This window comes from Patiria miniata, unplaced genomic scaffold (assembly GCF_015706575.1).
Source record: "Patiria miniata isolate m_02_andy unplaced genomic scaffold, ASM1570657v1 HiC_scaffold_19, whole genome shotgun sequence".
NCBI classification, from domain to species: Eukaryota; Metazoa; Echinodermata; class Asteroidea; order Valvatida; family Asterinidae; genus Patiria; species Patiria miniata.
In genome coordinates this window covers 4,485,493-4,557,581 of record NW_024037057.1, presented here as the reverse complement: position 1 = coordinate 4,557,581, position 72,089 = coordinate 4,485,493, and the positions used below count along the sequence as shown (strand labels likewise).

Genomic DNA, 72,089 nt, shown 5'->3' with positions numbered 1-72,089 from the left:
TTACGCTGTATATTTTAGGACACAGAAAAGAATTGATGAGGTTCCACACGCTCTTTTTTGTACAGCAATGAAGCTATTACAAAAAAAAACCTTGTTAATTTTTTTACAAATTTACAATGTTATTAAAAATCATCGAAAAGCCATCTGTAAACAATTTTATGCACTCCGTTTTCCTTTTCGCATTAGTAACGAGCGAATCGAGAGACGAAGCAGCTGGACCCGAGCCAGAAAGACGTCAAGATGCAGGAGTCGACGAGGAGAGCAAACAAAACGGAGCGGCATCAAGTGAGGAAGAGAAACTGAAAAAGGAACGAGTTGGTGATCAAGACAAATCTGGACTTATCAGGTAACTTACGATTAAACGCTGCTTTTCGTACTGCATCTCGTGTTTGAAGAATTTTACTTAAGCATCAAATTTCGGGGGTTTTTGGTTTTTTGTTTTGAGATAAATATAACTTCTTTGGAGAACAAAATGTCCCAACTTAAATAATGCCGTAGAGAATGATTATACTGTTATGGTCTTTACATTTATTCTTTACCTAAATATACCAATTCCAACAATTAAAAGGTCTTACCATCAGAACTTTTTACTGACATTCGCAGATATCTGCAGGTCTTCATCAGAAGTCACTGCTCACATAGACCGAAGATAATGTGCTTGCAAGTGGATCCAGAGACATCTGTCTTGCTCTTAAAAGTGATAATAAGCGAGAAAATCGGTGTGCTGCCTCAACAACAGCGACTGTGCATCCGAAGAAACTTTCGTAACTTTGAGGTAAAATTGGCTCCACATTTTACAAAGTAATCATGTTAAATATACCAATTAGCATTCCATTGAAAAAAAACGGCCTTTTGAGTTCAGTGACAATCTCTTCTGATTGTAATTACATTAGTCGTGTACAGATAGTGCTGCTTTTGATGTCGTCAGAGTGGAGTTTACGCACTTAAGTTCAAGAAATTTAATAGTTGTTGGTTTTACCCCCACTGATTTAGTTTCAAGGTGAAAATGCACCATCAAAAAAATTACATATATATTTAGTTAATGTACCAGCGTAGAACCTGAAACCCCAAACTGTCGTTTAACCCTTTAAACCTTTAAATCTCGAAAAAGTGTCTTCTTTCTTTTGCCAGCTCCATAACTTGCTGTCACTTCACGACTGTGGAATTCATCAGGACGAGAACATCTCACTCCGTCTGTGCACTGATGGCCTACTGGGTGGTGGACAAAAAGGTTAATACTTAAGGGAAACTTTACCTTTCAAGATGGAGAAAAACTGTGGGCGTTTAACCCTCATAATATAGCTGGGAATGCCACATCCGATCCTAGATCCTCCAACTAGATTAATGTCACGGGAAGAGAGCAGTAAAAACGGTAGATGCTCTATATATTAGCGGTAGTACAAGTATTTGGAAATAAATTAATGTCACCACCTCATTTTCCGATGTTATTCAATAAAGTCTAACACAAAAATAAGCAAATACTTAAGAAAATCAGATTTATTATTTGTTTGCTTTTTTCTTTGTTTTTATTTTTTCATTTGTTTTTTGGAAAATTTCAAGGATCAAGGATCAAGCAGAATGAGACTACATCATCTGAGGACCAGAGACAGGGACAACAGGGAGTTACTCATCGAGACAAACCTAAACCAGTGACTGGGACAGAAAGCAGATCAGGTAAATAATTACACAAAATCCAATGTAATGTGTTATCTTTCTCTCGTTTGCTATTTTCATTTGATTGTTTGTCCTCTCTATTATCCAGAACCGAATCGAGTTCAAGATGCACTTTTTTCGTGCCCTTTACCAAGTTTTCTCTTTCGCTCCCAGCAAGTGTTAAAGGTTATAAATTTAAGATACAACTACTTTATTTCTGGTTTTTGGCGGCTGCAAACCTCCGATTCTGGGTTTCTTTTCAGCGCATAGATATCCGGTTAGCGAGTAGACTTGTTTCCAGTACTTAAATGTGGAGGGAAGTAATTCTTTTTTCTTCTTCAGGCTAGTCCTATAAAAAAAATATGTTAATATGCGTGCACAAAACGTTTCGTGTTGCTGAATTAACATGGCAAGTGATTTGAAATAAGTTTATTGTTCAATTTTCAAAGCCAAAAAAAATCGGCATTACTGTGGCATGTTATTAATAAGGGTCAGAGGTCTCAATACAAATTGTCCCGAAATTGTTCAGATTTCTCTCTATTTCCATAAAAAAATTGTGTTGGAGCTAGTCCTACTAATACATGACATAAATTAAACGTTGTTCTGATTCATGGCTCCGGAGGATTTGTTAAGGGAAGATAACATTCGACAATGATTTCCTGACTGACTGACGCATGCGATAATTGACTATACTTTAAATAATTATGTGAACTAATCATTATGAGTGTTTCTTTGTTCGATATATTCAAAAGTAGAAAGTTAAAGTAAACATAATTTTGTTATTGGTGGAATAATAGAAATTGAAAATATAATAAAACTAGAAAATCTATAATACATGATTATAAGCACCGACAGGCCATCTTTAATCATTTGGCAATATTAGAAACTGTGTGCAGTCCGGCCACGCGCGGTCTAAAACATGCAGTCCGACCATTAGGTCATGTTGTGAATGCCACACTTATGATTCAGTTACTGAGAGACGATGATCTTCACGCGGCGCAGGTATGAGTTGAGGGACAAAATACGGACTCAGTTGCCCAAGCCAGATCGGTTGGGTCGGTTTTCCTTGACTTTGGTCGGGTCAGGTCGGGTCGATCAGTTTTTACGGGGCTCAAATCAATTTCGGTTAAACGATTGATGTTCTATATATTAGCGGTAGTACAAGTATTTGGATGTAAATTAATGTCACCACCTCCTTTTCCGATGTTATTCAATAAAGCCCAACACAAGAATAAGCAAATACTTAAGAAAATCAGATTTATTATTTGTTTGCTTTTTCTTTGTGTTTATTTTTTCATTTCTTTTTTGAAAATTTCAAACTAAAAGGCATCTATTGCATTGTAGTAACGAAGAGGTTTTTGTTTTATTTGTCAGACAAACACACTGATGATGATCAGTTCTTTCGGGACTTGGCTTCGAAAACTGAATCATCCTGGGAACAGTTGGCCAAATCCCTGGGATACGGAGAAGACAAAATCAAGCATTTCAAAACAATCTGCAAAGAAAACAAAGAAAGGAGCCTGCATATTCTGCTTTCTTGGTGGAGAAAGCAAACAAATCGCGAGGAAGGATTTCAGAGTTTGAGCGATGCGTTAAATTCAATCGGGCGTGCTGAGCTGACTTTAATGATTCCTTCTGAAGAGCAACGGAGGATAAAACAGGAAGAAGTTGCAGAAAGGGAGAAAAGGAAAACATCATCTCAGGGACGCGGACCAAGACAGGAGGAAGGTACTGATGTAGACAATCCTCAACCAGAGGTTCAAGATGGAGGGGCTGAAAAACAGATCAAGCAGAATGAGATTACATCATCTGAGGACCAGAGACAGGGACTACAGGGAGTTGTTCATCGAGACAAACCTCAACCACCGGTACAAGTGGGAGTGACTGGGACAGAAAGCAGATCAGGTAATTAAATACACAGAATCAAATATATGTTTTGTGTTTCTTTCGTTTTCTATTTTCATTCGATTGTTTGTCCTTTCTATTATCAAAAATCAAATTTTGTCAAAAATATATTGTAGTGCTCTTTTGTTCACAGCAAGTGTTCAACTTAAACGTTATAATTTTTAAAATAAAACTACTTTATTTCTAGTTTTGTGAGGCTGCAAACCTCAGCTTCTGGATTCCTTTTCATCGCATAGATATCCGGTTAGCGAGCAGACTTGTTATCGGTTACTTGGATGTGGGGGGGGGGAACAATGTTTCTTCTTCAGGCTAGTCGAATAATTAATGTTAATATTCATACTCGAAACCTATCGTGTTACTGAATTAACACGGCATGTGATTGTTAAATTTCCACAGCCAAAAATATAGGCATTACTGTGGAATGCTATTTTGGGTCAGTTGACAATTACAAATTGTCCAAAAATCGTTAAGATTTCTCTCTTTTTCTAAAAAAAATTGTGTTTAAGCAAGTCCTACTTATCAATGAAATAAATTTGACGTTCACCGGAGGATATTTTAAGGGGAAACAAATCGACAACTCTTCCCTTACTTAACTGGCGCATGCAATTATTGACTATACTTCAAATAATTATGTGAATTAATCATTTCAAAAATATATATTTAGTGTTTCTTATATATCATTCAAAGGTAGAAAGTAAAATAAAAGTAAAAATCTTCTAAATTAAAAAATGAATACACGATTATATAACCACCGACAGGACATCTTTAATCATTTGGTAATAAATAAATTGTGTGCAGTCTAGCACCGCGGTCTAAAACGTGCAGGCTGACCATTAGGTCATGTTGTGAATGCCGCACGGTATGATTCAGTAACAGAAAGACGATAATCTTCACGCGGCGCTAGGTATGAGTTGAGGGACAAAATACGGACACAGTTGCCCAAGCAAGATATAGTCGCGTATTGTTGTTTTTTTCGGATCGGTTTGGGTCGATTTTGCTTAACTTTGGTCGGGTCAGGTCGGGTCCGGTCGGGTCGGGTCAGTTTTTACGGGGCTCAAATTAAGATTTGGTTGATATCTTAAATGTTTTGGGTCGGTTTGGACAACCCGAACAAAGTCAACGAACCCGACCCGATACACAACACTAGTAGGCACGTCTCTTATGTTGGGACGTAACATCAACAGCTGGATTTTCTTTCGGTATATCCAAAACAAAAATACACATGCGTTCGTTCCGAATACTTTTTTACTTCAAATTAAACTGAAGGCACTTTGTTCATGTTGCAATGTCATTGTATTCATTCATAGAAACACTACCTGACGACAGATCCACTTGGAATCACTCTAAGAAGATTGGAACACACTGGGAAGAATTGGCCTTAAACTTGGAATTTTCTAAAGAAGATGTTAACATAATAAAGGCTAATCATTCCAACGATGTTGTAAGGCAGTGCTTTGAGATGTTAAGCACATGGTGGAGAAAGCAGGACAATTACACAGAAGCAAGACAGACGTTGGAGAAGGCTCTGATTGATTCCGGCAGGAACGATTTGGTTCGTGGTGCATCAGGTATGTTCAGTAATTTAAGAACATTTGGCAAATTGTACACTCACATTTTACAATGCTTAAAATTCAGGTTTTACAATAAAATGAGACAAATCAAGCCATTAATATACCTGTACGAAACTTCCACATGAAGAAAGAAACATTAACCCATTTAACCGCTGCAACTACACACCTGATGTTCGCTCTTTTCTTTTAACAGCCGAGATGAAAGGAGCGCAATCCAGTCCGAGTGATGCTGCAGCTAATCAGTGTAGGAGTGAATTAAAAACCCTGTATACTACAACAGGTAGTTACGTTCAGCTAATACCCTGGGTCGATGACGACATGAAACATATCAGGGATATATATATACAGAGCTGCAATTAGAAAAGGGTGACCAGGATGACATAAAGGGGCATGTTGGGAAATATCGGGACATTTTTCTCGTCAAGTCAAAAGATGGGAATGTGATTAGGCGCGCCATTCTGTGTGGGTCAGCTGGGATGGGCAAGTCAACCATTATTGACAAAATGGCATACGACTGGGCTAAAGGTGTTGCACTCGGAGAGTTTCCACTTTTGTTTGTATTGAAAATGTCCGCTCTCAAACAAACGTCGGATCTTGTTGACTCAGTGTTTGACCAACTTTTATCAGATGACACAAAGGTTAACAAGCGTGGTTTGGAAGCATTTATTAGAGACAATGGTAGTAGTGTGCTCATTCTGATAGATGGTTTTGATGAATTCGGGACAACCAACCTCGAACCAGAGAAATTTGGGTCCGTTCTAAGAATGCTCAATCGAAAATTTGGTAAAGAATGTTTTGTAGTTGTAACAACACGCACCTCACACTTTGCTAAATTGGCAAGCAAATCACTCATTCAAAAACCGTTCACCCATGTAAAAGTATTGGGATTCAGAGATGAAGATATTGGGACTTATGTGAGAAGGTTTTTCTCCAAAAAACCTGATGTGGCTGAGGGACTCCTTGATAGGATTGAGTCATCGAATGTCTTGTTTGACTTGGCAAGGAGTCCCATGCTACTTCTGCTAATGTGCTTATTATGGAGGGAAAAAGCAACACTACCCGATACTCAATCAAGATTGTTCAGGGAGGCAATTAAATACATATTTCGAAGAAAAATGCCTGAAATATCACAAGAAGCAATATCGAAAGTACTAATTGCAATCGGCAAAACTGCATTAAAAGGGCTTGTTTCCGCAGAACAAAGACTATCATTTCAAGAGGGAGAGTTTGAGAAGAGTGCCCTTGATAAAGCAATACAAGCGGGTATTCTCACTAGCCAGAGGGTCATGAAGTGGCTTGATACGCACAATAACGTGCAGTTCATTCATAAGACAATTCAAGAGTACTGTGCTGCCATGTACTGTCAGAGTCTTTTAAGCAAAGGCGATGGGGAATTTCAGCAGATTCTTGATAAACTTGGAGATCCTATGAATTTTGAGTACTTGGTGCGCTTGTGCTGCGGGGACAATCAACACTGCACACGGCATGTATTGCGGATGCTGCACGAGAAGAATCTGCAAGCTAGGGATATCAAACGCAAGCTAGTGAAGGAATTGGCCTTAAATTGCTACTTTGAAAGTCAATCAAGAGATCTGTTATCAGTAGATTTCATTGAGTCTTTTTTTACTGAAGACATAGAGTTAAGTGGAAACGACAGCGTAAACTCGCTCGTGTGGTTGCTGCAGCATGTTGCCGAGCAGGCAGAGCTCTCGGGGGTAGATTACTCCGATAAAGTAAGCAAAATTCACTTAGAGGCGTGTAACCTGTCAAGGTTGAGTAAAGTCGTAGCTTTGCATTTGCCCGCCATGAAAAACTTGCGCGTGTTGCATTTCGATAGATGCACACAAACTGGTAGCGATGATGCTAACACACTTTTATCATCATTCCGTAATGGAGGTAACTTGACTGAAATTAGCCTTAGAAGAAATAATTTGGGCGGCTCAGCCAAAGAGTGGGCGGTCAACTTGCGAAGGATGAAATACCTCGCGGAACTTCGTTTGAAAGGATGTTGCTTAGACCCGGGCGATGTAGTAGACATTGCATCATCGGTGGGGGAGATGCCAAACTTGGCCTATCTTAACCTTTCAGACAATAAGGGATTGGGTGGTAACGCTGAAACGTGGGCGCCTAGTTTGCAGTCGATGATTCACTTAAAGAAGCTTGACATGACAGACTGTAGCATTAAAAGTCGCGATTTGAAACATATCGCTAAATCAGTAAGTCGCATGCAGAATCTGGTGGATCGTGAATTACTGGTTTCCGGTTATAGACATGGAAACCGTGAAAGCCGGGACTGTGCTGGTTTTCATGGTTCCGATGCCTTTTTGCGTGTACAGTCATTGGGTAATGGCATAAAGTTGAGCATCGAGAGGTTCTCACTTACTGCCAAGGATTTGGCGGATGTACTGCAGTCATTCACTAATCGCAGCAAGTTAGTCAGATTGTCCCTTGATAGCATTTACGGTCTGGCAGGTTCAGCAAGTATCTGGACCCCACTCTTGCAAAACCTGACGGAACTTCAGGTGTTAGAATTAAGGGATTGCTCACTGCAAATCGCTGACATTGAACATATTACATCATCAATTGAGAAGATGCCAAACGTGGCTAAACTAAACCTTTCACACAATGAGGGATTGGGTGATAACGCCGGAACGTGGGCGGCTAGTTTGCAGAAGATGTGGCACCTTAAATCACTCGATTTATCGGAATGTGGCATAAATGAACAAGATATGCAACATATTACATCATCAATTGAGAAGATGCCAAACGTGGCTAAACTAAACCTTTCACACAATGAGGGATTGGGTGATAACGCCGGAACGTGGGCGGCTAATTTGCAGAGGATGATGCACTTAAAGAAGCTTGACGTGAGACATTGTAGCATTAAAAGTAGCGATTTTAAATATATCGCTGAATCAGTAAGTCGCATGCGGAACCTGGTGGATTTTGATTTGGGTAGTTATATTGACCATCACTATTTGCGTGTACATTCATTGAGTAATGGCATAGCGTTGAGCATTAATTGGTTCGAACTCACTGTCAAGGATTTCATGGATATACTGCAGCCATTCAGCGATCACAGAAAGTTAGTCAGATTGACCCTTGATGGCATTTTCTGTCTGCGTGGTTCTGCAAGAATCTGGTCTCCACTCTTGCAAAACCTGACGGAACTTCAGAAGTTGATATTAAGTGATTGCTCACTGCAAAGCGCTGACATTGGACACATTGCTGCAGCATTAGGTCAAGTTCCAAACTTGACCGATTTCAACCTTTCAAAAAATTCGGGAATGGGTAACGTAGGAACGTGGAAGGCTAGTTTGCAGAGGATGATGCACCTTAAATCACTAAATTTATCAAAATGTGACATAAAGGAACAAGATATACCACATATTGCTTCATCGGTTCGGGAGATACCAAACTTGGCCGATCTTAATCTTTTTTGCAATAGGGGATTGGGTGGTAAAGCTGGTACATGGGCAGCTAGTTTGAAGATGATGGTGCACCTTAAATCACTAAATTTATCGGAATGTGGTATAAATGAACAAGACATACCACATATTGCATCATCGGTTGGGGAGATGCCAAACTTGACCGATCTTGACCATTCAGGCAATGAGGGATTGGGTGGTAACTCCGGAACGTGGCCGGGTAGTTTTCAGAGGATAAAGGTAAAAAAGTAAAGGTAAAGGGGACAAACCTGTATTCACAGGAACGGAGTGCCCATCTCTCTTTCATAGCGATTGGGCCAGACTCATATGCTGCTGTGGGATCGCCACACCTCCTCCACGGCGAGTCTGTTACCTTCCCAGCATTGAACAATGCCGGTACCCATATAACACCTGGGTTTAGAGGAGTAGTTGAGGTGAAGTGCCTTACTCAAGGACACAACACGCATGGCCACGGCGGGGTTCGAACCCACAACCTCTCGATCACGAATCATGTGCTGCACCGCTAGACCACACGTTTCAGAGGATGATGCACCTTAAATCACTCGATTTATCGGAATGTGGCATCAATGGAAAAAATATATCACATATTGCATCATCAGTTGGGGAGATGCCCATCTTGGTCGAGCTTAGCCTTTCATTCAATAAGGGATTGGGTGGTCACGCAAGAACGTGGGCGGCTAGTTTGCAGAAAATGATTTACCTGAAATCACTCGATTTATGGGCATGCGACATTAATGGACAAGATCTATCACACATAGCATCGTCAGTTGGGGAGATGCCCAACTTGGCCGATCTTGGCCTTTCATACAATAAGGAATTGGGTGGTCACACAGGAACGTGTGCGGCTTGTTTGCAGAAGATGATTCACCTGAAATCACTCGATTTATTGGAATGCAACATAAATGGACAAGATCTATCACCCATTGCGTCATCAGTTGGGGAGATGCCCAACTTTGCCAATCTTAGCCTTTCATTCATTGATGGACTGGGTTGTCACACAGGAACGTGGGCGGCTTGTTTGCAGAAGACAATTTACCTGAAATCACTCAATTTATGGGAATGCGACATAAATGGACCAGATCTATCACACATTGCATCATCTGTTGAGGAGATGCTAAACTTGGTCGATCTTAGCCTTTCAATAACATGTCACTTTTGTCGTAGCTCAGAAACGTGGCCAGCTAGTTTGCAGAGGATATTCAACCGTTTGATGAAAGTTAATGACTTTGGCGTTCACGATTATTTCGCTCACGACTGTCGTGTTCAGCTGTGCGATAATGGCAAACAGCTGAGCATACAGAGGTTCTCAGCATTAACGGGCGAGGCTATGGCGGATAACTTGTACATATCTTCGTGTCACCCAACTTTTTATGAGAAATTGAACTGCAAGTTTGAAGTGTACATATTTTTACCTTTTATATTGTGCCACACGAGTTTATCACAAACATTAATTTTTGTATGCAACTGATTCTAACAAAACTAAGAAAAGTCTCTTGGATTGAAAAGTTTACATACAATTCAATGTGTGTATTTGTTTATTGGACAGAGGCCACCTGATTAATACGGTCGGTATTAAATGTATTAAACTCCTTTGGACAGTACACCAAACTTGAAGCCAGTCCTTTTGGTGCGATAACTGCACATGTCATGTTTACCTGTGGCTTCACTTCATAAGTTATATAATATAATACTTATATCAGATATTTAATATTGATGATTCCAAATTTGTTTTCTGAAACATTTACTGTTAAAGTTCCACACTTACTGTGAATGTAACACTTACTGTGAATTGTGCTGTGTAAGTGCATCTTATGTCATTGCGATGTTGCATTTTCACTTCAGAACATGTCAGATTTTGGTGGGTTAACACCAGGTTTTGTTAGAAATCGATAATAAAGAGAAGTTCACATTGATTATCTAAATTATTATAAGATAAAAAGTTTCTACAAAGATTTCAAGGGAGCTATGTCAGGGTTCAAAGTTGTTCTTTCTTGGAAGCTGATTAAAACACATATAATATCTGAATACATCACAGTCTTGCTGTAATATTTTTTATCAATCGCTAAACTTCATTCATATTCAAAGTTATTAAGGGAACGAATGATGATGATGATAACTAAATATGAGGCACAAACCACGTCAACGCTGAGTAATGACTGAAAAAAACTGCAGATCACGCAAACTCGCTTAGCAAAGTTAGATGGTGTGATGGGCAGTGTTTTTGACTGTTTTAAGCACAAAATACTGGGTATATCGAGTTTAAGTAACACATGTATTGACAAGACAAAAACATTGGAAGTGTACTTTTGACAGTTCTGATTAATTGTTGTACCTTTTCCAGTGGGAAATAATTGTTCTTTTTCCCCTTATATCAGACACGAATGACAAAGTGTATAAAGGATCAATACAGTTTAATACTGAAAATCGTCAACTACAGTGTTAACTTACAGAATTTAATTTGATTACATTTGTTTATCTCCCGAGAGTCAGTGGGAGTTATTGTAACAAAAGGTTTAAGTATTTTAATCAGTTGACGGACATATGTTTGAGGTACGAAATAAAGTTGTAATAAATATTTTGTATCCACTTTTGTCATCTTGCTAATTTATACAGTATTTGGTTGATGAAGTGGGGCTGTTTGAACCTTTTGTAAGAAACTATTTGATGTGTTGATTTCTGGTTAAAAATTAAAATGCATGACTTGCGCGATTGCAGAAAGTAGACCACTTGTCTGATCTGGACATCCCCCTAGTTTCTTCTCCATAACTGTATAGTCAGACGGTTAAGGCGGTTGGTCGTTGCAGCATGTTGTTGCAACATGACAGCTTGCTGCTGTATCAATTTGTCCAACATGGAATTGAGGGCCTTTTGGCTTTCAACCAAGTTATTAAGTACCTTAATGCTAACCGAATCCTTGGCTACCACCTTTTCAAGGTGATATTCACCAGGCTCTACAGACCAAACCTGCTCATTCCCAACTATATTTACAGAGGGCTTATTCACATCTTGGAACAGCTTGAGGGCAAGGTTTCTCATCTCATAGAAGGATGATTTGGGGTTATCGACCACTAACCTACGCAATTCTCTGCGCACTGCCGCATCAGTAGCCTTCCCCCCCCCCCCGCATAGACTTGGCCAAGTCTGGGTTGCGCTCGGTCTGTGCTTCAATCCACTCACAGCGCATATCGCATACGTCCTTATAGTTCATAACGTGCGCCCTCATGCGTGGAATCCGGACCATCATGTTAAAAACGTACATGTACATGTTATTTTCAAGTGATTCAGCAACCCAAGATACCGACTTAAGGCAATTCCAACTTGAGTCAAGACTAGTCAAGCAATGTTGCTGCATATGCATAGAGATGGTGTTGCATATGCATTGATGAATACAGGCGCGTGCACGCGAGGGGGGTGCTGATGGCAGATTGATCAAGTCGGAATTGCTAACTTTTGCACCACATGTGATCGACCACTAACCCACGTAATTCTCTGCGCACTGCCGCATCCGTAGCCCCCCCCCCCTCCCGCACAAACTGTTCTTTCAGGGCCCCCTCTCGAAGTTGGGACAATGCTTCCTTTTCTTTTGGAACAGTGGCTACGGCCTCCATCCGATCATACCATCGGATGATGGATCTACTGAAATCAGTCAAACTCTGTATGTAACGCTCTCACATGCCCCCCCCCCCCCCCCCGCCGGGCGCGATATTTTTTATTACACAACTATCTGGGGTACCTTATGCGCTTTCCTATGGGGCATGGTTACAATAAACAGGCTGGAGTGGAGACTACTGTTTTTCAACTTGGTACGGATTTCGGACTTCATTTCCCTTTTTAAAAAAAATCCTCAAGAGCCTCGGATCAGAAAAGAAAAAGGAAATTGCTGCTTTACAAGTTGTATCCGACTGAAAAATAACGTTTCTAAGATCAAACTTTGTCTTGTTGAAAAAAAAAGCAAAATCTGACAGGGCAGGGTCGGGATTCGATCTCAAGACCCCTGATCATTAACTAGCCTGCATAACCACTAGGCAATGGCGGTGCTCGGCAAAATTCCGCAATTCTTAAATTATATACTTTCGCACACGTGGAGAGGGTATACGCCCGCGCGCGTAGGTAAAATGTTACAGGATTGTACGCGGCGCTCTAAAATCCTATAGCGTTGATTCAAGTCGCCTGAAAAATGGTCACCCAGTACTATTGTGTAGATAAAATATTCGCCCGCCGGGCTGCATAATCATGAATACACCATATTCATATTATATGATTTTATATGGAGCATATCCTTCCTTGAATTTGGAGCTCACGGTTGCCACGCGCGTGATCGTCTCTGCGCGTTTGGCATCGAATGCGCTTTGCGCGGGCGTTACCAGTTCTATGTCTTTTAATTTGATATCTATGGTCTATGGGCGTTACACGTTCGCTCACGCAGTCGAGTCAAAAAGTTTAAACTAAGAGATGCACTGAAGCTGGTAAAAGGACTGGTTTCAACTTGAAAAACACAATGAAAAGCATCCTAATGCGAAGATCAAAGAGTCAACTGAGACCGAAGGAATGCCATCTTGGAATGCTTCTCGCAAGCATTGTCATCATCTTGTCTACAATCTGCTCTGCCAGTGTAATCAATGACAATGAGTTAAACATCTTGTCGAGTGAGCTATCTGATGAAGGTCGGTTGTTTTGTACAAGCATTACATTCACTGTGTGGACTTCCCATAGAGCTATATTATATTACTATTTAATATAGCTCTATGGGACTTCCGAATAAAGGAGGTCCACATAAACCAGGTAGCAGCGACATTGTGTGGACTTTCCCACGTCCACACAATGTTTCACCCTTTCTGGAAAACAGGTTTAGACTTAAAGGAATTTTTTTGGGTTAGGTTTATTCGTGAAACACTAGCCTAAAGGCAATCATAGGAAAGAAAATCGGGTTGAAAGAGTTTTCACAGTGTGAGTAAAATGATTTTTTTTCACAGGTTTTTCTTAACTACACGAAAAGAAAAGAATGTCCACACAACGTATGTAACTGTGTGGGCGTGTGTGTGTGAGTTTGTTTCTGCATTCAATAGTGGACGTTGAACAATAGAGGACATATTGTTAAGAAGGTCCTCAATTTGGATTCGTGTACAAAACATATGAGAGGTCTTCTTACAAACACAAGAGGAACACTTTGTACAAGAGAACAAACAAAAGAGGAACACTTAGGCCAAAAAAAAAAGTCTCCGGTTTCTGGTATGCGCGCGCGTCGCCGTAGCCCTGCGCGTCGGCAAAATGAAAAGGTTTTTTTTTTCAATAAAAGATGATGTCACAAAACCGCCAAACTCACTGGTTTGACTGGAATTCTGCTGCAGCACAGTTTTAACGTGTTTTTAGATGGGGGTGTGATCGAGAATAAGCTTTTTGTGGACTCACTGGACTCCCGTACATTTTGCACTAAGTTTAGTCGGGCACCATTTGCAGTCATCAGCAGACATTTGAAGCAAAAAAGTCAGGTAAAAAAAAAAAAAAAGCGTCGCCGCACCACTTTTTGGGCAAGCTCCATACCAGAAACCGGAGACTTTTTTTAGCCTAAGGGGTCCCGATTGCAGGCAAATACACACGTGTGTGTGCGTGCTGGGCCCAATTTCATGGCGCTGCTAAGCACACGATTTTCTGCTAACAGAGCCTTCGTCTATTTCAGGGAGACCGTAAGCATAAGCACAGCAAAAGGCAAGCTCAATTGAGAGGAAAAATTAGCTTAACTAATTAGTGATCTTAGATGCAGGCAAGACTTTTTCTCCCAGAGAGTAGTCAACACTTGGAACGATCTACCAAGTTATGTTGTGAATGCCAAGACCAAAAAATCTTTCAAACATGAGCTCGACGAGTACTGGAAAAGATATGGGGTCATAAAGGCTTATAAAGCCTAATACTTATTCCCATTAAATCGTAAGTGTAAGTTAAGTGTAAGTGACGTAACAATAGAAATCTCCATGCACGCGCGACCGTTAGCACGTCCACGCCGTGAAATAGTGCTTAAGGTTAGCACATTTTTCTGCTATGCTAAACACAACTTTTCTGCTAACTGTTAAGCAGCGCCGTGAAATTGGGCCCTGGTGAGCGGACTGTCAATGGTGCTTTTCAAACCAATTTGTAATTAATGCCAAATCTTTGACAGAATGTCGGAAACTGTTGTCCGTTCTTTACGAGCGTCGGCAGTCACTGCCAGCGAGGAGTCGTCTCCAGCGCACCCGGGACATCACGGGGCGATGTGTGCTGGACCTGGAGCGATGGTTGGACAGCGAGGCCAAGGAGGGTCTAGCGCTCACCGAGCTGGATGAAGCCCTCCGTGACATCGGCAAACCAGCACTCGGTCATCGTGAGCAGTAGAACCTTTCTTTTATTATTTATCATCATCGCTAGCGGTTTCTTTATCCATCATTATGTACGGAAGGTCTTCAATATCACATCAGGTGTCTCTGCTAATCACATCAATGTAGTTGAAAGGTCTTCGTCCTGTGGCTCTTAAGCGTTTCCCTAACCCACACCTTCAGGGCTTTGCGGTCGCATATAAAAACAATATAGGATTTAAAGACATCCCCCCCCCCCCCGCAGTCTGGGATTAGGGAACAGGCCTGAACAAGGTATGCGCAAAGGTATTGATGAGCATTTACATACAGTTTTGCGACAAGAAAATAAAAAAAAAACATAGCTGGATTGAATTTTGTATTTTCCAGCAATTTTAAAAACTAATTTTGAACGATTTACAGTACAAGCTCTCTATATAAACAAATAATCATTCTTGCAATAGTCCTCCGATAGAAAAGAAAGAAAATAAAACAAAAAGTTATGTGGCGATGGCCAAGTCTTCAGGAGTCGGACTTATGACCCTAACTCAATGAGCCCCTTACCGACTTCCATATAGAACTCTTCTGGGACTCGGTACCCGGCCCACCACACCTCCTTCCCTGTCCATCCATGTAACTCGAAAGTCAGGCACCATAAAGGGAGGAAACGAGGTGGCACCCTAAGCCTTGCTGCCGAGTCAGCAAAAGAACCCCGTACCTATACGCAGATGCCAACCTGGACTTCGCAGACAGTCCCAACTTGTGAGTCAGCTTACCGACCGACCGAGCTAACTGCTGTTGGTAAATGACGACGGGAAATTAATACTCTTAAATGACAGAACAGCGGGCATCGAAACCCAAAAAATGACACCAAGCGGATTCGAACCCCTAACCCGGGGTCCGCTGTCAGACAGCTTAACAACTAGGCTGTTTCAGTAGGTGCTTTTCTCTTTGCGTTTAAAACATAATCATTATTTCCGCAGTGGAAGAGTTACTTTGTGTTTCATAGCTGCACGAAAGACGCACCAGCATAGCGCTATACACATGAATGCTGTTACGTAATTCTTTTCAACAATCATTCTTATGTACGGAGCAGTTGACTATTCAGAGTCAGTGCGAGCAATTAACCTTTATATTCAAAACTCGTCCTTATTCTGTCTCATCAATTGTTTCGCGTCGCGCGTCTTTCGGCCGGCACTGACATATCGCGCTGATTGAGTGAAATTCTAGCAAGTTTCCACTACCTCATTATATTTATATCAAACTACAGACCCGTTTACAAAATATTTACGAGGGAATATTGTTTGTCTGATTTAAATTCAGCTCCTTTAGCTAGCTTGGGAAAATGCATTTTTTCTTGTACTTACGCTTAGTCTAGGGAATGATACCATTATAATACAATGTCACATTAACGTCAGCCGGTGGCATGATTAGAATCGTGACCACGCGAGTGCAATGACGGCCAGTGGCGTAAATCTGTGCTGGCGAGTGGGGGGGGGGGGGGGGGGGAGGGGGATGGGGGATGACCCAAATCCTACAATTTTGGCGATTCAGAATGCAGAGCGCCACTAAGAGTTTGCCATTATGGAGAGTCAGTTTTTCAAATTACGGTCGACAAAACCAGGCCCATTTGAATGAGAGTCATTAAACAACTTTAGCTAAGTGGTTAAAAAGTCGGGTATAGCGTTCTGCCGCCTTACAAAAACACAATATTGATACAAACAAAAGAAAAAAAAACAATTTTATATTCGAATCATACGCTTACGAACCTACTGACCGGAAAAAACCTAACAAATTCAAATGTCCCGCGCTGTGAATTTGTCGACCATCTCCCACGATGCACTAGGAAAATCAACTCTCCGTGGCAAACTCTTGGTGGCACATGAAACGCCCGAATTGCCCGGCCGTCCACATTCGAAAAGAGGGGGGGGGGGGGGGGCTGGACACCACATTATACTGGGACGCTCTTTATCAATTATGTATACTCGCGCTTACATTTTTAACCGTGAGCAGTTTAACCTTTCTATCTTACTAGGGGAACAGAGCTAGCCCAGGTGGACTCCACTACCGCACTACGTACGGAGGGAGAATGCAATGAAGTCTGGGCGTCCAACCTGGGCTACGAGCTCACCATAATGCCCCGAGGCACACACAATAAATCTTCCTCTTAAAAACAAAACCTTACTCTCACAAGTGATCAATGCATTCATCAAATTCAAGTTCGATTCATCCACTTTCACAAATTTCTGTTCAAAGTTTTGTTGGTTATCAAATCCCTCAAAACATTATCATCCCTGAAAGCAACCTTGACGCCCATCGCCATAGTCGAAATGATGCCTTCACTCCATTGCAACATAGAGCAACTTTCAGGAGGACGTTGCTATACCACTTCCAATTCGCTCTTCTCACACTCCGCCATTGGGTATTCACAGACTCGGTCTGGGCAACTTTACAAAATAAAAATAGCCGGTTCAGTGATCTGAACCCCGACACGGGAATCACTGAACTGGCGATATTTATTGTGTAAAGTTGCCAGATCGAGGCTCTGCATGCCCATGCATAGCTATTTGGGGTTGGGTGGGTTGACTACAAATTTGCCGACAAGACATGCCTGTTGAAAGGTAAAAAGGATTTGTCACCCGGTCACCCTGGCCTCTTTAAAATCGAAAAGTGTCTCCTGGTCCTATAGGGTGCGCTGTTCCAAGCGGACAGTCATGGCCATTAGATCAGACAATGGATCACCCCTGCAAATTTGCCGATGGACGCAATACTTTCTCCGGCAGGAGGACAATGCGGCCGACAACATCCATTTATGTGGGGGTTCACACCCCATCTGTGCATGCACAAACACGGTGTATGTCCAATCTAATTTAATTCCTGCGATAACAATCATTAGATTTATGTCTGCTTGTTTTCATCTGTCTTTCTTTTTTTTCCCCAGAGATCGCAAACGAAGTTTTTGCAGAGAAGACACACAGCCTCCGGAATCTGTTTGGCCGAGACGGGCGTCTGGCCTCCAAAGATATTTTCCAAAAACGTCATTATTAACGAGAGCTTCCCCAGAATTCATCAGACAATGCATCGTTTGTTTTGAGGAGTATAGATAAGATACGACATGGGCCCTACAATGACACGGACATGTGTTAACACAGAAACTAACTATGGACACTGTCCGACACTCGTGGCGCTGTTCATTACAGACACCCGAATACAACCAAGTTCGGCAGACGACTATGAGCTCCGTGCAACAGCACCCACTCAACGGTTAGACTTGGTCCAAGTCTGAGTTACGAGTGGTCTGTCAGTAAACGCACTAGTAACTACTGCACGGTTACCAACCTTAACGCGCCGAGTTTAGAATGCAGCCTTGCTCCACCCACATGTGGAGCAGTAGGGCCCACCCAGGGTCACGCCTCATATTCCTTGCCTCTATAATTATACAATAGCATCTCGCTACATGTAGGTCTACGTATAGGCTAGTTTCAGTTGGTCATTCTTGCCTGGTGCTTGGGCACAGTCGATGTGCTTTGCATAATATACATTCTTAACACTCAATCAGCGTTGTTTGCCAACTCGCACAGCTAGAGCGAGATTCTTCCTATTTTACGACTCATCTTAGGACATAAGGCGATAAAAAAAAGACTTGGGCCAAGTCTAGAGATAGGACAACCCTATGACAGATATATTAAAACGAGTCCGACCGTGTTGCCAAAAAAAATTATGTCGCGTTGAACACATTTTACGTTTGGTACAATTGCTCCTTGGACAAGTACAATTGTTCCTTGGTGACAAGTTTAAGACCCGTCTTAGCATTTCTTGAAATCGCCCCGGGTTTTGCGTTCGGGAGGGGAGCCAAATTGGAACTTTTGTTTCTTGAAAAAGGTCCCCAAATTTGTTTGTCGTTCATAAAAATACTTGGCCGGCGCATAATTAAAATGGGGGTGGTAAGACCGGTGGTGAAAACATCTGAGAATTGTAGGCGCTGTTCAGGTAGGATGCTTTAGGACCCCTCTTCCCACCCCTCTCCGACGGTAGCGTGGGAAGGGGATTACTATTATTGGCGGTTGTGAAATTTCGATTTCCGTAAAAAATTTCAAATGTGGACCATCAAAATTACCCAGAATCCCTTTGGGGTAACATGTTTATATGACGTAATCAAGACGGCCGACTGAATATTGCCTCCTGAATATACCACTGATTTCACTACATGTAATAAATAAAAAAAAAATAGAAAATATGTTTCTTTGAAATCGTTGATTTTATATTAGTTCACCTATGATAATTTTCCAGTGTATATAGCACGAGCCTGCTGACACAGACGTTTTGACTTTGTTAATGCCATTGCGGTCTTCCAAACGTTTTACCTGGTACAAAGGGCGATTTTTAAGCTTAGTTTCTCTTTGATTTTTCTTTTAATAAACTGCTCTCCGACTTTGTTCCACCAATACATGTCATGCTATAGTATCTGGTAATACCTGGCTGTACTGGTTGTCGTCCATGTAAAAAGCAGCATACGTGCGATCTGACAATGCCAATAATTTTTCACGGCCGCTTATCTACTCACGCAATGTTCCAAAGGTCCAATTCTGAAGTGTTTACGGCACTCACATGTTTACTGATGCACCTGTCTAGATAAAGTCAAATACTCATGGGTTTCCAGTGCACGGCTTCGGTTCTGCTTTTGGCTTCGGGAGAGTTTGAGGCCCCTGACAAAGGGGAATCTGGCTCAATCCGGGTCCTTGTTCTGCCTAAAATATTATAATACGAAGCCAAACTTTGAAGAATATCTATTTTACAAAAAAACTCCAAGAATGATCCTCAAGTCAGAGACAAAGCCGTAGCTGGACACGAATCCGTGGTTTGGAAAACCCTAAAAGATAAACCCATAATCTGGCGTCCCACCTCGTCATGTACAAACAAGTTCAAACAAAACACGGCAAGGTCAGGTGTAGCCTAGACTTGATGACAAGTCGTTAGATATTCGTAATTTGTCCGTGAACTTTAGTCGAACTCCATCGGCGTGGCTGGTATAAGACGTAATTGACTTGACGATTCCATTCTCGCACCGTTATTCATATGTGCAAGCAGCGCAATACATGTGCAGTGCATTTTTGCGGTGAGATCCAATGGCGCACCACTATGCAAATGAGGACTCATTCATTCCGTTACATAGGGAGTTCTTCTCAATACGTCGGGGACATGTTTGAAGACCTGGCGAGGTTTTAACGACCAATACACTCAGCTAGGTCAATTGTGTAATTGAACTTAAATGTATCATTGTGATATACTTGATTTATATTTGTATGCCCTAAAATGATTTTTATGTTATACAACACGAAGTTCAAACCCTCGAAGTAATGTGAATGATCTTCCGTGGCGGCCTAGAATACACTCTGGAATCTGAACCAATCAGAGCGCTCGCATAGAATTTGCTAGCGATTCAAAATTCTCCCATATGTTGCGTACAAAATTGAAAACATATTCACCAAGTCGGTAATTGAACACCAATAGTCAGCATCATTCGGTCTGGGAACCAGACTACGCTCATTGCAGCGATATTTTGCGTGCGTGGAGCCAGTAACCGATACCGTATGCCAAACAATTAGCGACTTAGCACCAAGTCTAGGTGTATAGTCCGCTTTACCTTGCAGGGGTTCGATATAAACGAGAAGTTAAGTATGCGCATCTTAGTTACAGTGAAGTATGTTTGCTTGTGAGCCGTAGGTCCTATAGCTGATTTACATACAATCCATCGCAGTAGGGCATTGAATGCCAGTACACGGACAGCTTCTGACAACGTCTGGTTGATTTTCATTTCTGTGAGTGAATCTGTACACCTAACTTCACCATCAACACGGTAATTACCAAGATGCCGCAAAAGACCATTCAGGATTTGGATGCCTACATTAAGGCGACAGCCGTCGTGTACGACCACTCCAATACCAAGCTCGTCAGCAGGAAGACTAAAGTCAGCAGGCGTAGGAAGGAGGCGTTTCTTTCTGTGCTTCCATACGGGAAACCGTCGTCTCATTACCACTCCCATGAGAGAAAGACATCATCATCATGGATTACCCGTAAACCAAGAAGTAAACCTACAACAGAAAGGTAAGAGATTTGGAAAAAAAATGTTGCAACCTGACGCCACTTTCTTCTTCATAATCATATCATGAAAGTCAGTCATTGCAAAAAATGATAAGACATGAATCTGGAACTGAGAAACATTTTCAATTTTGTGAGGAAATACTATTCCTGACTCTCTATAGACTTTGTGCACAATCGCGGAAGTGGCGTCAGGTTGCAACATTGTTTTCAGAGATGTCTAACAAGAAATTCAAGTTGTCTACACGAATGTGTTCTGTGATCAATTTCCAATTTAAATTCAGGTCGGATGACTCTATAAAGGAAAGCAAACACTACACCCTAACTTGATGTCTCCGGCATGGGCCCACAGCTAGACATACTTTCAATTTAGTTTAAATGTTTTCAATGTATTAACAAACCTTGATTTTTTTCTTTCGTATCACAACCAATGTTCACTGCCAGCTTGCTGCATCCAGCATACCATATTTTACAATCATAACATGGGCCTGACCTAAATGATCGTTCTTATTCTTATATTATAATTTCAAAATCGCAAGAAAAACCATTTTTTTCTTAAGTGAGTAGTATCTTGCTCATATTAATGGCACATTCCATTCACGTCTTGCTATATTGTAATAAAACATCTCAGAGTTTCGGGGGACGTTTTTGATAGAAGTTTGCAATTATTCCCTTGTCCAATCTATTTTACATTCCAAAGATTTTAATTCAAAATTAACTGATACAAAATATAGTTTTATACCAAACAAACCTACATGATTCGGATGACTCCTGGCTTGCTTAAGACAGGTACTAATAAGGAAATAAATGTGTGCTTAGCCGATTTTAAACACTATTTTTCAGACTGGTTGGAGTCTGGATGGGATATTATGTAAAAGTATCTAAAACTTAGGATAAATATATCTACAACTGCTCAGTGCTGCTTGCGTGGTGCGTTTTTCTGCATTACCCAAATATCGGGATATTTGCTGGGCAATAATTCCAAACGTTCATTACTGTTAATCTGGTCAAACTGCTGTGCGTCACTCCCAGCAGAAGGCGTTAACAGTAACAGAGAGTGACTGTCCATAAACGGACATCGTTGAGCAGTTTTATCATATCACTTAATGTTTTTCTTCAGCTTCAAATTATTTGATACCAGTCTTCGAATTTTTTTACATCATTCTTCGAGTTTAAACTCGACACAAATGAACTCAATAGAACTCAAAGCTCGGGCGATATCTATCATAGATTTGATTGACTACATAAGGATTAATGTCATCGTGCCTTGGACCCGTTCCCTCGTTTATTACATACTATTCAGACTCATTACTTCTTCCAGGGTAGTTGGCAAAAGAACAAGAGAGTCGGCATCGGAATCAGTAAGAATTCTTATAGATTTCTATGGCATGTGGGATCTAAATGTTGGATCCACTTACGGGAACAATGTTTTTTGCCCCCCCCCCAACAAAAAAATGTGTTCTAGATCCGCCACGAACACAGACGCACCTCCTCAGCTGTGAATACAGAATACTCGTCGCCCAAGTGATGTCGGGCAACAAAATCAAGCAATTCTGTTCCGTCTGCTGTGCATACTTCCTTTCTGATTTTTTTAACATCATTCTGCCAGTTTAAACTCGACACAAATGAACCCAATAGAACTCAACGTTCGGGCGATATCTATCATAGATTTGATTGACTACATAAGGATTAATGTCATCTTGCCTTGGACCTGTTCCCTCCTTCATTACATACTAGATTTCTATGGCATGTGGGATCTATTGATCAAGATGTTACCAATCAACGTTGGAGAATACTTGATTTGTCTATAACTATAATAATCCTAAAATACTTTTTCAGTAGTGCCGATTTATTTCTAGTCGGTTCGGGAATATCACTTAAAGTACTGTACTCCCTAAAGGAATTTGCACAAAAGGAATTTGCTAACAGACGAGCGGTGGTTTTAGTTCAGAACTACCCAAACTACGCACGCGCACAAACTAAGTGAGGGGGGATGAACATACGTGCATGATGCCGCCATTCGGGCACATGGGCCACTTTAAGCACTTTTTTGGTCTATTTTTTTTTGAAATAATCGTTCGACCACTTTTTACAGGTAGTTATTTCAATTTCCCAAACAGCAGACCCTCAGATATGGAATATACTTGACTTAAAAAAAAACAATTACAGCATTCAGAGGTTCGTTATTGAGCTAGCTGGGCCTGTTTATAGAGCTTCCGTTACACTTCAGTGGTTGTAAGTGAGCACGAGTTTGCCTTTGGGCATGGGTGGGTGTGTGTGTGTGTGTGTCGACTGCAGCCGACACGTCGGGGCAATCCGGCTCAGTCTAGGCCCTTTTTCTACTTACATTCCTTTTTTTAACTTACAGATCGAAGAGTTAAAATAGTAATCATTTGCTTTTGACTTTAAAAACTCCGATAACTCAGTCAAAGAGGAAGCCGTAACCGGGACAAATGCGTTGATTGGAAAACTTCCAAAAGATAAACCCATCATCTGGTGTCCAGCCTCGCCATGTACAACCCAGTTGAAACAAGACCAGGTCAGGTGTAGTCTGTGCTACCTTGCCCTGGTTCATTACCAAGCTACAGTCAAGTGTGTTTACAAATGGGGCGCGTAGCTGATTGACATTTAATCCATTGCAGTAGGGCATTGAAGGCCAGTACGTGGATATCTTCTAGTTGTTTTTCGTTTCTCTGAGCAAATCTTCACACGTGCACATTTCATCACTGTCAACCCGGTAAATATCAAGATGCCAAGTTCAATTCCCAGCTACAGTCAAGTGTGTTTACTAATGGGGCGCGTAGCTTATTTACACACAACCCATCGCAGTAGGGCATGGAATGCCAGTTTATGGACAATTGCCAGTATATTTTCTACAAAGGTACGATCCTGTAACGAACGTATGCTTGAACATTAAATCCCCTTTACAAAAATAACCAAAAGCTTCGTTCCAATCTTCAAATTTTACCTTTTCCTCCGAGAGAAACCCGCTCACATCTTTTAGGTCTAAAATAAGTCTTTTCTTTCCAGAACTGTTAATTGCTACTGACAAGGGATTGACAATGTCGGGTGGTTTATTACACTGGAAAACTTGACTTTTGGCCAACAGGTCACATATGGCTTCTTCAACAAAATCACTATTGTCAAATGCTGATTTATTATTATGCATCACCAACGGAGGTGGGGTACTCAGTAAGGGAAGTTTATATCCTTGTTCAATAACATCTAAAGCAAACTGACTTTCTCTAATGCTTTTCCAGAAAGTAATTGCTGACTTCAGTCTACCTTTAACAAGCGGTTGTGCTAGTCCTTGACAGTCGAAATTAGCACGGGGACAGCAACTCTATAACAAGGCGTTGAACAATTTATTGTTGCACACAAAAGTTTACTTGACGACATTTCTGCTCTGAGGGCACTGCAAGCTCAAACCATAGAAATGGGCCCCTACAAGCTCACAGTTTTATTCTCAGGTTCAAAAACTGAAGTGTTTACGGCATTTGTGCGAATATTTTACATAGTTTGGTGCCGCTGGTTAGATAAAGCCAACTAAAAGTGGGTTTCCAGTGCACGGCGTCGGTTCTGTTTTGGCTTCGGGAGAGCTTGAGGCCCCTGACTAAGGGCAATCCAGCTCAATCCAGGCCCTTGTTTTTACTTTAGCAACGTTCCATTATTTAAAAAGATCCAACAGTTTAAAGAATCCCCATTTGCTTGTGACGTCATAAACTCCGAGAACTTAGTCAGGGAGGTAGCCGTAACCAAAGCAAACCCGTTGATTGGAAAGCTTCCGAAAGATAAACCCATGATCTGGTGTCCCGCCTCGCCATGTACAATCCGGTTGAAACAAGGTGTAGTCTGTGCTACCTTGTCCGGGTTCATTGCCAAGCTACAGTCAAGAGTGTTTACTAATGGGGCGTACATAGCTGATTTATATACAATCCATCCATCGCAGTAGAGCATTCAATGTCGGTACATGGACAACTGCCAGTTGATTTTCCTTTTTATGAGTGAATCTTCACATATTTCCTCACCGTCAACCCGGTAAATACCAAGATGCCGCAAAAGACCATTCAGGATTTGGATGCCTACGTCAAGGCAACAGCCGTCGTGTACAACCACTCCATCGCCAAACTCGTCGGCAGGAAGACTAAAGTCAGCAGGCGTAGGAAGGAGGCGTTTCTTTCTGTGCTTCCATACAGGAAACCGTCGTCTCATTACCACTCCCATGAGAGAAAGACATCATCATCATTAAATACCCGCAAACCAAGAAGTAAACCTGCAAAAGAAATGTAAGTGACTTCGAAAAAAAAATATCCCGCTATGGAAAATTCTAGCTCTCTACGCAAATGTTATTAGTGCTCTTTTTTCTCATACTTGTTTCCGTCCATCGGCTGCATTAAACTATATTTAGAGGCCTAAACTCGATGTCGCATCTCCGGCATTGGCTCTCCCCAAAAGACCGACCTTCAGTCGTCCCACCAATAAATGAACTGACAAGCACTCAGAAAACAAAATGGGAGGTGATGTTGCACTTATGATTGTCTACGACGTGTGCCACAGTGGTCTGATGGGAGGGGATGATTGTGTGATGCTTCAACGAAGCGGACGTTAAATAACTATTCATTTGTTTATCTCGTTGGCTACGTCCTGTTTCAGTATTAATTAATCAAAGAAACATTTTCGATTGATTGTTTCTTTCTTAAACTTCTATAAATTTACATTCATGAAACTTGACTTCTTTTTCTTCTGGTTTCCATATTGTTCCATTTCTTTCTTGAACTCATACATAAATATAAACACATATAAATTTGGCATCTTTGTCATCTGATGTTTTGTTTTGTTCCTTTCTTGAACTCTTTCTATTTCTTTTTAGAACATAAATATATCCATATATTAAATGTACACACCCCTTTTGCCTTCTTTGTTTGCTCATCCTTCAAAACAAAAAATGGTTTGCCACAAAACACTACAGGGAATGAATAATTATATTTTGAATAGCTCGCCTGTGAGATTACAGCAAGAAATCAAACTGGATGCTGTATAGCCTTTCCGTGTTCTTGAATTGAGTGTTTGGCATAATGCTTCGTCTTCAGAAATTCCTCTAATTTCTGCGATCCTTCTAGCTACAGACTTGGCCATAGTCGGGTCGCTAAAGTGGGCTGCCTTGTCTCCTTTTGGAAAATATACGGGACATCTGTGGCGAGGGGATGTGCTTGACTACATTCACCGGGCTAGAGCTCCCCTGCAGCCACTGCGTACACCGCCATCTTGTTCTCGAAAAAAATATTGGCTAAAGTGGTCAGAAATTGCGTCAGATCGCACTACAGAGCATCTAGAATTAGAACAAACGTCGGGGCACCATAAGCGGGCCCCGAACTCCACGTCGTAAATTTTGGATCCACTTAGGGGGAACAATGTTTTTTTGCCCCCCCCCCCCACCCCCCCACCCCCCCCCCCCAAAAAAAAAAAAAAAAAAATTGTGTTTTTTAGATACGCCACGAACCCACACGCACCTCCTCAGCCGTGAATACAGAATACTTACGCCCAAGTGATGTCGGGCAACAAAAATCGGCAATTCTGTTCCTTCTGCTGTGCATACTTCCTTTTTAATTATTTATTTTATTTTTTTTTAACTGTACGGTACTTTTGTTGTAAAATTAAAATCTAAAACTGCTCACTGCTGCTTTGCGTTGTGCGTTTTTCTGCATTACCCAATTATCGGGATATTTGCTGGGCAATAATTCCAAACGTACGTTACTGTAAATCTGGTCAATCTGCTGTGCGTCATTCCCAGCTGAAGGCGTTAACAGTAAAAGCGAGTGACTGTCCATAAACGGACATCGTTGAGCAGTTTTATCATATCACGTCATGTTCCGCAATTTTTCTTCAGCTTCAAATTATTTGATACCAGTCTTCGATTTTCTTTCTTTAATCATTCTGCGAGTTTAAACTCGACCCGAATGAACTCAATAGAACTGAAAGTTCGGGCAATTTCTATCATAGATTTGATTGACTACAGAAGGATTAATGTCATCATGCCTCGGACCCGTTCCCTCCTTAATTACATACTACTCAGGCACATCACTTCTTCCAGGGTAGTTGGCAAAAGAAAAAATGAGTCGGCATCGGAATCAGTAAGAATTCTAATAGATTTCTATGGCATGTGGGATCTATTGATCAAGATGTTACCAATCAACGTTCGAGAATACTTGATTTTTCTATAACTATAATAAAAACTATAATAAACCTATAATACTTTGTCAATAGTGCCGTTTAATTTCTAGTCGGTTCGGGAATATTACTTAAAGTACCATACTTCCTTAAGGAATGTGCCCGAAAAGAATTTGCTGACAGACGAGCGTGGTTTTAGTTCAAAACTACCCAAACTGCGCATGCGCACAAACTAAGTGAAGGGGATGAACGTGCATGATGCCGCCATTCGGGCACATGGGCCAGTTTAAGCACTTGTTTGGTCTAAATTTGTTGAAATAATCGTTTGACCATTTTTTACAGGTAGTTATTTCAATTTCCCAAAACAACAGACCATCCGATATGGTATATACTTTACTTCATTTGCCCGACCGGTAAAAAAAGGAAATTACAGCATTTATTCAGAGGTTTGTTATTGAGCTAGCTGGGCCTGATTAGAGCTTCCCTTACACTTCAGTGGTTGTAAGTCAGCACGTTTTACCTTCTGAGCATGTGTGTGTCAACTGCGGCCGACACGGCGTCACCGTTATTCGGGCGATTCTCATTTTTCATGAACGTGACAGCCGTCGCAAAGAAGTAGAAACAATGCATTTTCCTCAAACAACCGATGAATAAGGCCGAGCGTTGTCCCGATTTCCAACGATGTATTTTGAGAATTTGGAACCATACACGGTTACTGTTAGTTTTACCTAGGCCGCATATAACTATAAATGTGGTCAGTATTTATTCCATGCCAACACTCGATTTGTTTTCGTTCGACGCGTTATGCCAAGTCAATCAATTTTATATTGCTAAAAAATAAAACCAACAAGATAAACATCTGTATAAAATTCGAAAATAGAAGGCCTACGGGAGAGCAACATTGTAAAAGGCGTTGAACCATTTATTTACCCGACAAAAGGTTCGGGGCTGCGTTTTGGAATGATTTCTGCTCTGAAACATGCTGCCGAAAACCGGAGAGTTTGAGTGAAAGTTTGTACCCTGGATTGAAAATGGGATCCTACAAGCTCACTGACTAGACATTGTAAACCCACGAAAGAAAGATAAGAAACTTCGTGAAAGATTTACCTGAAGAGAAAACTCCATACCAAGGTTGTGTATGATCATTTATCCCTGGCAATTTCCAATCTTAAATCTTACGACGCATGGATAAGTCAACTTTTAGAAATACAATCGCTTTGAAAGTATTTAATCCCTTTATTCCATTAAGCGTCTTTTAGGCGGATTACTTCGCTAAATAAATATACATTATTATAATGAAAAAAATAATAAAAACAGAAGTCAACATTTTAAAAATAGGAATTGGGGTTGTCATCTTCATGGTTTTAAACTGAGTGATTATAGTTTCTTTCAAATGGCTAATTTTTAACTTAGTTTGCATGTCCCTTTTTAATAGTTAAATAAGTTGAATATGTAATCCTAAGCTACCGAAGTGTGTTTGGGAATTTACACGAAATAGTATTCGTCGCTTGCTGGAAAGTAAACTGGAACTCAAAGGTTGGGCGACATCTATCACAGATTTGATTGACTACAGAAGGATTGATGACATCATGCCTTTGTCTCTTTCCGTTCTCAATTATATACTCTTTGGACTTATTTGTGAGTTGGCTTAACAATTTGTGGGGATTCTAATGGATTTGAATTGCATAAAGGATCCACTTCATCCAGATGTTATCTATCAACGTAGAAGAATTCGGAGTTATCCTATAGTAATTGGTTTTTCTATAATAAGACGATGTGACATTGTTTTCAAATTGGATGTGGGGTCACGTGTTCCAACTTTCAGCAAACTCTTCTCCTCTGCACTGCATGTTTATCTCTCGACATAAACATGTATTAAATTGTTGACACATACCGTTTACATTAGGCCAAATGATGCTGAAATGTTTGGGTTGCCCGATGGTTGCCCGGCGGTATGACGTCGAGAGGCACGTGGTTTATAGAACAAAAAAAGTGACCGAGAAGAGTTATTACAATTGGTTTTTGTCGTCAACAGCGCCGACTGATCTCCCGTACGTTTTGGAATACCACTTTTAAATGTTACATGATTCTTCACTCTGTACACTCTGCCCAGAGAAGCTGCTAACAGACGATCAGTGGTTTTAGTTGTGCTGAGCTGCCCGGCCATCACGGCGTCATGAGCCAGTTGGAGCACATTTTGGTCTCAATTATTGGGTACTTGTTTCACATTTTCTACAGATAGTAATTTTAAATCCCTAAACAGCTGACTATCAGATTTGGAATATGGGGGTGGTGGAGGAAACTGTTCCTTTTTGTGAAAATTTCCAGAATTTACTCAGAGAAAAAACAACACTACAAGAGTTATGTGGCCTGCATGGTTTGTTGTCGGGCCGCAAACAATTCGAAACTCGGTCATTGTTCCCTAACAAAACGTGGAGGTGATTCGTTTGATGCATTATACAAAGGGAATATCATCTGTAATGCTAAACAAACAAAGCAAGGAAGTAAACATTCTCTGGGTGAAAGTCGAAAATAACACGGAGACAGCAACTTGAACCATTTATTGTTAACCATTTATTGCTGCACACGCAAGTTTACCTGGCAATATTTCTGCTCTGAGGGCACTGTTGAAACCCCGAGAGTCTGAATGATTGTAACTAGAAATGGCAAAGGTCCAAAAACTGAAGTGTTTACGGCATTTCTGAGAATATTTAAATAGTTTGGTGCCGCTGGTAAGATAGAGCCAACAAAAAGTGGGTTTCCAGAGCACGGCTTCACTTCTGCCTATGGTTTCGGAAGAGTTTGAGGCCCCTGACTTAGGGCAATCCAGCTGAATCCAGGCCCTTGTTCTGCTTCAGCAACATAACAGGTTTTTTTTTTTTTTAATTCAAGAGTTAAAAGAATATCCATTTGTTTTCGACATTATCAAATCCGAGAACTTAGTCAGAGAGGTAGCCGTAACCGAGACAAATCCGTTGATTGGAAAACTTCCAAAAGATAAACCCATGATCTGGTGCCCCTCCTGCGAAATATCTTTTCCCAAACGAGATCGGACAATATCAAAAGAGGTCGCTCTCTCTGAGTAATGCATTGATTATGATGTTCAGGGCTTTAGAGAATAAGGAATAGGAATAGGCATAATGGTGTTTAAATCACGGACGATTGGCAGCTGATCCGTGGACTAGTATGAAGTAGTCCTGACTTCTAATCAGGTGATCCGAGTTCGAATCCCAGTGAGCGTTTTCACTTCTTCTCATTTTACCTTTTAATTTACTAAAGTGAGGTACGAACATTTCTCACAAGACGTAAAGCCTAACTTGGGTTTGTGTTGTGGAGAATAAGGCAAAAGATATGCATGTAATTGACCAATCAGAAGATGGAAAACGGATGTCGTTTAGGAAAAAGAATTAGCGCCCCACTTTGCCATGAACAATCCATTTGAAACAATACCAGGACATGTGTAGTCTGCGCTACCTTGCACTGGTTCATTACCGAGCTACAGGTAAGTGTGTTTACTAATGGGGCGTATAGCTGATTTACATACAATCCATTGCGGTAGGGCATTGAATGCCGATACATGGACAATTGCCAGTTGATTTTCCGTTCTGTGCGTGAATTTTCACACATTTCTTCACCGTCAACCCGGTAAATACCAAGATGCCATAAAAGAATTTTGAGGCCTACATTAAGGCAACAGGAAGCATCTAAGGAAGGAAGCATTTCTTTTTGTGCTTCCATACGGGAAACCGTCGTCTCATTACCACTCCCATGAGAGAAACACATTATCATTATTGATTTCCAGCGAACCAAGAAGAAAAACCTACTAGTCCAGTGGCTTAAGGAAAATCGGATTAAAGCGCCAAATTTGGCCATTTTTTGTATCTCCTTATGTGACGTCACATATCTGCTCCTGGTAACCAGGTCCACCACCAGGTGACCATAAGACTAGCCAATTTGAATTCCCCGAGGTGTAACCAAGGTGTTTCCAAAAATACCCACCATCACACTTGGTCAAATCCCGAAGAAATAAAGGACCCCTGGCTCTTGAACTATAACCAAAAGTGTTCTTTTTGCTTCCTTTTTTAAGGGTTGCGGGGGGGGTGGCAAAAATAGCCGCCATGTGAAATGTGTACACATGTTTATCTACCGGAAGTCACATTTAAAATGAAGGTTATCTGAATCTTAATATCGAAGTATTTGTTTGATCTTTGACTCTTTCCGGATACTCAAAAGTTCAGGGAAATTGTGCAACACCATTAAAAGACTAGTGACTGTGACATGAGACGCTGAATATAGTTTCCATATGAATACTTCGTTGATGTCATTCTATTTTAGAATAATGCATTTGTAAAACTACGCAGGATTTCTCCCTTTTTTCACAGTAACACCAAAGACGTAAAACACAAACTGCAGGTCTTTGTCCAGACTCCCCCTCCACATAAACCCAAGACACTTTATTTCGAACTCCATCCCGAGACATCCATCTCATCTCTGAAAGAGGTAATCCAGAAGAAGATCGGTGTGGAGGCACGATATCAGCGTCTGTACATCAGAAAAATCTTCCAGGTAGGTTTACTTTTAAATACCGGTACGGATGCGTCGCTCAATTTCAAATATCCAAACCTAAATTTTCGCATTGTGGGATTATAGAACAATGGTAATTCAAAATGCAAGATCTCACATTGCCATGTTATATCAATGATTTGTTTATTATGAGACCACACCGACAGCGGCGGCGGAACGGTTTTACCAACTGGGGAGCATCACCAAAAAGGGGCACTTGCTCAGTAAAAGGCATCATCCGTCGGTGCGTTGGCGTGATCAGCATTTGTTGTTGGCACATCCGTGCTGAAATGTCGACATGTTTTTTTTTTTTTTACCAGACAATTTGCCTCCTTAAAACAAAAAAGTTGGGTGTGGGGCTAATGCCATCTTCCAAAATAGGGGGCTCTCTTCAAAGCCAATCATTATGCAAACTACGCTTTATGTGCCAAATTTCAGGGCGCATTGTAAGGGTTATTCGTTTATATCATAACTCTCTATGCCATTTTGGGAAATGGTTACTGAAAACGAATTATCCGAAATTTTAGGGCCAGTTTTGTTTTCGTCTCGAGGGGGCACATTAATGCTCAAGGGGGCACATTAATGTCCGCAAGAGGGGCACTTGGGTAAATCTGGGGGGCAAGTGCCCCCCAGGCCCGCACACCCGGTTCCGCCGCCCCTGCATCCCGAAGAAAATCAGTATATATTTCTTCCAACTAGGTTCAATCGAACGTATTTGATGGATGTCAAACCATTCACAATTAAATTGTTCTCTCTTCCTCTTCTAACTATGTAAATTACTTGTTTACATGATTCACTTTGTTAGCTCTGTGACTTACTCACACTTGAGGAGAATGGTGTTGACAGGCATGAACTCATCTCTCTTCGTCTATCATTAGATGACGCCAATAACGACGATGTACCAAAAGGTAAATGATAGAGGTTGGGAATAAATGTTCAAGTAAATAAACAACATAAATTTGAGCTTTTAAAAAAGAACAAGAGTCTCTTTTTTTTTGAACATGTTGTGGATAACTTACACCGTAGTGGTCGTAATTGAAAATGTTTCATTAAAGTTATTAAGTCTTCCTTACAGACAAAGCAAACATTGATGATGAGTACCTCAAGGAATTGTCATCAAAAATCGAATCATCATCGAAGGAATTGGCTAAACACCTAGGATATGAAGAAGCGGAAATTACAGACATCCAATCCACCAAAGGAGGCAGCACTGAAGAGAGCCGTCACATTTTACTCACTTGGTGGGAAAAGACGACAGATCGCGACGAAGCAGCTCAGAAGCTGAGACGAGCTTTGGAGGCCATCGGGTTGACTGATTTGGCCCAAAATGTTCCGGGTAAGCTAGAATGTGAACAAGCAGATTTCCATAACACGCTATAATTTAAGCATACCCCGGTACTACTGGTAGCGGTAAACCGCTCTCATACCGAACTAAACTCTTAACAAATATGTAATTTTAAACTTCCTGAGTAACAACTGTTAACTGAAAAAACTAGATTTTGAAACCAAACCAAACCCCCCCAAAAAGTAGAGATAGTTAATAAAATTATGGTCTCTCTGTTTTCCTTTTTACTTCAGTAACGAGCAAATCGAGAGACGAAGCAGCTGGACCCGAGCCAGAAAGGCGTCCTGATGCAGGAGTTGACGAGGAAAGCAAACAAAACGGGGCGGCATCAACCGAGGAGAAACTGAAAAAGGAACAAGTTGGCACTCAAGATAAACGTCAGCTAATCAGGTAAAACATGTGAGCAAATATAGCTCATTGAACTTGGCATTATTTATCAGTGACCTTTTTAATAACAATCGTTTTTCCTCACTTTAGAAGTGGTGTACAGAAAATGATTTCAATAATATTTGATGGACTGTTCCTTCAGCCATTAGCTGTAAAATCTCAATTCACACTAAGTGAAATATATAAATCCTTTCATTTTGGCAGGTTCAGATATGTGGCACTGCAGGTCTTCATTCGAAGTAACCTCCAACATAAACCGACGACACTGTGTTTGCAACTAAATCCACAGACAGCCGTCTCCACCCTGAAAGAAATAATACAAGAGAAAATTAGTGTCGATCCTCAACGACAACGATTGTTCATCCGAAGAAACTTTCGTAATTTTGAGGTAAAGATGGCTCCATATTTTACAAAGTAACCATGCTGAAAATTCCGGATCAAAATTCCATCGAACTTAAGGCCATGCATTGTGAGTTTTAGTGACAACCTCTTCTAATTTAAATTACATCAGTCGTGTATATTATAACAGTGCTGCTTCTGATGTGGTACTAAAGCACTAAATTAACAGATAAATAACGATTATATTAAGAGTTGGTTTTAGCCCTACCAATTTAGTCCCCCAATTTCATTGCACCACAGATGAAAGTTAAATTTACAACTATTGTTTAGCCGGGTTGTGTAATCCCAATCTCCAAACTAGCATCGGTCAACCATATGTTCCAGAGAGTGTACTCTGTGTAATATCAGGATATTATATTTGTTTTTGCCAGCTCCATAACTTGCTGACACTTCACGACTGTGGAATTCATCAGGACGAGAACATCTCACTCCGTCTGTCAACTAATGGCCTACTGGGCGGTGGAATAAAAAGTAAATGCTTATTGAAAAAAAAACTTTTTGAGATGGTGATCAACCTACGGGCGTTATTCCCTCGTATTTTAGGAGGGGATGCCACATCCACCTAAGTATCTATATTCGTGTCAAAAAATGAACGACCTGAGCAACTTTAGCGAAAGCCTTTGCAGATTGTGGTAGATGCTCTTGCATCTGCTGTTTTGTTAGTCTTGAGAATTGCAAGTACTTGTAGTTTAAATTGTGTTGCACCACCTCCAAAGTAATTTATTACAATTGACACTGATACTTAAAGCGTCCGAAGGACATCAGATTATTAATTTGCCTTTTCTTCAACCTAAGTACATGTAATGTCTAAAGTTAATTGCCTTTCGTTCCAAAGAGGCAGCCACCTTTTTTTTTTTAGATACTTTTAGTTACATAATGACGAAAATGTTTTTTTTTGGCAGACAACCACCCTGTTGATGATCAGTTCTTTCGGGACTTGGCTTCGAGCACTGAATCATCCTGGAAAGAACTGGCAGAATTATTAGGATTTGATGCAGCAGAAATCAAGCAAATCCAAACCAACTCCAAAGACGACAAAGAAAGGAGCCTACAGATGTTGCTTTCTTGGTGGAGAAAGCTAAACAATCGAGAGGAAGGGTTCCAAAATTTGCGAGATGCGTTAATTTCAATCGGGTACGCTGATCTGGCTTCAACAATTCAAACAGATGAGCAACAGAGCATAAAACAAGAGAAACAAGGTCATCAAGACACACCTAAAGCAGAGGTACAAGTAGGAGGGGCCCAAGAACAAAGCAAGCAGAAAGGGACTGCATCATCAGAGGGACAGAGACCGAGACTGGTGGTTGGTCATCGTGACGAACCTCAACCAGAGATTCAAGTGGGAGGGGTTAAAGAACAAAAACTGAAAGGGACTACATTATCGGAGGACCAGAGAACAGGACAGAAGGAAGTTGTTCATCACGATAAACCTCAATCAGAGGTACAAGTGGACGATGGGAGCAAGCAGAAAGAAAGTACAACATCTGAGGGACAGCGACCGGGACACGAGGAACACGGCCGACTTCACAGACATGAGCCAGGAGTTGTTGAAGAACAGGGCAGGCAGAAACATTTTAGACAATCCGATACAGAACACATACTAAGTGAAGAGAAAGTTGGTCATCGAGACAAACCTCAATCAGAGTTTCAAGTGGAAGAGGAGAGCAAGCAGACATGGATTACAAAATTAGAGGGACAGCGACCGGGACATGAGGAACAAGACCATCTTCAGAGACATGAACAAGAAGTTGTTAAAGAACACGGCAGACAGAAACATATTAGACCATCTGATGAGGAGCAGAGACCAAGTCAGGAGGAGGTTGGTCATCCAGGTACGGCTGAGGTACAGAATCGAGTTGCAGGCGCCGGTGAACAGAATTCCCCAAATTGTTCAATGACATCATCTCAATCAACCTCATTTAAAAGTCGTCTTAAAAAGTCTATTCGCTCACTTTTACCGAAAAGGAAAAAACATTCGAGAGAACAAAAATCAGGACAAGAGCAGGTGGAGAATGAACACAGAAGGCAGGCAGACAAACAAAGGCCAGGGTTTAACGAAAAGCAGAAAACGCAGAAAGGGCCAACATCATCTGAAGAACAGCGACCGAGTCAGGAGGACGCTAGTCATCGAGACAAACTTCAAAAAAATGCTTTAGCGGGAGAGGATAAAGAACAGAGTAAGCAGAAAGGGACTACATCGTCCGATGGACAGAGACAAAACCAGCAAAAGGCTGGTGGAACCGATCCGAATATTCATAAAGAAAGGATGCAATCATCTGAGGATCATGGACTGAACAGTTCTGCACAACAGAAATCAGGTCATGTACAGGTGGGTGTTAAACCAAGAAATCACTCGGAGATGCAAGGCCTAGTGGTCAGAGAAAGGACATCTCAAGACCGACAGATAATGCAGGGTCCAAGCTCAGCTCAAGACGTCGTACCCGTTGGACTCCGACTTGAAACCTCATCCCAATCAACTGCTGTACTAAGACAAGGACCTGTGCAACACGTTTCCGTGGATTCAATGCGTGTTAAGGGTACGAATAATCCTGTCTTCTTGGCACCTCTTCACGAACCCACCTTGAACTTCATTCAAAACGTGACTATGCCAGAAATCCCATCAGGTAAATAACTGCACAGTCCGTCGTATCATTCTCTCACTAGCTAGTTTCATTCCGATATAAGATTTGAGGCTTTGCATGTTGGAGTATTGGTATCGTTTGGTTTGCTAGTAACACCATGTGGTAATAACTACTGCTTAGAAGATATTTAGTTCTGAAAAGAACTTGTCCTGCTTATTATCAACTTTCGCCAAGTAGTTTTCTTTTGTTCTGATAAGAACAGTCCTGATGTAAGCTCCAAAAGAACTTGTCTTTGGTCTCAACCTTTCGACTAGCCTGCTTTAGTCCTCATCAGGACACTGTTTCATTCCCATTTGGGCTGCAAAAAGTGGCGGAAACGCCACTTGTGCCACGAACTAATGATATGGTTGAAAACGGCCATAACGAGTCAAAATCAAAAACATGAATTGCGATTGTATATACATGTTGTTGCTTCAAAGGACTTTTTTGTAATTGGGGAGGGGGTGGCGGCACTGGATTTAAGTACATCATTGAATTCACACTCAATGTTGCATCTTTTCTTTTCACAGCCGAGACGGGAAGAGCGCAAGCCAGTCCGAGTGTTGCTGCTGATCTTTGCAGTAGTGAATTAAAAGACCGGTATACTACCACAGGTAGCTACGTTCAGTTAATACCCTGGGTCGATGACGACATGAAACATATCAGGGATATATATACAGAGTTGCAATTAGAAAAGGGTGACCAGGATGACATAGACGGAAATGTGAAAGAGTATGGAGACATTTTCCTCGTAAAAACAAGAGACGGGAAAGTGATTAAACGCGCCATATTGTGTGGGTCAGCTGGGATGGGGAAGTCGACCATTATTGACAAAATTGCATATGACTGGGCAAAGGGTATTGCACTCAAAACGTTCACACTTTTGTTTGTTTTGAAAATGTCCGCTCTCGATCAAACGTCTGACCTGGTTGATTCCGTGTTTGATCAGCTTTTATCAGACGACACAAATGTTAACAAGTGTGATTTGGAAGCATTCATTAAGAACAATGGTAGTAAAGTGGTCATTCTCATAGATGGTTTTGATGAACTCACGACAACGAACCGCGAACCAGAGAAATTTGGTTCCATTCTAAGAATGCTCAATCGAAAATTTGGCAAAGAATGTTTTGTGGTTGTAACAACTCGCCCCTCACGCTTGGATGAATTGAAAAGCAAATCACTCATTGAGAACCCTTTCACCCATGTTAAAGTGTTAGGATTTAGGATGGAAGATATTTGGAAATATGTGAGAAAGTTCTTCTCTGCAAAGCTTGATATGGCTGAGGCACTTCTGGATAGGATTAAGTCATCAAATGTCCTTCGTGATTTGGCACGAAGTCCAATGTTACTTCTGCTAATGTGTTTATTATGGAGGGAAAAGGCAACACTACCCGATACTTTATCAAGATTGTTCAGTGAGGCAATTAGATACATATTTCGAAGAAAGATGCCTGAATTATCAAAAGAAGCAATATCGGAAATAGTGATTTCACTCGGTATAACTGCTTTAAAAGGGCTTGCTTCTTCAAAGCTTTCATTTCAAGAGAAAGAGTTTGAGAAGAGTGCACTTGATAAAGCAATACAAGCAGGTATTCTCACTAGCCAGAGGGTCATGAATTGGCTTGACACGCACAATAACGTGCAGTTTATCCATAAGACAATTCAAGAGTACTGCGCAGCCATGTACTGTCAGATCCTTTCAGCCAGAGACGATTGCAAATTTCAGAGCATTCTCAATCAAATTTACGAACCTGAGAACTTCGAGTACATGTTGCGCTTTTGCTGCGGCGACAATCAACAATGCACAAGGCATATATTGCGGAAGCTGTACGAGAACTTAAAACAAGATGAGAGATTGTCCATGAATTGCTACTTTGAAAGTCAGTCAAGTGCTTTGTTTGAAGATTTCATCGAGTCGTATTTCAATCCATTCATGTTTATATATACTTATAGCAAGGACTTATTGAACTCGCTCGTGTGGTTGCTGAAGCATGTTGCCGAGCAGACAGAGGTCTCGGGAGTAGATTACCTTGCTGAAGTAAGTCACATTGAATTTATTAGGTGTGACCTGTCAAGGTGGAGTGAAATTGTACTCTCACGTTTGACCAAAATGACAAATCTTCGCAAATTGCGTTTCGTTGAATGCAGACTAAACACGGGTAACATTGATGATGAACCTTTATCATCAAATGCAGGCAACTTGAATGAAATTAACCGGCAAGGAACGAAGTTGGGTGGATCCGGCAAAGGCTGGGCGGTTCATTTGCCTGGGATAAAATCCCTTGCAACACTCCATTTACCTAGATGTGGGTTATACCCGCGTGATGTGATATACATTGCATTATCAGTTGGGGAGATGCCCAATTTGGCCGACCTCGACCTTTCAGGCAGTGGGGAGTTGGGTGGTAAGGCGGGAACGTGGGCGGGTAGTTTGATGAGGATGGTTCACCTGAAATCACTCAATTTATCGACATGTGACATAAATGAACAAGATATACAACACATTGCAGCATCGGTTGGGGAGATGCCAAACTTGAGCAATCTTAACCTCTCCGAGAATGAGAGTCTGGGTAGTAAGGCCGTAACGTGGGCGGGGAGTCTGCGGAGGATGAGTCACCTGCAGACGCTTGACATGAGTGATTGTAGCATTGAAGACTGCGATGTAAAATATATCGCTGAATCAGTTAGCTGCATGGAGAATCTGGTGAATTGTGATATCAACTACAATAGTTTCGCCCCAGTGTTGCGTGTACAGCCATGCAATAATGGCATACATGTGAGAATTACCGAGCTCTCACTTACCGGTGAGGATGTGGCTGATCTTTTACAGTCGTTTAGTAATCGGAGAGACTTAGTCAGTTTGACACTTCATGACATTGATGGTCTGGGTGGTTCCGCAAGTATCTGGACTCCACCCTTAAAACAACTGATGGAACTTCGGGAGTTAAATTTCAGTGTTTGCTCTCTGCAAAGCAATGACATTCAACCTCTTGGTGCAGCATTGAATCAAATGCCAAACCTTGCCAATCTAACGATTTCACAAAATTCTAGTTTGGGTGGTCACGCTGGTACGTGGCCATGGGTTGTTAGTTTGCAGTCGATGATTCACCTAAAGAACCTTGAAGTACGCGGTTGTAACTTTAACAGTCGCAATGTGAAATACATCGCTGAATCAATCAGCCGCATGGAGAATCTGGTGAGTTGTTATTTCAGGGGTTACAATGAGGAGGTGTGTGTAGAGCCATGCAATAATGGCATAAAACTGAGCATTAAGCAGATCTCACTGTCCGGCGAGGATATGGCGGATATTCTACAGGCACTCACTAATTGGAGAGATGTAGTCAGTTTGATCCTTTATGGCATGACAATTGATGGTCCAGGTGGTTTCCCAGGTATCTGGACGCCTCACTTAGAAAGCCTCACGGAACTTCGGGAGTTGGATTTATATCATTGCCCATTGCAACGCGCTGACATTGAACACCTTGTTCAAATACCAAACTTGACCAATCTTAAGGTATCATACAATACGGACTTGAGTGGTAACGCCAAAATTTGGGCAGCTAGCTTACAAAGGATGATTTATTTGGAGAAACTTTCTATGCGTTTCAGTAAGAGTAACATTCGCGATGTGAAATATATCGCCGAATCCGTCAGTCGCATGGAGAATCTGTTGGATTGTGTTATCAACTACAGTGGTTTCGAGCCGTTGCGTGTACAACAATGCGATGGTGGTATACAGCTACGGATGATTGGTTTATCATTAACTGGCGAGGATATGGCGGATATATTACAGTCATTCAGTAATCGGAAAGATTTAGTCAGCTTGATCCTTGACGGCATACCAATTAATCGTCAGGATGGTTCTGCGGGTATCTGGACCCCACCCTTGAAAAACAGAGCTTCGAGAGTTGGATTTAGGTCAATGCTTATTGCAAAGCACCGACATTAAACACCTTGTTCAAATACCAAATTTGACCAATCTTCAGCAAAGGTGTTCTGCTAAGGTGTTGGTTGTACAGCCATGCGATAATGGCATACGCCTTGGAATTCAACAGTTCTCACTAACCGGAGAGGATATGGCGGTTATATTACAATCATTCAGAAATCGAAGAAACTTAGTCAGTTTGACCCTTGATGGTATTGATGGTCTGGGTGGTTCTGCAGGTTTCTGGGCCCCACCCTTACGAAATGTGATAAAACTTCAGGAGTTAAATTTAAGATATTGCTCATTGCAATGCACTGACATTGAGATCCTTGGTGCAGCATTGAGTAAAATGCCAAATTTGGCAAATCTTAGGATTTCACATAATTCCACCTTGGGTGGTTACGCCGAAACGTGGGCGGCTAGTTTGCAGAGAATGATGCATCTAAAGAGCCTTGATATGAGTGCCTGTAGCATTAAAAGTCGCGATGTGAAATACATCGCTGAATCAGTGAGCCGCATGGGCAATCTGGTGAGTTGTTATTTCGGTTATTTCTCCGAGGGGCTAAGTGTGCACCCATGTCATAATGGCATACAACTGGGCATTAAGCAGTTCTCACTAACAGGCGAGGATATGGCAGATATTTTACAGTCACTAAGTAATCGAGGAGATTTAGTCAGATTGATCCTTGATGGCATTGATAATCTGGGAGGTTCCGCAGAGTTATGGACCGCACCCTTACGTAACCTAACGCACCTAAAGGAGTTTAGATTAACTCGTTGCTCACTGCAGAGCACTGACATTGAACACATTGCTACAACAGTAAGTCGAATGCCAACCGTAGAAATCCTCAGCCTTGAGGCAAATGAGTCTTTGAGAGGCTCTGCACAAACATGGGCAGACTGCCTGAAACATATGAAACATGTTAGTAGCCTGAAATTGGGTTATTGTTCATTGACAGAAGAAGATAAGAAACGCATAACCGAAGCATGGGATCCGAAAAGGGGACTTGATTTTGGGTCTTTCCGAGAGTATTGGATGCACAGTATATTGGAGCAGTATCAAGATATGTTGCCTTAGGATATAGCCGCTTCAAAAGTAAAGTAATGTCCAGAGTCACACCTTGGAGTTAGTCATCTAGTTGGAGTCAGTGTCACGGATACGAGTCACTTGAATCGATCCCTGGGCCAATTCACGAACCATCTGGATCGAGTCACGCTCCAAGTCACGAGTAAGGTATCGAGTCACACGTCATCTAGTTGGAGTCAGGGTCACGTAGACGGGTCACTTGAATCACGGACCATTTATTGAATCGATCAAACAAACCCAGGAAACGAAGCATTTTATCGGATCCAGTCATTTTGTACGAACGATGTGATTTTACATAATAGTTTAAACGCTCGGGGAAACAAGCTGAGAAATGACGCAATATTCACTCAAAATTAAAGCTACAGTTCATCATTTGTAACCTGTGTATTTTGTTCGTTTGAAGCAACAAAAGAGTTCAAAATCTAATGAAGGATACTGAGCAACTAACCTTATGAAGTTTCAGCTCAGCTTCAGCTGCACATTCCGAGAAAACAGCATTCAAAGATCTCAATTTCAAATCAAAAGTTACTGAATCATGTTTTGAATTGTTTTGAATTGCAGCTACACGCGACGTCGCGCACTGATCCGCCGAATTACAACAGCCGCGCGCGCGTGTGCGTCGTTCCAATACTTGTGCGCGCTGCGCTGATAACAAAACGAACTACTAATTTAAATTTTCCTACGTTCATTCATTCGTTAGACATAGGCATTTGCCCGTGGTCTCCTCCTAAAATTATACACAGTTGGGATTACTGGCGCCGCTCCCACCACAGCCCGTCTTTCCAGTGCTGCTGCTTTCAGTTCGTTGGTGTCACACCCAGACCATTCACGGATGTTGTCCACCCAGCGCATCTTAGGCCGGCCCAAGGAGCGACGACATCCCACTGGCATCCCATCCACAACAGCTGCCGCCATGCCGCCATGCCGAACCACATGGCCCAACCATGTTGCCTTTTGTTGCATCACAGTGCTACTGCTGAAGCACCACCGGTCGCCGATCATCTCCATCAGTCTTTCATTTGTCACATGATCTTGCCACTTTATGTTGAGCATGTGACGCCAAATGGTTCGGCCAAAACTGTCTAGGCGTTTGATGTCAGCTGCCTTCAACGACAGGTTGGTGGCACCATACAGTACCCTTGATATGACTAGGGCCCGAGCAAGCTGTACCTTTGCCTCGAGGTTGACGCGGGGGAGCGCAGATACTTGCACTGCCGAAGCGTGGATCTGCCCATACCTAACCGCATCCGAACATCCTTGCTGTCGTCTAGTGTGTGGTCGATCAACACTCCTAGATACTTGAAAGATGTGACAAGAGGTATTTGTGCCGAGCGGTATGTGATGGTGCTGTCATCGGTTGTTGGCTGGATGATCATATATGCAGTCTTACCAGGGTGGATGGCTAACCCATACCCGTCAGATATATCACCCAGGGTAGTAAGCATCTCTTCAGCATCAGCTCTGCACAGCGCCATCAGTACCAGGTCGTCAGCATATCTGATCTCCTTTAGGGGGATACCACTGACATCTGGAGCCGTTAGGTGTGCTGTGCGATTGTACCACTCTCGCATGAGACACTCCGTGTAGAGGCTGAAGAGTGTTGGTGACAATGGACAGCCTTGGCGTACTCCGTCTGGTGTCTCAAACTCGTCTGTCATTCGACCTTTCCACCGGAGCTTGCCATTTGAGTTGATGTAAAGATCCTCAAGTAGCCGCATCACATCCTCCTCCACGCCAAGATATCGTAGCTTTGCAAACAGAAGTGCATGATTAACTGAATCAAATGCCTTCTTATAGTCAACAAAGACCAGATGGAGAGGGCGTTTTCCTGCGTAGTGCGATTCCGCCACACCTTTCAGGAGGTAGATTCCATCAGTTGTGCCTTTACCGCTTACAAAGCCACATTGGGTGTCACTCACTTCGATGTTAGCGGTTCTTTCCAGTCTGCGTTGTATCACATTCAAAACAATTTTGCTGGCATGACTGATTAGTGCAAGTGTTCTGTAGTTGTTGCACAAGCCTCGGTCACTCTTTTTGTGCAACGGGATGAACACTGACTTGGTCATCGACTGTGGCCACTTCCCAGAGTTCCAGATGTTACACACGGCCCCACGAAAGGTTTTGAATATCTCTGGGTCCTGTGTCGCAGCTTTAAGAGCTTCAGATGTGACCCAATCAATTCTGGGAGCCTTGTGGTTTTTCAGTGCCTGTATGGCTTTCTTGGTCTCTTCCGGTGACGGCGGGTTTCGTCCAACCTCAGTTGTGTGATGGGGTGGACGTGGCCGATTGGACTCAAATAGATCTACAGCATACTGATGCCGACGCTGTATTTCTTCTTCAGCTGTCTCCAATACCAGACCGTTGGCATCTTTGCTGTTCACCACAGGCGTACATGTTTTCTGAAGGAGAACATCAGCAGTTTTGAACATAGCTCTGCAATTGTGATTCTAGTATGCTTGGTTCAATGTGTTGATATTAGTTACCAACCATTCGTTGAGATCTTTCTGGCATGCACGTTTGACCTCATTCCTCAGAGCTGTGAATTCTGGAGTGTTTAGAGCCTTCCTCTTGCGCTGAATCAGATGAAGAGTTAATTCAGACAGGTACGGCTGTTTCTTCTGGGATGTTTTGTGTACCACAGGTCTCGAGAGATACTTCGTGTATGACACATGCAACAGCTTCAAGAGAGTCACCTTGAGTAACACGGGATCGAACCAGCTGCCAAAAGACTTCAGACGATTGTTCCGATTTCAGGGCTTCAACGTTTGGATGTTGAGGTCGTTGTCCACGTGCAGTAGCATGGCGACGGAATTTCCACTTCAGGTTGCAGATTACTAACCGATGGTCAGTATCAAAGCAAGCACTGTAGGAACGGCAGTCAGTAAAGTGCTTCCTTGCTTCTGTGCTATTTAAGATGTGATCAATGGCGTTTCTTGCGTTTCTTGCCCTGCTGATCCAAGTAACCTTGTGAGAAGATCGGTTGGGGAACCAGGAGTGTGCGGCAGTGAGGTTGTTAACCATGCAGAAATCAACAAGTCTGTCCCCTCTTGAATTTCTGTCACCATAGCCATGGGGTCCCATGACAAGAGGGATGCGCTGGTTTCCAAGTTTGGCATTGAAGTCACCAGCCACAACAAGTGTGTCACAGTTCTTTTTGTTTGAATTGATCACATCTTGTGGTTGTGAGTAGAAGTTGTTGATAATGTCATCCGTTGCAGTGGATGTAGGTGCATAGACGGAGACAAACAGCAGGGAGCCTTTCCTCAGACGAAAGCGGGCAGCCATGATCCGATCAGAGATGTAGTAGACGGCAAGGCAGCTGTTTTTTGCCCGTTTTGACATCAGTATTCCCACACCTGCGTAGTGAGTTTCACCACCCGACATGATTATGTGTCCATTGCATGCTACTTCCTGACCGATGTTGTGAGTTTCGCTAAGAGCAATGACGTCATAGCGGTAGGCTTTTAAAGTGGCCATCAGATGTTCAGGTGTTAGGCTATAGTTCAGTGTGGTCACATTCCAGCATCCTAAGCTAAAGGTGCCCGTGCTTCGTTCTTCACGCAAACTCAACCGCGCACCGTCCAGTGAATGCCTTGAGTGCGAGGCGTCATTACAGCGTGGTTAGTAGAGAGCATGATCACCTTCATCCCCAGTAGCTTCAGACCCAGTTGGCGCGCTAGGGGTCCCCACGCTCAATAGGGTATCGCTGTGATTCTCAGTGTTGTGATTCATTTTTGGAGGTTTTGGTGAATGGATTCCGCTGGCGTGTCACCACTCCTCCACCAGCGTAGTGCATGGCCGCATGTTGCTTGCATCTATCCATGCGCCCTGTGGTTTGCACAACCAATTGCTGTTTGTACGCCTTTTCTGCTGTTGGCAGGTTGCATGATAACTTGCTCGTCCGCCAGATCTGCCGATCTACCAACACCTGCTGAGGTTAGATGTCCCTCAAGGGGGGCTTGGTGGAGTGAGGTTGGTTGACGAGCTCCTCCTGCCCGGGTTTGGAATCAGAGTTTTCCGTCTCTTAGGTGAGCTGCCTCCCACGGCTGATGAACCCCACCTGCCCAGAGTTATCTGGTTTTAAGGCGCCAGAGACCCGCCTTCACACCTCTGCCATCGGTTATGAACAGGGAACGGCGCATGAAGCCAAGCAGTAGGAGTTTGATTAGGAGAGGCCGTTTGAGACGCTGACCTTATGGGACATTTCAAGGGAGAGGAGTGGCTCATTTCTCCTCATCAACCCCGGTCAATCCTAACCCTTTGTTCCCTAAATTAATTCCTACGTTGCTTCTTAAGAATCACCGTTGGAAATGCCTTCTTTCGTTGATTACTTCAAAATGACAGCTTGTCAGAAAGAACAATTTCACAGGGAGTTTAGTTCCCTTACTATCTTTTAACCAAGTTTGTTTTTCAACAATAAATACGCCAGGTACTTTTCGGATGGCTGCAAATGATGGACTCTAGCTTTAAGCTACCCAATATCTTAGAATAATTAAAAGGTACATTTTACAAAATTCACGGCAAATTGACAAACTAATTTTTGTCAGTAACTTTAAAAATTGATCATGTTGTTACTACATGATCATAGCAAGGTTTAATTTCAGTCAAAATATGGAAGATCGTCATGCACGGGTGAAGCATTTTTTTTTCGATACGGAGTTTTTCAGTATTTAGTTTTGGAACTCAAGCAATCTGGTTGAAATGGAGGTGCTAGATTCGGGATGTGAAAGAATAGATCTCTCTCAATACATACAGACACATGGGGTGCATATCATTCCACACTTCAGAACTGTCCTCTGTTTCTAACAAAGAAAAGTTGACCCCTGATATTTGATTGGAAGGGGATCGTAAGCATTCCCCGCTCGCCTTTGTATACGGGTCCAATATTTTGTACCCGCTTCTCAGATTTAACATGAATATTCAACCCGCATCGATATTGTGACAAATTCATACCAGTGTAATTGCGAGTTTAGTCCAATGCATGTCCAGTGTAAATCTCATCGTGATAGAATCGAGGACAGCTTAATATCGGTTCTGATGCTTGCCAGAAATGTGAATCGTGAGTGTATCTTCCAAATAATTATAAAGACTGTAGATAAAAAAAGTTGCGGACATTCTCTTGAACATCGTACAATTTAGCACTAAGAACTACACAGCAAATTAAATATGATGGAGTGGAAAAATAATAAAGAGAAAAGATTTAATAAAAACAATGAAAATAGACTGCGGCTGTCTGAATGGGCAGAACCTTGTTGGTGAACAGCCTAACAGAAACACTTTCAGCTGAATAAATGTATATACATGTAGGGCCTATGTCTAATCACCGGGTTATGTCGTCGCTGAATTGTTGGAAGCCCGGTAAGATTTTGCTCAATATTTAGTATATAAGAATATTCATCCGTGGAACTTAAGAAATCCTTCTAACAATAATAGGATTGTAGATATAATACTTTGTTTCACATTCTATCTTTCACGACATCAAATTAAGCTATAAAAATTTCACAGCAAATGTAATATATTGGATTAAATTGAATAGGCTATAGATACAGTAACAGTGAAAGGAGACTGCAGCTGTTTGAACGGGCAAAGCCTCGTTAGTGAACAGCCTAATAATAGAAATAGTTTCAGCTGAATACATTTAATTGTCCCCAATCACCGGGTTATGTCACCGGTGAAAAAATTATTTTTGTAGGCCTGTAAGATTTGTTCAATGTGGAATATATGAGAATACTGTGGAACAATGAAAGAAAAGCATGCAAATCAGTTAGAAAGCTCAAGATTTACTTGAAAATGTGCCGTGTTTATAACATGTACATATTGTTTTCGAACTGAAAGTTTCAAAGTTTACATATTTAACGTTTGATAATGTGTCTTAACACTAGCTTATAGCCGTTTATTTTTGTGTATATGCGACCGATTTCAAATAACCGAGAAAAGTCTTACAGATTTAAGTTTTACATACCATGCAATGGGTGTATATATTTTATTGGACAGAGGCCACCCGATTAATACGGTCGGTCGTCAATGTATTATAAGTCAACTCTTATACAGTATGCCCATATTGCAGCTAGTCCTTTTGGTGCGCAAACTGCGCATGTCATGTTTACCTGTCACTTCACTTCGTACGCCCTATAAAGTTTTTTAGGTAGTGCTTTTGATGCACAAACTGTGCATGTCATGTACACCTAAGGCCACACGTCGTAAGTTATGTAACATAATAATATTGAATATTAAATACTGATGATACCACATTTCTTTTCTGAAGCAACTATTTTTTAAGTTTTACTTTTACTGGGAAAGTGACCTATTGTTTTTGTGTAAGTGCACATTATGTCACTGCGATTTATTGTTTTCATTTCAGAACAAGTCAGATTTTGTTGGGTGAACACCAGGTTTTGTTAGAAATCGATAATGAAGAGAAGATGACATTGATTATAAAGCTATAACAATATAAGAACTTTCTACAAAGATTTCAAGGGAGCTGTGTCAGGGTTCAAAGTTATTCTTTCTTGGAAGCTGATTAAAGCAAAACAATGTGTAAATATATCGCAATCTTTCTGTAAGCCTTGCTACTTTTACACATATTGAATTATTTGAACATGATATTATATGTATCATAATTATATCATGACTTGTATGATAGTGATCGTATTTTCATTCACACAAATTGTTAATATTTTTATCAATCGCTTAACTCCATTCATATTCAAAGTTATTAAGGGGACGAATGATGATGATAACTAAATTTAAGGCACAAACCACGCAAACGGTGAGTGATAATTGAAGAGTCAGTAGATCCTCCAAAATCACTGAGCAAGGTTAGATGGTGTGATACATGGGTAATACATGTAATTGTAACTGTTTTAAGTACGAAATACTGGGTTAGTTGAGTTTAAGTAATACATGAATTGACATGAAAACAATGGACGTTTACTGTTAACAGGTCTGATAAATTGTTGTCACTTTATTTTCAATGGTGGGAAATAATTGTTCTTTTTCACCCTTTATACGCGAATAGCAAAGTGAAAACCAGTGAATCCGGTTTACTGACAATCATCAGGTATAGTTGATTTTCATTTGATTACAAATGTGTCTTTTTATTTGTCACGCCGAGCTTTTCTCTCCCGAGAATCTGGGAGTTATTGTTACAACGGGTTTCTTTGTTTGTTTGATATATCATTTATAACAGACATCCGTTTGGGTTTCGAAATAAACTTTTAATAATACCCGTACCCACGTGTTCTCTTTTTTGTTGTATTTCTACTGTTACCAACGTTTAGTCGTCTTGCTTGTTTATACATTAGTTGGCTTTGAAATGGGGTGGTTGAGCTTTTAGTATTCGTCATGTCTAGTTATTATGATTAATAATCAATCTACAACAATCTTTCGTCACCCTTCATCCATATTCAGAGTTTGGTTTAACAACCGGTAACAGTCGTCTGCATCAGAGTGGAAACTTGATTGGACAGTCCGCGGTCACATGAACAACATTCCACATGTTAATACGCGTTATTTTTGGATAAGTCCCCCGGTAAATTCACAGAAAGTATTACTGATCACGACAATTATACTGACTATGAGAACGTGTAGTCTGTGCAACAAAACCCGGGTCAACGACTCCGTTCGGCTGCTACGGCAACGAGGTGACAAGGTAGACTGGTTTCCGCTCCGTTGGAGGTCAGAATCGTTGCTGGAGGGCTTGGGAACTAGTCTAATTGAAATGCCCATACAACCCACGAGCACTGTGACGTTGCCCCTATTGTTAAACTATTAGCATTACAACAGGTGAACTCTAACAGCGGTATGCGGAAATATTAAACTTGGCCCTTGCACTTATACCCGTCCAGGATTTCGTGGTTTCCATGCCTGTTTCTTCCCTCTTTCGATCTCCATCGTGCAGTCTTGATAAATGTGCTTCTTCTGAATGATGTAATTTGGATAAAGTCAACTCGCCAAGTCTGGTAGAGGTAGAATGGAGATGGAACTTTACAAGACATGATGAGGATTTGTCGTTACACAGTGAAGAGTGCAGTTTTGCCGTGAACCTGGCCGAAAGAGAGATAACAGGTAAAAGACATTAGGGGTACATCAGTTCCGGGGTGGGGTGGTGGTTGGGGCTAGATGGATGAGAAGACACTGGGCTTCTGAAGGGATCTTTCTGAAGTATTACTCGGACAGCTTCGAGTATACAATGATCATGAAATAACGGCACTGAAGGACAGACCCAATGTTAAATTTGTTGAATTACGTGCCGTTGGAAATGTACATGAAAATGGAAATGCAAACTTATGTTAATAGATGTATTTATATCGGTTTAACATAATGCCAATTTGCAAACGTTGAGTTTGTTTAGATTGACATACCGAGGAAGCCGAAAGGGTTGGGGATTGTGAAACTCCTAGATTAAAGTTTATGGTCATAATACGTAGTTATAAGAATAGAAATGGTTTCAGAAGAATATCTCTATAATAACTGAGCATATCAACTTCATTTTTTTTAAGTATAATGTTTAACCATTTAAGAGGGTATTCTGGTACTTTGGTTTTTTATGCTAATGTGAATGTTCATATTCAGGAACAAAATTGTAATGTCATTTCAGGTACAAAACTTACGGTAACAGCCATTTCGGCTCCAAAAGTTGCCACAATTTTTGAAATGTATTTTGATGTCATAATTTTTTTCTTTAGTGATTCATCGTTGTGTCAGTATAGTACATGGCAGTAAGCCAGTGACCAAACATTTCTCACAAACATTTTTAATAATCATTTTGTTGGTTTATAATTTCAAGAGAAAACCCTAAACTGGACATTGTCTTCCTAAAAAAAAATGACACCACAGTAATAGCGCCCTCAGTTGTATGGTAAAACAGGTACGGTTTTGATTGTTTGAAGAACTTACTTTTCAATAAAATTAACCAAAAGGAATGTTAAATACTTTTCATAAATTTAAAATGAGTAAAAGTTTGCACAAAATATGCTCCAGACCTAGCTACGATAAATTTACTTCATGGAGCCTTGAAACAATAGAAATGGTTCAACAGAATAATTTTAGAATAATTTGGCATATTTGTTTTGTATGTATTGGGGTTGGTCTTGGGCTTCCAAAGATATTGAGTTTTGACCCCTTGGTCTAATGTCAAGGTCATTATGGTTCAAACAATACAGATTCTTTGACCAAGACATCTCAGGAACTACCTTGCATAGCAACTCATTTTTTTCGCCTAAAGTGACAGAAAGTATTACTGATAAAGAATATTTCACTATTATGAGAGCTTGCAGTCTGTGCAACAATCGGGTCAACGAGTCTGTTGGACCGTAACGATCAGGAGGTGAAAAGGTAGACTGGTTCCCGCTCTGTTCGAAGTCATAATCGATGATGGAGGGCTCGGTAACCAGTCAAGTTGACAGGACGGTACAGCGCACGCGCACTGTGACGTCGCCCCCATTGTTAAAATATATTAATAGTAGTATTACATCAGGGGAATTCCAAAATCGGTATGCGGAAATATGGAACTGGGCGTAGTAGGGTACTACGTTGCACTTGCATCAGCGTATCATTCCAGGATTTCTTGACTTTTTCCACGACTGTTTCTTCCCTTCTTCGGTCTCGATCGTGAAGTCTTGATAATGTGGTTGCTCTGATTAATTTTACTTTGGAGCAGTTAACTCGCATGGAGATGGAAGTTTTACAAAACTTGATGAGGATTTGTCGTAACAAAGTGTAGAGTGCATGTTCACCCTGAAACTGAACCGAAAAAGAGATGACAGGTAAAAGTTATGAACGGCGGTATTTCAGTTCAGGGTTGGGGAGCACCTCGCTCTTAAAGAGGATTGTTTTCTCTGAATTATTACTTTGACAGCTCTGAGCATACAGTACTCGTGTGATAACGGCAGTAAAGGCCAAACCCAAATGCTGAATTTTCTGAATTATCTGTCCTTTGAAAAAGATGTACATGATATGATGTATTTTCCAAAATGCCGGTGTAGCGTGAATTTTGGTTTTGTGAAATACGGACTCATTTGTGGTATTGCGCGTGCTCACTCAAAAGCAGAGATAATTATTAGAGGGTCCGGTCACGTGAGAAGGATTAACCAATAAAAGAGAACAAGAGTCCGATTACTACACGAGTCCGATGCAAATTTTGAAATGAATGTGGGTAATTTGGTGGGTAAAATTTAATATTTGTTTTCTTTTGAAAGTGCGCTATATGATGTAAACAGTGAAGTTTCATTTCATTTTGAGTGGCACATTTCCCGGGACATGAGGGCTGGATGACACTCTTTTGTGTGTGATCCCAGAAGTCATAGATTTGAGAGTCAGTGGGTCGGTGGAGTAAAAACTACCATTTGCTTTTACTACCAATTTGTATACATTTACTTGCATATGTGTGGATAAAAATTAAGCAAAGGCTTTTACTGAAAAGCATGAATTAAATGGAGTGAGTGCTTCAGACGGCAATAAGGAACTGAACGAAATGACATAAACGTCCACTTTATTCAGTGATACAATACAAAAAAAAAATTCAACATCACATTTTGTGTATGACGAGCTGAAATATATTTCTGGGTGAACAAATATAGGCAAGTGTAACTTCATGTACACTGTTTTAAGAAAGTACATTCTGCATTCTGTAAATAGTGAAAATATATCATTTGAGTTACACCTTGTTGATGTGGGCTCAGTTGTTTACCCCACATGTAGAGCCTGTGTGTGCGTATTCATTCACACCCACAATAGACCCTATTGTTGACAACCATTTGTCTATGCAATCTACCCAATAAGTTAGCATTTGAACCTGCTATCTGGATGCTGAACAGCAAAAGAAATTGTACTCATATGTAAATGCTTCTCATAGGCGTAGCCAGCGGGGAGGGGGGGGGTATTTACCCCCCAATATTTTGGAAAGACTGCCTTTTTCCATTCAAATGCCCTTTTTTTGACGGGCTTACCCCCAATAATTTGTATAGAGTGCCTTTTTTTACAAAGTGCCCTTTTTCTGAACAAGTGCCCTTTTAAAAAAGAAATGGTGCCCTTTTTGTGGCATCTGCCGTTTTGAGTGCCTAATTCTGAATTTTGCACATATCGCCCTTAAAACACCACATTATGGCCCTTTGTGTGCAGAAACGTCGGTTTTGAACAGCGCTCCCATCGACAGATGGTCCATTACAGTTCCATCACAAGTCCATCCCAAGTCCATCACAAGTCCAACACATTTCTATCACAAGTCCATCCTAAATCGATTGCAATTCCATCCAAAGTCCATCACAAGTCTATCACAATTCCATCCTAAGTCCATGACAAGTCCATCCCATTTCCATCCCAAGTCCATCACAAAACTATCACAAGTCCATCACACGTCCACCACAAGTCCATCCTAAATCCGTCCTAAGTCCATATCAAGTCAATCCTAAGTCCATCACAAGTCCATCCTTAGTCCATCACAAGTCCATCACAAGTCAATCACAAGTCCATCACAAGTCCATCCCATTTCCATCCAAAGTCTATCACAAGTCCACCACAAGTCCATCATAAGTCCCTCATATTCAGTCCATCATAAGTCTATCAGAAGTCCATTACAAGTCCATCAAAAGTGCATCACCAGTCCATCACAAGCCCTGCAGTCTCAAGTCAACTCATTTGCTCGAAAAAGTCGCAAGCATGCTGTATATATGTAGTGTCATCTACGTGCTGGGACGTGATTGAATTGCCCACTGAACACAAATTTAAAGATGGTGGTATCAGTGAATTGGCTTATGTCCAGCAATTTAAAAAAGGTGGATAGCATTGCTCCAGTTTTAACAGTGATCTTTTTTTTATGTTCTTTCAGTAAGGATACCTTAACTGGTGCTGATTACTACCAAGATGCCGCGAAAGACCGTTCAGCAGTTGGATGCATACATTAAGGCAACAGCCGTCGTGTACGACCACTCCAACGCCAAACTCATCAGCAGGAAGACTAAAGTCAAACCAAGGAGGAAACAAGCTTTCCTGTCTGTACTGCATTACAGGAAAACGTCTTCTGATGATTGCTGTGCAAAGAGGAGACCATCAAAACGATGGATTCGAAGACAATCAAAGCAGACACATGCAAGTCAGAGGTAAACAGCAATGACATTATTCATGTAAAATGAGGGTTATATGATAATTGTAACTTATCGAAGGATTTGTTGAATCATTTACTCTTTCCAGATTCTGGTGTAAAAGTTAAGCAAACGTGTTCAATACGTTTACTAGACTCATGACAGTGGATCCTTTGACTAAAGTTTCCAAGTGAATTGTTCACAGATCCCGTTCTTTGTTAGAATAATGCATTTCTAAAACTAGGTAAGATTTCATCCTATTTTCACAGTAATACCAAAGACGTAAAACAGAAACTGCAGGTCTTTGTCCGGACTCCCTCCTCACTTAGACCCAAGACACTTTATTTCGAACTCCACCCCGAAACATCCGTCTCATCTCTGAAAGAGGTAATCCAGAAGAAGACCGGTGTGGAGGCACGACATCAGCGTCTGTACATCAGGGAAAACGTCCAGGTAGGTATACTGTTATTAATAATACCAATACGGCTACTCCGTTCAATTTGAATTATCCAGACCTAGATTGTCACATTGTAGGAGTTTTTGAAAAATGGTAATATAAAATGCAAAATCTTACGTTTTCCCGTTTTAGGCCTAATCAATAATTTGTTTATTTATATGAGACACTCAGAATCCATTTATTCCGACCAAGGTTTAAACGAACGTAATTTGCTAGATGTTTGAACAACGCACAACTAAAATCCTCTCTGTTTTTGTCCTGATCAGGTAATTAATTTTTTTTCATATATACATGTAATTCACTTTAATTTGACAGCTTTGTGACTTGCTCACACTTGAGGAGAATGGCATCGACAAGGATAAAATCATCTCTCTCCGGCTGTCAGTAGAAGACGCAAATGATGACAATGTACCAAAAGGTAAATGATAGAGTTTAGGGAAGAAATGTTTATTTAAATAAACAATCTAAATTCGTTGAATATTGGTTGAAATATTAACAACCGAAATTCCATGTCTATTCAACGTCGGTTTTTTAACGTTGTTCTAACGTACAGATTTCGACATAAGAACCTGACAATGAATAATAGTTTGAATTGCGTCACGAAATTATCAACCTAAATTCCATGAAGATCCATCGTCAGTTTTGTAATGTTGTTCCAACGTATTTTGACGCTAGATAAATGTTTAAAATTGGGCCGAGATAACAACCTAAATTCACCAACGTCGGTTTGGTAACGAGTCTATTTTTTTGTAAAAGGCCTAGGTGTCGTTGGTAACTTATACCGTGGTGGACGCATTTGAAAATGTTTCACTGAAGTTAAAATGTTTTAACAGACAAAGCCAACATTGATGATGAGTACCTAAAGGACTTGTCATCAAAAATCGAATCATCATGGAAGGAATTGGCCAAGCACCTAGGATTTGAAGAAGCGGAAATTGCAGGCATCCAAACCACCTACGAAGGCAGCAATGAAGAGAGCCGTCACATGCTACTCACTTGGTGGGAAAAGACGACAGATCGCAACGAAGCAGCTCAGAAGCTGAGACGAGCATTGGAGGCCATCGGGTTGTCGGATTTGGCTCGAAATGTACTAGGTGAGCTAAAATATGAACAAGCAGATTTCGTATGAATGGGAGGTTGCCGGTAACACCATTTGAATATTTCTTGTGATTTTTGTGGTTCAAAGAAGAACCAGATTTACATTCATATTTATGTTCAAATATTGCTATGGTACCCTATGTGAAACTATGGTGAAACAATCGTCAAAAATATGTTGCACTCTAATTTTGTTTTCCTTCTTGCATCAGTAACGAGTGAATCGAGGGACGAAGCATCTGGACCCGAGCCAGAAAGGCGTCAAGATGCAGGAGTTGACGAGGAGAGCAAACAAAACGGGGCGGCATCAACCGAGGAAGAAAAACCGAAAAAGAAACAAGTGTGTCATCAAGACAAGCCTCAGATTATGTGGTAAAACATGATTAAACGCGGCTATTCGTACTCCTTTTGAAAACAATTATCTTTCCTTACTTTGAAAAAATAGTTTCAAGAACAATTGAACTTTCCATCATTTATTTGAAAATGTATGTTCAAAGTATTTATATGGCGTTATAATGCAAGTCCACCATTCTAACAGTTTCAGATATGTGGCACTGCAGGTCTTCATCAGAAGTCACATGTCACATAGACCAACGACAATGTGTTTACAAATGGATCCAGAGACATCTGTCTCGACTCTAAAACAGATAATTTGCGAGAAAATCGGTGTCCGGCCTCAACATCAGCGACTGTACATCCGTAGAAACTTTCGAAACTTTGAGGTAAAGAAGGCTCATACAAAGTAACTATGTTGTTAAGTACCAATTAACATTACATCTAATAAAAGGCCATGCATTGTGGGTTTTAGTGGCAACCTCTTCTAATTCACATTACATGACGTGGGTACAGATAATTCTGCTTCTGAAGTCGGTACAATATGGAGATTAGGCACTGAAGATTGTACGCACTGAAGGAAAAAACCGATAAACCATTATGAAAATTAATAATTTTGGTTTTAGCCCTACCAATCAAGTCTCACGATAAAAATGCACCATGGAGAAAAGTTAAATTCATGTTTAATTGTTTTTTTTTACACTGTTGTGTAACCTAATCCCCAAACTGTCGTCGTTAAATCTTCGCTCTAAGAGTGTGTGTTATATCAGGATCTTAATTTCTTTGCCAGCTCCATAACTTGCTGACACTTCAGGACTGTGGAATTCATCAGGACGAGAACATCTCACTCCGTCTGTGTACTGATGGCTTACTGGGCGGTGGACCAAAAGGTAAATGCATATGGGTAACGTTATCATCCAGGATATAATCAGCGTAACTTACCTCATTAAAGTCATGAAAAACAGTTAGGCCGCCTTGAAAGTGCCGTTGTTAAAACATTCATGATCGGTGGTTTAGTTTTTGTTTAGCTTCTTAAGGACTCTCGGAGGTTGGCATCAGTTGTTCAAGAGAAATCTAAATTAATTGCACTCATTATCAACCGCTGTATGGTTCGTACCGCAAACAAAACTATGAATGAATGTGTATCAATTTTTTTTTAAACAAGTCAACTTTACCGAAAAAAAACACAATATGATTAATTCAGTATACAAAGCAGATAAAAGCATGGATGTCTAAGTTGTTTTCCTTCTCTTTGATTTAAATTTAAAAAAATCGGTCCCAAAGAGGTAGCTATCACCTTGTACTGACGAAAATGTTTCAAACACCCTGTTGATGATCAGTTTTTTTTTAGACTTGGCTCCGAAAAATGAATCATCTTGGGAGGCCCTGGCCAAATTCCTGGGATATGAAGAAACCACCAAAAACATATTTCCAATCGGATAAATATTTATTGAGTTATGGCCAATGGAATACAAGAGTGCAGGTTTGTCGTTTTGTCCTTGGCAACTGATATTTTGACCGCGGCAATATGAACACGGTCCGAAACTTGCATCCGTGGAAAAGGCTACACCGAAGAAGTTAACATACCAGTCCTTTTCAGGACTACCATTACCGCGGCTTATATTCCGAAAATTGCGGTACGTCCAAAAGGATAAATGACCATTCTTACAAAAAAAAGAGAAACAAATAAAGAAATACAGATTAAAACATTAAAGAAAGAAAAACTACCCTTACCCCAAATCCAATTTCTAATCAATGACAATTATTGAGACCGTGGACAGATAGAAAAGTCGGCACTTATTTTGAATTGGCCATAACTCAATAATTATTTACCCGATTGGAAAAGCTTTTTTTCGGTGTTGAAATGCTAATGAAATATACACTGAAAAAAAAAAATTGCCTGGGTTATTTTTTACCCATGCAAGGGTGAAAACTGCAACTACTTAAAATTGGGTTACGCTTTACCCAATTGTTTAAGTTATAATTTCGGCTTGTGGCTATACAAGACCAAATTAAATTTGGTCATTCTTGTATGACCACAAGTTTTGGTTGAATTTAACAGATACAGATATTTGCGATGTATTTTTTTAAAAGCTGTGAAAAAGAGGGAGCTTTGGGGTTCGGTTTTGTGGTTATCGCGTATCAAACCATGCAACGTCTAGCCCATATATGAGCGAGTCGGCAAGGGGGTGAGTTTGTAAAGGGAAAGTCATTCAGGGGCGAGTTGTCCTACAATTTTGCTAATTGACTTTACTTTAAATATTTGAAGCAGCCTTTTTCTTATAAATAAATAAATGGCATATTTTCGATATCTCAGGAAAAAGTTGATAGTAAAAGTAAACATATCATTTTTCATCGCTAGAAAAATAGAAATTCGAAAATAAACTTCATCAAACTAGAATATCTATTAAAGTAGAGAATATGACCGCCATGACACCTAAAAAAAGGATACATAAAGTGTACCACGAACTGATCATATGAGGTGAAAACTAACGATCGAAGAATAGTTCCATTTGAAAATGAGTTACAATGCAGTGCCAAAACATAGAGATAAAGAACAACCATCTAAAAGTAAGCTTTGTGACTCTTATTTTACTATCCATATCTCTTGTTATACAGTTGGAACGTAATAACCTGTTTATCTTTGGAGATATTCATATACTCGCAGTCGTTCCCAATGTATACATTCTAACAACAATAATTATCACATGTATGCGCTTTATTCATGCTGCAATGACATTTGTATTCATTTTTAGATGCACCGCCTGACAGCAAATCCATTTTGAGTCTTTCTGTAGACATTGGAACAGACTGGGAAAAATTGGCCATAAACTTGAACTTTTCTGAAGGAGTTCTTAATACAATTAGGAGTAATCGTCCCAACAACACTGAAATGCAGTGCTTTGAAATGTTAAACAAATGGTGGAACAAGCAGAAAAATTACCCAGAAGCATGGAAGACGTTGGAGAAGGCTCTGGTTGATTCGGGCAGGCAAGACTTGGCTCTGCGCTTATCAGGTATGCTTAGTAACTGGAGAAAGTTTAGCAAATCGTACATTTACATTTCAAAACAAGGTGATCCGCGGATTGCACGTGTCGCCTTTTCCGCGGTCGATCCCCATTATGCCTCGAGTTCTTATTCTTGCAGATGCTGTTAATTTTCATTTGAAGAAATGATTGGCTCCTGAAAAGTATTGTTTCTATGAAACAGTAGCACTTTCCATTTTTTCCATTACGAGTTATGACATCAATTGACCACTGGATGACCTTTGACACCACAACGTCAAACCAACTCAGCAGCCCTAAGTCTTTATTCTCAGCAACTATAGTGAACACCCATTAAATGTTGTAACAAAAACATTTTGTGTATTTAAACAACGACTCAAATGACCCCTAGGTGATCTTTGACCTCCAATTTCTGAAGAGTTGTCATGAATCCAAACCCAAGGCAAGCGCGGTTCTACAGGGGGGGGGGGGGGGGGGGATAGGGAGGCTGTAGCCCCCCAACTTTTTGTCTAGCCCCCCCCCCCCCCCAAAAAAAAGAATTCCGTAAACAAAATTGCATTAGGAAAAAGAAGGATTGTAATTTACATGCGAACGGTCTCCCCCTAAAGAAGAAATAGCCGTGACAAGGGTGCATTAGTTAATATAGTGTGAATGGTTTTAGGATTTTATTGGCGCTCTCCATTGAAAATATGGCATGAGCCCCCTCCCCCTACCTATTGATTTTCGGAGACCCAAGTGTCTGAAAAAAATAACCGGTCTACATTTCAGCACGCCTCCCTGAAAAAAATTCTGGATCCACAAGGCTAGCCCCTCCCCCCCCCCCCAAAAAAAATATTGGTTCTAGAACCGCGCCTGACCCAAGGACAACACCATATCCATCAAATTATGTAGCCAAAATGACTTTTTACCATATTTGAACAATTACCTCTAACGACACCTACACGACCTTTGACCCCAGTAATACAATGAAGAATTGTGTCTTCCTAGGTTGGGGCTGTGTCCGAATCAACTGACTGCGGCTGGAAGTAACACACGTCTATGGGTGGTGCCTATAGCCACAAGCCAGTGGCTTCCATAGGCTCACGTATTACTTACAGCCGCAGCCACACTTTCGGACACGACCTAAGTTTCAAGTTGCAACAAAGACCATGAAGGCATGTAGAGGTGATACATTGTTTTTTTTCTCCAAAACTTAATCTAAACTTAAACATACATGTACATACAGAGACACAGTCATACGGGGATTCAGGGATACATAATTTGGGACCGACGAAGTGTCCCTAAATCTTCGTTTAGGCGACACTCTATAATGACTGACATAAAAATATAATATAGTACTTGAATACAAATAAACGCGGAACGCGCAACATCTGAGACAAACAAAACTTAGCGTACAAAAACTCCATTGGGTTGTCTACTAACTTGCAAACGGCGAAAGGTTAATTAACGGAAATGCCCACTTTGCCCAGGTTCAGTAGCAGCGCCATGTAAGAATATTAACAATGGGCAATTTTAACACCCCTTATGTAGGCTATGGCAAATTAAATCAAAATTTACAGAACTTCCTACTTTGTCCGGGTTCGGTATAACAGTGCAACGAAGGAGTATTAACAATGGGCAGTTTGGCTGTTTGGCATGGGCACAGTATGATTCTGTGTAAATGTTCGCAAGACAATCATCAAAGTTCCCACATTGCCCAGCCGGACAAAGTGGGAATTCCAACTTTGCGCGGATTTTCAATTGCCCGCGATACAAGTCCGCTTCACAGTTGTTACAACTGATAATGTAGTAACCAACCGATAACGTATCACCAACCGATAATGTATCACATATTGACCGATATTGTATCACTAACCGATAATGTACCAAAAATTGACTGATAGTGTAGTAAAATTTGTATCCGATAATGTATCATGTGTCGACGGATAATGTAACTACAAAATAAGTGTATCCGATAATGTATCACCACGGAACGGATACTGTATCAACCGATATTGTATCAAAAATCAACTGATAATGTATCAGTATGGGGAAAAGGTGTACACAAATGTTTGTTTTATGTCCGATTATCCCGCCCCACGTTTTGACCAGGGAGGGGGTCTGGGCTAGTTGATCACCACCACCCCCATTATTTTGTATTTAGAGAAAAAAGGCAGATTTTCGGGTATTTTTCAAACTTTCCAACCGACGAAATGTATTAAATAGTACTGAGAAAGGGAGAAAAAATACAAATAGCTTGAAATGCGCTGGGACGTTTTTATCATGAACAGCGCCCCCAGTGTCATGTGGTCTCCAGCAAGGCCCCCCCCCCCGTTTGTATTTCACGGCCAGGACTTTGTTTTTTTTTAGCTATCCCCCATCCCCAAGTCCCAAGCACAGATTTACGCTACTGTTGCAGGGGCGGATCCAGGAATTTTCGCGGGGGGGGGGGGGTTCATCAGCAAAACAATCTGAAAATGTACACGGGATTTTTTTTCCGGACACTTGGCCTCCGTAAAATCAAAAACTTGGGGAAGGGTGTTTATACCCCCTTCCCCAAGTTTTTGATTTTACAAAAACAATAGGGGACGCTGTTCAAATTTGACAATTATTAACACTGGATTACAGAATGGTGTAAAAATACACCCTATCTAAGCTGCCTCCGTCCGTATTTTGAACAGGCGGACATTATACCAGTAATTGTTTGGGGGTGTCACAGCAGAGGGGGGGGGGTGCATTATTTTTTTAAGGAATTTGTATGCAATTTGTTTAGGGACACAGCTGGGGACCCCCCCCTCCCCACTCCTGGATCCGCGCCTGTGTTGGCCTCAAGGAAGCGGCAGGCTCGGGACGTTTGGACTCCAAACTGTGTGGGTTGAACAAACTGAAGTCAGTGGGTAGACAAATAACAAATGACGTCACATGCCAACGGTGCCCCCACCCCCTTAAAAAAGCTGGGGCATTATTTTGTACGGTACAGTAATATTGTGTACATGATTGTAGGATTTTATTAGCGCTCCCCGTTGAAAATATGGCACGACCCCCCTCCCCCCTCATCGACCCCCTCCCCCTCATCCCCCTCCCCCCCATCCCCCCCACTAAATGAGCAGTAATGCTGTGATTGTGCCCTTTTCAAATCTGTAAGAAAAAAATCGACTGGGGTCGACAAGGGACCCATGAAGCTTGATCGCATCTACACTATCTTCGAAGATTGCCGCCTAAATCCGGTAAACTTGTTACATTGTATCTTTTGTGACAGCTCAAGTTACATGATCATTTAAGATGCTAGTTTTGCTATACACATGCCTCGCCACTCGTATGTGTTCCCGGTTCATGTACAGCGCGTATTTTGAATGATGCAAAGTTATTGGGGGAGGGAATAGTCTGGGAGACCATCGCAAGTTAAATTGAACGTATGCGCGCGACGACGTTGCCTGACGCTCATGCGAAGACGCTGCTGCTATGTAATAGCCACATTCTGGAAGTGGTGTGGAACTTTGCGCGCGAACCAGTACAGTACAGTACGCACATGCTGTGTCCCGTCCATTGATCTCCATACGGAGATCAATGGTCCCGTACGTCCATGGGGCTCTCAAAAGTGGTAAAACGCGCCCTCTTGTGTCGCAGCACGGAGCCCATATGGAGGCCAAGTGTCCGGAGAAAAGAACTTGTCCACATTTCGGCGCGGATGTGCGAGTGCGGTTACCTCCCCCCCCCTTGACATGAAAAGCTGGATACGCCACTAGCCTAGGCCCACTTGGAAGTAGAGCGTCTCCAAACCAGAGCAACTCCCTACCTCCCAAATTAAAAAAAAAAATCTTTATGTTAAACTTTCTCGAGTGGGGACTTATCATAGTAAAGGCACTTATTAGACTTTAATTAATTTGCAATATTTCCACCTTTTCCCAATACTGATACATTATCGGTTGATTTTTGATACATTATCGGTTGATACAGTATCCGTTCCGTGGTGATACATTATCGGATACACTTATTTTGTAGTTACATTATCCGTCGACACGTGATACATTATCGGATACAAATTTTACTACACTATCAGTCAATTTTTGGTACATTATCGGTTAGTGATACAATATCGGTCAGTTTGTGATACATTATCGGTTGGTGATACGTTATCGGTTGGTTACTACATTATCAGTTGTAACAACAGTTTACAAATACTTTGGTGAACGAAGAGAAAAAGTACATGTAAAGATTTTGTCACGCAGTAACGCAGCCTTATCGAGCGTAACAAATCAATCTAATGAAATGCACGTGGCAAGGGAAAATGTCATTGTTACTCAAGGAAGATGTCTCTTGTTATGGTTTGAATTGCAGAATTAATGCGGTTTTGGTATCGGAAGTGTTCATGGCGATGCATCGCAATGGTTTCTATAATGAATTCATATTAATTGCATGCTGTAACAAGGAGCAAAATTTGCAGAAAATTGTCAGTAACATGAAACGACTGAGGATATTTCTATCCCCCTGGATGGGATGCCAGTCCATCACAGGTTACTCCCCAGCTAATGCCGGTACCCATTTATAATCCTGGGTGGAGAGAGGCAAGTTGGGGTGAAGCGGTTTGCCCAAAGAACGAGTGCTCTATTACAAATATATGCCAGTAAAACTATGAACCTATGACGACGACAATGAGATGAGCTACCGAACTTAGATTTAAGTTTATTATTGGTGATGCCGCTTTTTAAGGCTCTCTATATGTTGGGCGCGATTGGTGGCTCTGGGCTATCAGCTTGATCGGGTAGGGAATTCCTACTGGATCGACCAATCGCGCAAAGTGTTTTTCTGAGCGATCGAGTGTATAGCGCAGTTCCACCATGCAATTGCGCCGAACATACATGTACATGTAGGTACGAAAGTCTCCAGAAGCTGCTGGTCAAAAACGGTACGTAAGGCCCAAAAAAAGTCTCCGGTTTCTGGTATGGAGCTTGCCCAAATAGTGATGCGGCGACGCAGCTTTTGTTTTTTTTTACCTGATTTTTTTGCTTTAAATGCGTGCTGATGACTGCAAATGGTGCCCGACTAAACTTAGTGCAAATATATGGGAGTCCAGAGAGGCCACATAAAGCTTATTCTTGACCATAACCCAATCTAAAAACACGTTAAAATTGTGCAGCAGCAGTATTCCAGTCAAACCAGTCAGTTTGGCGGTTTTGGGACATCATCTTTCATTAAAAAAAAAACTTTTTCATTTTGCCGACGCGCATGGCTATGGCGACGCGCGCGCATACCAGAAACCGGAGACTTTTTTTTTTTGGCCTAACCAAAAATTTATTGTCCTCTGAAAGCAGAAAAGCTGATGACAACTTTTCGTCCTCCATATACATACTTTCATGAGCAAATCTATAGGCAAGGAACCTGTCACTCGTGTAACAGCTTTAGAAGTCACTGCGGTATAGAGATTGAAGATAATGTGAAAACACACCACTCTGAGAAACCTAGTTAGGCTAAGGATCAAATCCTCAGTGATTCCCTCCGACTGGGCCAAGAGATTAAAACTGATTCTCGTGTTGTGTTGCGTGGTTGTCAAATATCACGCTTAAATTGTCAGGCAATGAAATACAAATTTACACGACTGACAGATATGCCACAAGAAGAACTATCACAAGTACTGATTGCCTTTTGGTAAGACTGTATCTTGAAGATTTCTTGGGGAAAGGTTTACATTTCAAGAAGAGTTTGAGAAAGGGCGCTCTCGAGACGGCCTAAGATGCAGGTATGCTCGCAGACGAGTCCTTACGGGAAGAAAAAGATATGTGAGCGACTTAATAGTGGACAACCGCATTTTCCCATTTTCTGCTCGTAGAAATTTAGGTTTTTAGAAATAGTGTGGCGAAACCGACCCCTGACACTATTTGTGGCGGAACTGGTGATTGGCAGGACCCAGGGGGACTGATCTTATTTATCCCAGGACTCTAGCCAACTCCTATTATCCCACAAAAATATTTATTAACCTTGCGCAAGGATGAGCGGCTACCAAGACGCAAGGGGGGACAATTAACGAACGGCGGACTAAGCCTAGGGGCTGTTCATTTGGTGGAAATATACCACCATTTGTGATTGAGTAATTGACTTTATGGACAATAAAGGGAAGACGCTAATTCCAATAGATCTCTCAGTGACAAGTGATTGCAAAGACGATTATCAATAAGGTGTATTCTATAATCACATTTATAATAACTATCGTTTATATGCAGGGTGATCAGTTACACACTAATAATATTCACAGGTGATAACCCTCACTTGTGATTACATGTACTTATACACAAATAATCCTCACAGGTGATAACCCTCACTTGTGATTACATGTACTTATACACAAATAATCCTCACAGGTGATAACCCTCACTTGTGATTACATGTACTTATACACAAATAATCCTCACAGGTGATAACCCTCACTTGTGATTACATGTACTTATACACAAATAATCCTCACAGGTGATAACCCTCACTTGTGATTACATGTACTTACACACAAATAATCCTCACAGGTGATAACCCTCACTTGTGATTACATGTACTTATACACCAATAATCCTCACAAGTGATAACCCTCACTTGTGATAAACGTTGTAGTGGTCAACTGCACCACGACTTATAGCCCTCACGTGGTCAACTGCACCACTCCAAATAATCCTCATACAATCTCAATAACCCTTACAGCCACCAGAATAACCCTCACCTAAATTGGGATAACCCTCACAGGAATTGCACAATGGGGTACTGAACCATAATAACACTTACACAATCCCAATAACCCTCACTGCCAGGGTCAATGTGTACAAATAGTACAGGCACCACGGGATAGACTATTCAGAGAATTGTAATAACCCTCACACGGCCCCGAGAATGCTACACCCGGTAAACCTCACAGTGGACAGGAAGCTCAAGGAAACTAGGGTTGCACTGCACCGGGAACCAAACCAAAAGGTCTAGAGCAAGCGGGACACAAGCAATCCCTGCAGTCAATCCCAGCTTCACTTATCTCTTAATCAATTGATTTACCCCTCACATTCACACAAGGCCCACTATTAGACCCAAATGTCACCCGCACTCAATACACAGCAATCACCCTCATGCAACTACGGGGATTGTTATCTAGGTCAGGATCGGCTAATCAGTCAATGGTAACCCTCACACAGGTTCGGGTAGCCTTCACAAGAGCTCAGAGCACGAAACGAGTCAACCTGATAAACAAGCTATTTCAATGATTACACATAGGATCGCCTCCCAGTCGTTCTCTCACCATACGGTGCTCAAGGGTCCACCTGGCAATCAACACAAATCAAAGACCCACTAGCCAATAACCCACAGGCTTAAGCTCCTGTTCTCTTGTTCCAGCGGTGATACGGACCCAATACATATGCTAAATCACTCCAGTACAATTCCACTCACCAACTCAACTAGCTCTAAGTGTTTCCTTCGACGCTGGTCGCCGTTAGCGCAGCTTTACACTTGTTCTCGGCCTGAGATCGGCGAAACTCTTACTCGTAAACACCCTGGCAAAATACTCTAGCAAAAACTATGGCGCAGACTCTGGCGTAGAACTCTCGCGTGGACTTCTGGCGTTAGACTTCTCGCATGGAACTCTGGCGTTAGACTGACCCAAGCAACGCGGTAAGCGCCCAGACCTAGGGCAATGCGCGCTGGTGATTGGTCCACGCGCGGCATGCATTATTCAAGTGCATCGCAAATAGCCTAGACTCCATTACAAGTCTGTATAAACATGTACCCTGTTTCGCCACAATAGCAATACCAGTTATTAAAAACTCAATTTTCTGTCGTCAGAAATGTGGATTTTACTTTGACGACTCGGCGCCTCAAAATTAGACAACTAAATATCTTAAATTATTACAAACAAAAAAATGATGTTGCTCCAAAAGTGGCCAACCCCGTTTTCCCATTTCCTGCTTGCAGAGATTTAGATTTTATAAGTCACAACACCCATTTTTTCAAAATGTCAATTTTCTGCTGGCAGATATTTGGGACTTACTTTGACGACTTTTCTTGACGCCCCAAATATATACAAATAAAAACTCCGTAATTTTTGTTAGTAGATGTTCCGGTTGCACTTATTGTAGAAAGCAACATCTTCCATTTTTGTTAGCAGAAATTTGGACGTGAACAGAAAGTAAACAAACTCAATTCAAATTGTCCATACTCAATTTGGATACATCTTTTTTGTCCAGATGTAACACATATCCCTCCATTCAAAAATAAATAGTCTGTGGGCTGTTCATGTGAATTCGGGTCAACTCGTACCAAGTCAACTCGGAACTGTGTCAACTCGTTCATAAGTGGTAACGTGATCGATGCTGTCTTCAAACTAAATACATGTGAAAAGTTACCTTTCCATCCGAAAAGGCAGCAACCAATTATACAAAGTACTTATAATCACATACTGACGACAGAGTTTCTTTTTGTTTGGCAGACAAATACTCTGTTGATGATCAGTTCTTTCGGGACTTGGCTTCAAAAACTGAATCATCCTGGGAAAAATTGGCAGAATTGCTGGGATTTTCAGAAGCACATATCAAGCAAATCCATACCAACTCCCGAGAAAACAAAGAAAGGAGCCTACAGATGCTGCTTTCTTGGTGGAGAAAGCAAAAAAATCGCGAGGAAGGATTTCAGAGCTTGAGAGATGCCTTAAATTCAATCGGGCGTACTGAGCTGGTTTTAATTATTTCATCAGATTATCAACAGAGGATGAAACAGAAGGGTTTAGGTCATGGAGACAAACCTAAGCCTGAGGTTCAATTGGAAGAGGCTAAAGAACAGAGCAAGCAGGGAGGGAGTGCATCATCGGAAGGAGAAAGACAGGGACAGGAGGAAGTTTGTCATCAAGCCAAACCTGAACCAGAGGTTGAAATTGGAGGGACTACAGAGATGAGCAAGCATAAAGTTTCAGAAATATCTTCCCAATCAACCTCAGCTGAAAGTCGTTTTAAATGGTTTAGGCCTTTTCGCTTACTTCTTCCGAAAAGTAAAAAGAAGTCGAGAGAACTTAACCTAGGACAGCAGCAGGTAGCGGATGAACACCGAAGGCAGCTAGACAATAAAAAGGCAGGGTTTCACAAAAAACAGAAAACACAGGGGACTACATCATCTGAGGGACAGAGACAGAGACAGGAGGACGTTGAACCTGAACCAGAGTTTCAAGTGGGAGTGACTGAGGCAGAAACCAGATCGGGTAAATAAATACAATATGTAGTATCTTTCTCTCTCCCTTGAGTATGTTCCAATATGGAACTAAACGTACATGCGATAGATGAAATTGACAACAAACGATTGACAAAAAAGAGCGAAATTTGTTCGCGTGTGAATAACATTGGAATTCAACAGTCTTATCTTTCCCATTAAAATGTCAGGTGAATTCATGAAGGGTTTACGTGTCCGTTCACGCCGAGTTGTAAATGCTGATTATCATCATTCATATATGTCATGCTGCTTCATGACAAAGGACCGGTTGGAATGGTGCTTAGGACTTAATTGAGGTTGGAATCATAGCCACATTCGGAAAACAATCATTAGGGTGACCAACTGGATGGTCATAAAAGGTTGTAAAATTAAATATAAAGTTTTAATGTCGAGAGAAAACCCTGCCAGGACTCAAAGTTGTTATTTCATTCAGTAATTTTATCTTTTGTTTTCAGAGTTTCAAAAGCCAGCAAAAAACACAGACGTCACTCAGATGGGGATAGAGGATGATTTTGGGACCAAGCTCTTCAGGAATCTGCTGGTTGACTTACAACGAACTCACGGAGAAAATTACGTGATTAAGAAAATCATTAGTAAGCAATTTGTTGTGTGTGAATACATTTGAAATTCGACAGTCTTATCTTTCCCATTAAAACGTCAGGTGAATTTATGAGAGGTTTACGTGTCGTTCACGCCGAGTTACTCATGCAGCTATCATTCATGTAACGTCATGCTAAGCTTTATGACATAAATTGGACCGGTTGGTGAGGTGTTTGGGACTTAATCGAGGTCGGAATCATAGCCACCTTCGGAACACATATCATTAGAGAGACCAACTGCATGGTCATAACAGGGTGTAAAATTCAATATAAAGTTTTACTGTCAAAAAAACAAACTTTGCCAGGACTCAGAGTTGTTTATTCAGTTAACGTTATTTTTTTCTGTTCAGCGCTTCCACGGCTAGGAGTAAGCACGGACGTCACACAGATGGGAAAAAAGGACGATGCCAAGACCCAGCTCTTAGGGGAACTGCTGGTTGACTTACGACAAATTCACGGAGATAATCACGTGATAAAGGAAATCCTTAAATTTTATAATTCAATTGACGGAGAGCTTGTGGAAGTAAAATCAGGGTCTGTGACATTTGTTGTTCGTATCATGAGTCGTGAGGGTCTGAACAAACTCTGGAGTATGTACACCACTGGAGAACTTGCCAAGAAACTGACAGAGATTCTCATCACGGATGAGCTTACAACAGAAGATAAGAGTGATTTGGCTATTCATGTGACTATACTAGAAAGCGACTACGAACAGGCTGACAGATTCTTCGACGAGTTGGAAAAAGACCAACAGAAAGGTAGCCCAATGCTGTATAACAAAAACTGCTATCAACTCCTTTTCTAAAATTCTTTAAACAAAAATTAACGTTTTCGTTGTTGATATTTCCTCTCTTTTTTTACAGATGAAAAGGTGTCAAGCGGCATGACAGAGGTACAGCATGAACAACTTGGCAAAAGCAGCACATCAACTACGGCTTACAGAAGCGATCCAATTGAACATGCTCCTGATAGATGTAAGAAAAAATTAAGGCATTGTATATGACCACAGATACATATTCGCAAGTAGTTAAATGGGTATATGGTGACAACGAAAAAGAGAAAAGAGTAAGGGGTAATATTATGTGGTGATGTTTTCCTCGTGGAAACACGAGAGGGCGATCCGACTAAACTGGCCATTCTACTTGGACCAGATGATGAGCAAAGTCTATTATTTTGGAAAACATTGCGTAGGATTGGGCAACTGGCTCCAGTCCCACACCAAATAATTTCAAACTATTTATTGCCTAAAATATGCTCAACTGTTGCGTCAAGACACAGATATCGACATCAATTAGGTGCTGTTTTAGGCTTTAGTGGCTTTCAAGATGAAAAGTGAACTGTAATGACTAAAGTTTCGGATAATTTTTGAAACAAACGTGTATATACTTTGTTTGACATGACAACCGAATATTTCCTAACGCGATATTGATTAATTGTGCTAATTGATTAAGATCGGTAGAGGTGTGCCAAGATTATGGCGTTTTGTTTCTTCCCCGTCCAACCCTAGTGCTAAGAAATTGCATGAAAGCTCAATGACAGGCGGTTCAAATAAGTGACCTCCTGAGAGAGTGCATCCCTAAATTGTCAGTGTTAACATTTTTCCTATTGGAGATATGCCAAGGATTACAAAATACCGGTAGCAGTGGGTTCTGGGGGAGGGTGCACTTGGACCCCCCGTAGCCCACAGACTAAATGCCACCCTCAGGTCGACCTACGATTTGCTTGAACCACGACGGGAATGGCAAATCGCGTTGATTCGAATTATATGAACCGTTGAGTCAGATAATTGCATTTTGTACCGAAGACAAAAAAACTGTTATGAGTAAAGAAAGAGGGTCGTTAGGACATAAAAGAAGGCTGATTTACGTTGCGGAAGTCATTTTGGATGGAATGATGAATTCAAAAACACTCGACTCTATTTACTTCATAAAAAAAAGATATGGGCCCGCCGGTACGCGCATGATGTTAGTCATGTCAGTGTTACAGGCGATCATCGAGGTAACAAATGAAAACTAAAAGGTCATAACTGACGAAAAAAAGGAAAACACAGACGTCACTACGTCTTTCTCAAGCCCTTATTCCTAGAAGAAATCCTTCTTTTTTGGCTGAATGCAGTCAGCGCTGCCTGACATGAAAGATCGCCGACGTCGCGCAATTTATGGCGATTTATTACCACGTGATCCAGAGCGCTCATATGATGGGATCAAAGTTGATCTAAAAAAATGACCACGTGAACAAGACAGAAAAACCCTGCTGATTCGTTAAAAGCTTCAATTATCAGTCAACCGTTCACTAATGAGCGGAAACACAATTGAACAATTTTACCAATCATATTGTACGATCTAGAAACTCGCTCTTATCAAATTCAATTTGTTTCTTGTGTCAGTTAGCCTACACTGAAAAATAAAATACTTTTCGGAATGAAGAGAGTGTAATTTCTTACCAGAGAAATAAAGATTGGCACTGATATTAAGCAGGTCTGAAGGAATCATATGAATAATGTGCCTGTTTTTCAACCAAAGTACATTGTAATGTCTCTTTTTCGAAATATCGGAGTTCACGCTATTTGAGTGAAAATTCACTCCCAGTGATTCATTGAAATTGGATGAAATTCATTCAATCGACTAGATCGAGTTTCAGTCGAGTTTTTACTATAATTACTTTTAAAGAGTATTCCAGTGTAACATTAAAGTTACCTTCAGTCGAAATCGTCTGTTTCATACTAGTGTCACTCTTTGGAAATTAGAGTTTTTAATAAGGGAAAACAGTATGAGGAGCCGGTCTTCACTGCGTGATAATGACCGGGTTTGGGGGTGACCGCTGGTTTATGGACCTCGACTTCGTCTCGGTCCACTAAAGGGATCCGGCCCCCCCCCCCTCAACATTTTCCGTGATAGCCTCCAAACAAATTTTTTTCGCGACCCAAACTGTTATGACTTTTTAGCCTCGAGCTTTGCGCATCTTTTGATACCAAAAACATAAAAATCGGACCACGGGTTGCCGCGTAGCGAAAAAAATTCCGGCGAAAACTGAATTTTTGCATATACGTCGTGTACACCGAGCAGAATTGCCCTCGTACATATGAATAAGTAATTAGCCATAATTCATAAACCCTTTGACCTATAGTCATGAAATGTCTTGGGTAAGGAAGAGTTGCTCTATGCATGTGCCGAGTTTCAAAATTTTTCGTCACTCGATGGCCGAGATCTTAGGGGGGGGGGCGGATCCGCCCCCCCCCGGCTGAGAGATGGTTAAAATAACCCGGCCCCTATAGGGTTAACAGCGGTCAGCCCCAAACCCGGTGTAGCGTGAATATCCGACTCGCGCACGCGTGAGTACGATACCATGCTATTTTTAAGATCGTTTCAGGAGAGCTAGAGTGGCACGTGCGAGGGATCAACCAATAATAGGGAAATAGGGGTCCAATTTTCAAAGGAGTCGGATTTTTATGTGACACCGGTGTCACAGTCTCACTTCTCCGGCGTGCTAGCTTCTCCGGGTCGATTCGGCGGATAATTGAGCACGTTACAGTGCACGTTACATGAGCACGATTCATGCTCATGTGTCCGCTGTGCTTACTTTTCCTCGGGCTGTTTTCTGAAGTCTACCAAGCCCATTAATAACACAGTGAGGGATACCCAAGAATGCGTTATGTAACACTTCCTGTGGGTCAAGTCATTCCATGGTCTTGCAAGCATTCTGATTTGTGTTCCCAGCGTCATGCATGTGTGTGTTCATGGAGGAATAATTAAGAACGAACTCCTTGGTCCGTGTTCCTTGCTCGTTCGTGGTCCATTTTGTCCTTATTTTTGCAACCACGG

General features: G+C 41.3%; 3 protein-coding genes across 3 annotated transcripts; 2 read left to right on the top strand and 1 right to left on the bottom strand.

Annotated features, from left to right (window-relative positions):
* The first annotated feature begins 13,053 nt into the window (after positions 1-13,053).
* Positions 13,054-17,949, top strand: LOC119726050. The gene is made up of 3 exons (XM_038197666.1): positions 13,054-13,242; positions 14,733-14,933; positions 17,843-17,949. Exons 1-3 carry the CDS (start codon positions 13,077-13,079, stop codon positions 17,947-17,949), a joined length of 474 nt encoding a protein of 157 aa, XP_038053594.1. The 5' UTR covers positions 13,054-13,076.
* A 26,141-nt stretch (positions 17,950-44,090) lies between these two features.
* Positions 44,091-44,879, bottom strand: LOC119726049 (craniofacial development protein 2-like). Its single transcript, XM_038197665.1, has one exon. It carries the CDS (start codon positions 44,877-44,879, stop codon positions 44,091-44,093), a length of 789 nt encoding a protein of 262 aa, XP_038053593.1.
* An 8,447-nt stretch (positions 44,880-53,326) lies between these two features.
* Positions 53,327-55,503, top strand: LOC119726048. Its single transcript, XM_038197663.1, has 5 exons — positions 53,327-53,593; positions 53,845-54,028; positions 54,348-54,450; positions 54,866-55,126; positions 55,340-55,503. The coding sequence occupies exons 1-5, from the start codon at positions 53,358-53,360 to the stop codon at positions 55,501-55,503; spliced, it is 948 nt and encodes a 315-aa protein (XP_038053591.1). The 5' UTR covers positions 53,327-53,357.
* The last annotated feature ends 16,586 nt before the right edge of the window (positions 55,504-72,089 follow it).

What these genes read in the sequence shown, in the direction of transcription:
- LOC119726050 (XM_038197666.1), top strand. Translation starts at nt 13,077, where the DNA reads ATGAAAAGCATCCTAATGCGAAGATCAAAGAGTCAACTGAGACCGAAG. An exon ending in GAGTGAGCTATCTGATGAAG is followed by an intron (nt 13,243 to 14,732) that starts GTCGGTTGTTTT and finishes AATCTTTGACAG; the next exon opens with AATGTCGGAAACTGTTGTCC. An exon ending in CAAACCAGCACTCGGTCATC is followed by an intron (nt 14,934 to 17,842) that starts GTGAGCAGTAGA and finishes TTTTTTCCCCAG; the next exon opens with AGATCGCAAACGAAGTTTTT.
- LOC119726049 (XM_038197665.1), bottom strand. Translation starts at nt 44,879, where the DNA reads ATGTCGGGTGGTGAAACTCACTACGCAGGTGTGGGAATACTGATGTCA.
- LOC119726048 (XM_038197663.1), top strand. Translation starts at nt 53,358, where the DNA reads ATGCCGCGAAAGACCGTTCAGCAGTTGGATGCATACATTAAGGCAACA. An exon ending in CAGACACATGCAAGTCAGAG is followed by an intron (nt 53,594 to 53,844) that starts GTAAACAGCAAT and finishes CTATTTTCACAG; the next exon opens with TAATACCAAAGACGTAAAAC. An exon ending in TGATGACAATGTACCAAAAG is followed by an intron (nt 54,451 to 54,865) that starts GTAAATGATAGA and finishes ATGTTTTAACAG; the next exon opens with ACAAAGCCAACATTGATGAT.